The sequence below is a fragment of the Pelobates fuscus genome, chromosome 11 (genome assembly GCF_036172605.1).
Source record: "Pelobates fuscus isolate aPelFus1 chromosome 11, aPelFus1.pri, whole genome shotgun sequence".
NCBI classification, from domain to species: domain Eukaryota; kingdom Metazoa; phylum Chordata; class Amphibia; order Anura; family Pelobatidae; genus Pelobates; species Pelobates fuscus.
In genome coordinates, this window is record NC_086327.1 from 115,096,581 (window position 1) to 115,168,669 (window position 72,089).

At 40.7% G+C, this 72,089-nt stretch overlaps 1 protein-coding gene across 2 annotated transcripts; it reads right to left on the bottom strand.

The window, feature by feature from the left end:
• Positions 1 to 39,818: 39,818 nt before the first annotated feature.
• Positions 39,819 to 59,022, bottom strand: LOC134577134 (placenta-expressed transcript 1 protein-like). Of its 2 annotated transcripts, none has more exons than XM_063435795.1 (3): positions 58,805 to 59,022; positions 55,289 to 55,481; positions 39,819 to 39,962 (listed from the first exon to the last, which is right to left on the bottom strand). In XM_063435795.1, exons 1-3 carry the CDS (start codon positions 58,974 to 58,976, stop codon positions 39,857 to 39,859), a joined length of 471 nt encoding a protein of 156 aa, XP_063291865.1. In that variant the 5' UTR covers positions 58,977 to 59,022; the 3' UTR covers positions 39,819 to 39,856. The 2 variants fall into 2 exon arrangements, 1 of the variants encoding a protein (XP_063291865.1); XR_010085933.1 differs by lacking the exons at positions 55,289 to 55,481; positions 58,805 to 59,022 and adding exons at positions 48,209 to 48,401; positions 50,145 to 50,278 and having other exon boundaries at positions 39,882 to 39,962.
• Positions 59,023 to 72,089: the final 13,067 nt, after the last annotated feature.

Sequence of the window (72,089 nt, forward strand, 5' to 3'; positions counted from 1 at the left end):
TGCCCCCTCAGCAACCTACCAAGGCAGCCTACCCGTCCCCCACACAGCCGTGGTGAGGCACCTGAACCTGGACAAGATTCTCCCTCACCCAGGTGTAGTAACTGTTTATTGTGGGTGGGCTGCTCTGCTGTTTCTGTCTTGTGGGTGGGCTGCTGGACTAACAAGGGCACTGACCGGCAGGAGGTCAAGTACCCTGTTAGTCTGGGGGGTAAAGGGGAGAAGTGTGGCGAAACCGACCTCGCCACGTGTCCTTGGAGGGGGCTGATTGCCCGCCTCTTGCCTTTGGACTATGGACCAGACTTTATGGGAATGTGATACCCCAGATAGCCATACCATGGAGCCTATTCATATAATGAAAGACTATGGGAAAGACTTTAGCTCCATGGCAATTGTACTGTGTGAGTAGGATCTGCGCGCTATTCTGTAGTTTTGTGCGTGCAGATCCCAGCTATCTGGGGATAGGTGAAATGTCTGTGTGTTATGTGTAAATGTGACTTTATGTATTTTAAAGTGTTTTATGTTGTTTTGCAACCATGTGGTTAATGGAGTCTGCCTTTAGTCCTGGGTAATTGGATTACTTCTCCAATTAACTCCAGGGCAGAAGGGAGGAAACCAGGGTGCATTGTGGGGATGTTTTTCTGCCAGCCAGAAAGGAACAAAATATACTTTTAGTAACTTTTGAACCCCTGGTCGGATTCATGCCATTTTTTAATATGTTGTTCCCCTGAATGGATTGATTGTGGATATGTATTTTTATGTGAATGTGATGTATGGTTTTAAAGTTATGAAAGTTGTGTAAAAGTATATTTTACACTGTATGCATAATGGGATTATGTGTCACACTAAGGGGAGGGGATGTGTGGGAGGTAACATCTATGTCATTGGTTCTTTTATGCCTCCCCCTGGGTGTGGCCTGTATGTGTGAGTTGGAAATAAAAGCCAGGCTGGATGAGCCAGTCCAGAGTTCCTGTTTTACCCTCAAAGTGATGTGTCGTCTCATTATTGGGGGAAGGATTTATTGCATGCTGTTCCAGTTGACTGCTAGGAGTACAAGCCTATTCGTATGGTTCCTATTCAATGGTTTACAGCATTCATATGGTTGGGAGAATTTAAAGGTTTCTCGGATTCGGTGATTGTGGTGTCTGCCAGAGTGCTTGGAGTCCTCAGGAAGCACTAGGAGCATCCATTAACGGAGGTACCAAGTCGGGGTGCCAGGCGATCCGTTACATCCTCTGTCCTGCTTTGGCTAATAAGGAAGTATTAGCCTGAGCAGCAATGGGCAGCTATGATTGGCTGAGAGTGTCAGCTGACTGCTTTTAAGCCTGTCACAGCTCCAACTGACGGTATGAATGGGTATGACAACAAGAAAGTGTGTAATCTCTGCCTTAACTACGCATACAAAAGGGGCTGGACTGTGGGTTGGCAGGGACTCTAAATTTGTGGCATACTGCACAAATATGGTGCAACACTGAATAAAGGGACAGTGCCAGGGCACTCCAGGCACTATAACCAATTCAAAGACATGAAATTGTTATAGTGACTACAGTGTCCCTTTAATAGTTCCAACTGTCAAAGGAATGGTAATAATTCCAACTGCCCATTTCCCCTCAAGTTAGGCAAGCATTATGGTTGTAAGAGCATCATGGGAGATTTAGTGCACAACATCTGGAGTGCGAAAGGTTGCCTACCCCATGACTATTAAAATAAAGAACTATGGTAGAGTAAAGTAGAAAAGATAAATGTCACCAAGAACACTTGTAGGATTATGTGAATTGTGTATATGACACTGTTAGCATAAGAGAATGCATCTGGGATGACAGTGGGTCAACTTAAAGACAAGACTAACTACATACAATGCAGTACCAAAATACCTGTTGGATCTCAACAAAGGAATTCACTTGATGGTCTCTGAGGGGTAAGGTGCCAATTAAACATTAATTAAGTGTGTAATGTCACATAGGCTATATTTCTAGTATATAGTATAAACTATACATTTAACCCCTTAAGGACACATGACATGTGTGACATGTCATGATTCCCTTTTATCCCAGAAGTTTGGTCCTTAAGGGGTTAATGAGATTTGCGATCTGGCACCATTCCACCAGTCAAGATTTCTCAGCTTTTGATTTATCAGCGGATAATGATAATAATATCTAGACACCAGGATGTACATCTGAATGCTAAATGCACCTTTCCTAGTTAAATATGACAATGTTGTTGTTATTATTATCATAACCAAGGCACCGTAAATAGCTATCAAATGGTTTCTAAAACTTTTTTATGGACAATCAATGGATTGTGGTAGCACTTTCTTAGTTTTTTGTCAGTTCTCCAATCACATTGTTTTGTTTTTTGTTTCCATAGTTCACTGTAGCCTGTATCCTGCATTTTTACAGGACACAACATATTGAGTTCCTCGTCTTTCATGAGATCAGGTTATATTACTCCCAAATGTTTTCAGATTACACGCTTACTACCTTCCACAGTAACCATTATGTTCATGCACCTGTACATATATCGAGCTGTACAACAGATTTGCCCAATTCATTTGACACTCTTTAAAAAAAAAAAATCACCGTAGTTGTCATAACCCTGGATTCCCCACACATAAAGTAAATGAGCCACGATGAGGCCAAAATGTCAAATGCTCAAGTAATATGTCCAAGCATCTCCCCTGTGGAGAGTAAGAGTACCTAATACTAAAGCAAGCCCAAACCCAATCCTGCAGGGCTAGATTTTAACCCCTTAAGGACCAAACTCCTGGAATAAAAGGGAATCATGACATGTCACACATGTCATGTGTCCTTAAGGGATTAAAATGGGTGCCTTTCCTCCTGTCTCCTAACTCCCAATGTAAGAGTGTCTAATTGGTTCAGTGAAAGCAATGTTTATGTCTTTTTTTTATTGGCTGTGTTTATATAAAAGTTAGTTTTAACTTCCCTTTATTCCGTTAAACCTCTCTAACTACAATGTTTGCCATGGCAGATTGCTGAGTTATATTATGGGAGAACTCAGGAGAACTTATTGGCTCCTACATGAATGGTATTGCAGTTCCTGTTTGTCAGATTAACCTGTGTTCTTTTGTTTCTCCCAGACATGATTTACTAATCATATCCAGTATATCTGTCATCTCTATTTAGTTAGAATTCCTATTCCTTGTTTTACCCTTTCAGTTTTTTTTTTATTGAATATATGTCAATCTTAATTTGCTTTGAGTAGACAACATGTCATTTTCCAATCATAACTATACCCTAGAACTCTTTAATTTGACCCTTTCAGTGCTGAGGAACTGTATACCTCAGGATACTAGCTGCACATCAGCAATTAATTTATTACAACTCCTAATTATCTGACAAGCTAGAGTATGTGAGATGAAGGCAACAGATCTCAAAGAGTTTGCTTATTCATATGGAGACTAAAGTAATTTTTCACGACACTATTACTATTTGACAGCAAAGAGAATTTGCATTTTTTTTTTTTTACTGGCCAAACAAATAAAAAGGAAATGCACTCATTCAAAAGATCCCGAAGACTGGGTAACATTAACAACAAATGACATAAGATCATGAAGTATCAATTCAATATTAATAAATGTTTACTCACTGCAACTTTGCATTTAGATGTGCGCCATTCAGAAAAAAACAGTGCTTATTCATTAAACACAAAATACCTTAGATTCAAACACACGTGGCTGCAACAACCAAATGACTGCCAAAAAAAGGCGTCAACTGCGCGACAAAGGCACAATGACATCAGATGTACAAGACAGAAGCGTCAAGTGTAAAAATAGCACAATTGGTAAACATGGCAGCAAATACATTTCCAAAACACCAAAAAGGCACAATCTGCCAACCAGTCAAAAGGGGAAAAGCAGGGAGCCAACCAGGCACACACAAATTACATTCTAAAAAAAAGAATCATTATCATACAAAATAGTACTTGCACATATGAATGCAGTTGGTAGTGAGCATAATGCAAAAATCACACACTAATGGATATAATATAAGTGCAATTAATATATATAACATAACATACAGAACATCATTAAAAACATTCAACGGTGGCGTGGTCTGAGACAGATGTGTGAAGCTGCAGCTCCCCAACACCGCAGCAAGTTGCAACTCTGCTGAATGGAAAGATCTCGTAAAAAGGTCCCGGACAGATGACATGGCAAGTAGATCAATTAACAAAAAACTAAAACCAAACTAAATTAAAGCTGGCAAACATACAAATAGGGTCCCTGTCATCCCAGCAGTTACAGGTCCAAGATGGCACCCTCCCTTCCAACAACCAGATCAGGCTGTAGTGATATTATGATTTCTAATCTATCAGCTGACCCTGACACTTACAGTTCCATACATTACCTGCTAGTTGCCCTTCAATCAACGTTGGTGGCAGATTTCCAACTAATAGAAACTGACACGAAGAGGGATATCCAGGCTATTAGGGACTGAATGGCCCATCGTGAGGAAAAGGATGAACAAATTATTAAGGCACATTACTCTCTGGCTGAGGTCTTTGTTGCATTAGAATCCAAAGTATCTCAGCTTGAAACAAATCTCACAGATCAGGATGATAGGAGTCAATTAATTAATATCATACTCAGATGAGTACCTGAACATATTAAAACATCAGACCTGCTGCAATTTGTATTAGAATTCTTCTCTATCTTGCTGCCCACAGCAGACCCTAAAGATCTCACATTAGATAGGACCCATAATTTGTCTGAAACAGATAGCTGCTGACATGCCCAGGGACACTGTCACACGAATATACTTCTATGCTACGAAAGAACAACTGACGAGAGCCACCCGAGCAGCTCAAAAATGACTTAAGACTTGTCATGGAATACAACTATTCATGGATCTCTCCTCTGACACCATACCCAAACGGAATGATTACACACTATTGCCCTAGCCCTGTGCAATATGCAGATAACATACAGATGGTGGTTTCTCACTTAGATGCTGGCCCAAAACAAGGACTAATCAAAGCTATCATGACTCTAGTTGAAGGCTACTCGACTCTCTAAAAATAGGAGATAGCATTCTCAGAACCCATCCTCACATCACTTCAATAATAACCAAACTGAGTAGAGAAATCCTGGCATAAGGTGTCTACCGGCAGATGGACATCTAGACATCCAGGCACTCTCTAGTTCTCAACATCAAGCTCATTTAGCTCTTGCAAGTATATGTTGATGGGACTTTGTTATCTTGTTTATCTAATTCTGTTAATCTTCTGTTACTCTTCTAATCTATTCTGATATAAAGTTATATCCTGTCAGGAGGATATCCACCAGGGGTAAGAATTAACAACTCGCTGGCAATTGCAAATTCTAGAAGGTTGTCTTAGAGACTGCTAAACACCTCACACTCCATTTTGTAGACCCTTCACAGATATACTTACTTGTACCCCTACACTGAGGACTATTTGTCGTATGGATCCTTACAGTTCCTGACTTTTGTGAATAAGTTTAGACGTTTCATTTTTCTTTTATGCTATGTTGCTTTACCATGACAACACTTCATAACAAGCAGAATGTTAAACTGTCTTTTTCATATGTGTACACACCTATGCCTATGTATTTAGCTCTTGCCTTTTCCTATGGATCAGTTTTAGATCCTTGGGGAGCCTCTCCTACCATAATCTGCACAACCAAAATTAGCTTTAGTATACTTTTTATAGTCAATAAGAAATGCAATGACATTAATGTTGTTTTCATTAACCCCTTAAGGACCAAACTTCTGAAATAAAAGGGAATCATGACATGTCAGACATGTCATGTGTCCTTAAGGGGTTAAATGCAAAAGGCCTTAACTCACCACATAAAAGGTGGATGGCCCTAAAAGAAGCCCAACAAGCAAAAGCCTAAGTGGCATATTATCAAGAAACTCACTTCAAATCACACAACATTTTACTCACACTACTTCCCCATAGACTTTTTGCTTGCAGTGCTGGAAAAAGGAAAGGCATCTCAATATTAATAAGCCAAGATGTGGAGTTTTCATTGGTGTCAAAGCAGGAAGACAAGGTCAGGAGACACCTTCTGGTGCAATGCCACTTGAATAATCTACCATACACAATTCTACATATATATGGTCCCCACAAAAATCATGAACATTTCTTAGAGGAGATTTTTCTTTTGTTAGATACCCATAATTTTGGCAAAGGGGACTATACATTACTGCTAGACCCCAACTTAGATTCCACACCCTCTCATACATTAACAATGGACATGCTAAAACAGTGGAAAATCATGACTAAAGAGCTATTAGATGTATTACAGATTAATAGTATACATTTTATGCTGCAGTGCATAATATATATTCAAGACCTAAACGATTTCCATGTTACCACACATTATCCACATAAAAATAGGTCAAATCACATGGTCTGGTCATGCCCTGATTACAGTTATGGCAGAGAAATCTTTTCCAAATAAATGCTCGGGAACATGGTGGCTAAATGAAAGCCTACTCTCTTAGAACCTTAAATTGTTCAGAATTTAAAAGAAGAATTATACCTCTTTTTTCATAAAATGCCACACAATATATATTGATTATTTACATTTGGTTGGTCCACAAGGCATATGCAAGAGGGGTCTTTATAAAAACATGCTAGTTTTCAAACAATAAATGCTTTAGTGTCATCTCACTCTAACAGTCCAGCTAAATGACCTCAATGCATGCAACCAGCAAGCACCTTCTCAAGCCAAATATGAAAAAATCCACTAGATCCAAAGTGAATCGAATTCAATGGAAGTCCAGAAAATAAAGTATATATTACAGAAACTAAAACATCAAGGCAATAAAACATGAGCGATGCTAGCTGCAAAACTGAAAAGAACAAAACACATCACTCCAAAATTACACATATCTACTCTACACAGAAAGCAAAAAGTTTAAACTGCAAATGATAGCTCATGGATTCACAAACTACTATGCTTAATTATATAACCTAAAAGATGAAGAGAACTCCACCTCCCCCCAACAGACTGAGAGTTTCTTAAACTCTCTTCAACTACCAACACTCTCCCCAGGCATATCACCTCAAACCCTTCTCTACTCAGTAAATATTGGATACCACCACTTATCTTTCACGACATAAAGTTCCCAGCACTGGTTGCCTCTCCCTAATAAAGTAAACATTTCAAGGCACACTTACTTCATACATAAGTCCCATTTTTAATACATATTCTACTGATGGGGAATTACCAGAGAAAATGTTGCCTACATAACTACCCTTCCCAAACCAAGTATAGTAGACAACACTGCCGAAATTTATAAACCTATCTCATTTCTCAATAAGGACACAAAATTATACTCCAAACTAATAGCCAACAGGCTAGCATCAATCTTACCTAAATTGGGCCATTATGATCAATCAGGCTTCATGCAAGCATTCCAAGGAATAGACAATACCTGAAAACTTTTGAATTTAATAGATTATGTGGCCTCCTGCAAATCTGAAGGTCTTCTCTTAGCATGAGATACAGAGAAGGCTGTCTTTGATAGGCTGAACTGAGCAAATATGATGTGTGCTTTATGACCAAACCCATCTCTATGTCTGTTGGTGTCTTGCATAGGGAACTCATCGTTTTCCAAGTTTTGTCCTCTCTGTCTTGTCCTGTTGTATTAGGTTTCCTTTTGTTGTTAAAACACAATCCAGTGATTGATTGGGAAACAGGGGAAATAATCAAATGACGGACTAAATGCCATCAAGAGTGTGTTTCTTTGGTTAAACCCATACACACTATTAAAATACATACTGCTACTCCTCTATCCGCTGCTGTTCTTTTACAATACTCTGATCTCACTGAGTTATTTGAAAAAATGAAGCAGACAAACTTCCGCCTCATCATCTTATGATTGTGCGGTTGATCTACTTTCTGGGACTATGCAACCTAAAGGATTGGTTTAACCACTCACTGTTAAGGAGACAATGGTCATGGAGGAGTATATTAAAGAACCAATAGCTAAAGGGTTTATCAGAAGGTCCTCTTGACATTGGCAATAGGGAATTATGGGCCACAGTTTTTGCATTTAAAGAATGGAGACATTTATTAGAGGTCACTAAATATTCTGTTTTGGTATTAACTGATCATAAGTACCTTTCCTACATCGCCAAAGCTAAAAGACTATTCTCGTGTCAACTACTCTGGTCTCTTTTTTTCACATTTTATCTATATTATCACTTATCGATCAGGTTACCATAACAAAAGGGCAGATGTAATGTCCAGACCATATAAAACCAAAGAGGCCAAATCAGAATGTGACATTACCATTGTGCGTTCTGAATGTATCATAGCTGCTATGCGTATGGCTATCTCTTCTCCATTATTAGAAAATATACACTCTCATCAAGATCAAGAATTTACTGAGTTGTCCCTTAAAAAGTTGTATGTAGCTACCAGCACACACACACCCACACACACACCTACACAACGTGTTTACCTTCACACCACACAGAACATCCTTCAACCCACATAGGGGCTGCACTAAGCTCCGGGTGGCCCACGGACTGAGATCCCACTCCTCACGCCCGAACCCCCAAAACCCACACCCTGCCCCACACACCCACAGGGCTGACCACAAAGCAGGATACAGACCAGGACCCATACAGACATAGGAAGCATAACAACAATACAGAAGCAAACCATAAGGTTACAGCACCCAAAAAGTGCAAAAGCAAATACGACACTATGAATGAAAACACACCTTGCAACGCTACCAACCTCAAAAACGGTAGTTACATCCACCTATAAAAAACATGAAACAATGCTCAACAATGCTTCCCATAACGTCACCAACCACACCAAGGTAGAACACATCCGCCTATTTAAAAACAAATATAGTGGTTGACACAGTACCTTACGAAGGCATGTACCCCATTAATGCATACTACATCCAACTCTGAAAAAATGGCAATGTATGCAAAATCGTACCTAGCAAAGGTATCAACCTCACCTATGCTTACGGCATTCTCCTATGTAAATGTATTACAATGTTTGAAACCGTACCCTGCGATGGTACCAACACTACTATTGTATATTGAATTTACCTACCCTCTCCCAACTCCCTTTTCTCTTCTGTACACCTTCCCCCCCTCCTACCCGAACCTATGCAAAACTATACAAATAAAGAATAAAAAAATAAATAAAGTTGTATGTAGCTGAAGGAGAAAGAAAATAAATACTCAATTTATATTAGTATGCCATCAAAGTCAAAATTGACATAAAGTATAAAAAGTATAAAAAAGACAAAGCAAAATATGTTGGTGGCCTTCATGAAAGTAGATGACTTCATTAAAGCATGCTCTATTTGTGTTCAAAGCAAATCTTCTATGCAAAAATCAGCTGGTCTCTTGTTACCTTTACCTTTCAAAACAGACACATTTGTCCGTGGATTTCATTGTTGATTTACCACTCTCTGAAGGCAATACTGTTACACTGATGGTGGTTGACAGGTACTCAAACATGGCTCATTTTATATCTCTGAAGAAATTACTCACTACAGAACAATTGGCTAAAATCTTCTCTCAAGAGATATTCCGGCTTTGTGGAATACTTGAGGAAATAGTGTCTGACAGAGGTTCCCCATGCATCTCTCAGTTTTGGACAGGTTTCTGTTCTGAACAGGGTATTCATCTTTCCTTTTGGTCTACCTGACCTTGGCTTGGTATCAAGAGATCCCTGAATTAATCATTGCACAGTACTGACTGGCAGTTTCAAGGCTTTGGATATCTTTGTATATCCTTTTCCATCTTTATAAAGTTCCATTACCTTGTTACGCAGGTCTTTTGACAGTTATTTTCTGTTCCCCATGGCTCAGTATCTAGCCTGCTCAGTGCATCCACAGGAGAGCTAACAAACTCACTGACTAATTATACACAGACACTAAATGCAATTTAAAAATCCACAGGTGTGGCAAATTAACTGTGAATTGCCATTTTAACCTGTGTGTGTCACCTTGTGTGTCTGTAATAAGGCCAAACATTCAAGGGTATGTAAACATTTGATCAGGGAAATTTGGGGGATTTCTGTTATCATTATGATTTAAAAAGGAGCCAAACAACTATGTAATAATAAATGGCTTCATATGATCACTATCCTTCAATAAAATATTTTTTTTGCATGATCAGATATATTTTCAAAATCAATCCCAAAATGTCTGCCAGGGTATGCAGACTTTTGAGCATAACTGTATATACATGTATGCATCAGTGGCGGATCCAGGGGGGGGCAACGGGGCATTTCCCCCCTCCTCCCCCGAGAATCTCCCCTGCCGTCTAGTGCAGGGCTGGCATTGTCCAAGTGCCAGCCCTGCGATGTGCCTGCGAACCAGGGAGGGAGATCAGTGATCAGTGATCTCCCTCCCCGGTTCGCAGGCACTATCCTGGCAGCCGGCCCGGGGAGGGAGGGAGAGAGGACCCGTGAGCTCAGCCTGCAGCTCCTCTGGGTCCTACTCTCGCGAGCATGGAGTGTTGCCGTGGTTACCACAGCAACGCTCCAAATCTCGCGAGAATAAACTCTAGCCCTGTAGCTATGGGCTAGAGTTCACTCTAATCACTGGAACCACCAGGGAATCCCCAACGGACCACCAGGGATCCAGGACATAATGTATATTTATATTATTAAATAAAAATTAAAAAAAAACATTATTTAAAAGCCTCCCTCCCCCCATGCACACACTGCCACACATACACACATTGCCCCATACACACGTACACTGCCCCCATACACACATTGCCCCTCATACACACACTGCCCCACACATACATACAGTGCCCCACACACACATACAGTGCTCCCCATATACACATACAGTGCTCCCCATACACACACTGCCACACATACACACATTGCCCCCTATACACATGTACACTGCCCCCATACACACATTTCCCCCCATACACACACTGCCCCACACACGTAGCCACGTAGTCACAAACACTGGACAAATTTAGCATTCAATTTAGTTTTTTACTTTTTTCACACATAAACAAATATGAACGCTAACTTTGGCTAGTGTTTGTGACTACGTAGCTACTAAAAAAGACTGGACATGCCTCATATTGAATACCCTGGGTTGTCTACTTAAAAAAAAATATGTACATGTTGGGTGTTATTCAGAGATTTATGACAGATGAAAGTGTTACAATGTCAGTACTGAGAAATTTTTTAAAAATTATGTTTTGAAACCGCAATATCCTACTTATACCTATAGCCCTATAACTTGCAAAAAAAAAAAAGGAAAAAAGCAGGTAAACACTGGGTATTTTTAAACTCAGGACCCAATTTTGAATCTATTTAGCAGTTTTTTCATTCGCTTTTGTAGATGAGTAAAAGATTTTTCAAGTAAAAGTAAAAAAACGTACTTTTTTCCATTTTTCATTATATTTTTTATTTTATTTTAAATTCAATTCCATGAGATCATATAAATAATGGTATGTAAAGTAAGCCCTTTTTGTCCTGAAAAAAAACAATATATAATTTGTATAGGAACAGTAAATGAGAGAGCGGAAAATTACAGCTAAACACAGCAATACCACAAAAGTGTAAAAAGAGGCCTGGTCGCAAATGTACAACATCGCAAAAACAGTCCAGTCCTTAAGAGGTTAACATCCATTTTGGCTTTTTTGAATGTTTACATGAATAGTTTTCATGAACGATGCTAACCCGAGCCAAATTGTCACATGAACAAGTATCAGATGTCCCAAACAAAATGTTAATTGTTAATACAATTATTTGGCTAACGTATGAGATGTTCTGGAAGTTTTGTTTAGTTTTTGATAAAAGTATTCAGCCAAACCAAACAATCATGCCATGCATAAGTTCAGTAGTTGCCCAAACAATACCAGGAGCTGTAACTGTACTTGCAACTTTTTTTTTAAATTAAACATTTAACTTTTGGGAATTTTAAAGTAATTCTCCCATTTCTGTTGACACCAAAAGCATTTCATTTATACTGTACTCATATACAGGAACACTTTGCTTTCTAAGTTGTTTGCCAGCAACAAATGCTTGTATTGGGTCACTTCCATGTCTCTTTTTAACTAACTTGGGTCTTCATACCTTCAGTATTTGAAGGTATGTATACGTTGTTTACAAAAATGCCTACCAGTGTATTTAAGCAATAAAAGGTATACATGCACATCAAATAAAATGAATCCTCTAATAACCAGACATAATACAAAAAACATGTAGAATAACCTCCATTCCAGTTAAGGACCTCACATGATTATGAAATTAATTGCTCAGCAGGAACATTTGTCAGTCTCTTTGTCTGATTTGGGAGTGCTGTAATTACATAACTCCATTCCTTTCTGTACTGTACAGGAGTTTGCACAGACTAACACACAATGACCTTGGAAACATGCCCATTATCATATTTAGAATTACAAATAACTAATTAACCAAGACCCCAAAAGAGAATTAGAACAGATTGAATAAACCACAAATATGGAAACATAATAACAATAATAATAATAATAATAATGGTACAATATCATAATACTGTATTAGTCTTCAGCTGTTTAAAAATATCTGCCCTACCAATATATTTTATTCTCTGTAGTTATTTTCCTGTCCCTATCATCATATGCTTGAACCTGTCCACGTCTGAACATTACATTTTTGACTAATAAAACACAACTGCTGTAATAACAGAATCATTGCTTAAGTAATTGCTTTGCAGTCACTAAATGAATTAAAAAAAAACATTCCTGTTAACATGATCTGTAGAAAATAAATAAAAAAAAATAAAAGAAGGAAGGAAGAAAAATAGATAAATTTGTAAATGTGGATGCAGTCAATTGTTTTTGGTTTTTTTTTTTTTGTTCCGTATTTTATATCACTGTGTATTACATGTTTTTCTGTAATAGCAACTTCTATTTACGGTATTTGATGCCACTGTATTTTGCATGTCTTGATTGTAATTGTATCTCTAGATAACATATTGCACAAAAAAATTAGACATTACTAAATAAATCTAGCATTGCTGTAGTATTATGAAAAGATTATCATAAACTTGAAAATTCATTCTGGTTTGATCTACAATTTAGTTGACAAAATGTAGAACAAAAGGAGGGAAGCGCACTCACAAGTGTGTACAACAAGTGCTACAGCTTTAATTGAAGAACAAACATCTATACAAACGTTTCTGACTTTGCTTGAAATGTTTGTATAGACTAGAGGCTTGTTCTTCAATTAAAGCTGTAACACTTGTTGCACACATTTGTGGATGCGCTTCACTTCTAAAAATGATTTTCAAATATCACTGTAGGAGCCACAGTGACGTGGGATAGCAGTTATTTTACTGTCTGTTTGGAGTACTGTTGTAACTCCAGCCTCTATCTTTTTTCATGTGATTACAATTTAGTTGAATTTGAACCGATCAGGTGATTGGACGAAATTTTGATTCCTGAGCCAGCAAGTACCAATATCTCGGAGGAATCGGCTTGTTCAGTTCTTGAAAACAGATGATTGATGGGGGAAAAAAGTTGATTGATGGTTAGGGGACAGACACAAAATTTTGACACTTGAAGTGGCAAATGACCAATACAGAGAAAAAAGGAGGAGCGGTAAAATAATGTTCACTTCAAGGCAAGAGTTTTTTAAACACTTTAATTGCAGCAACTGAGTCAGAGAGATCAGAAGTGATCTTGTGTGTGTAAACTTGATGTGCCTGTGTGTGGGTAGGAGAGAGCTTAGGTCATGTATTCTAGTATGAGACTAGGCTCAACTTGCTGCTGTATCTAGCTAGATAGGTGCTTGGGGCACTTGAAACTACTTTGAGTGGGATATAGAAGACTGTAATTTTTTCATTGATCCTTGTATGAGACTACCAATATGCATTCGTTAAACTTTTTTGCTTTTTTTTGTGTTGTTAACTGTTTAAAAAAAAAAGAAAATTATTTTTAGGGGAGTGTGAAGCTCAGTAAAAAAGAAACCAAAAAGTTCCACTTGCCTAGCCTAAGTTAGTGATTTTAGTGTGAGACTAGGTTTAGCTTGGTGCTCCATCTAGCTAGATAACTAGATAACCAGGGGCACTTGAAACCAGTGTTAATTTTGACAGCAATGTTAGTGTTGGTCATATACTTTTGACTAAAATGCCATTTAGCTTTAGTCATATTTTAATATTTTTTTAAAAAAAAACTTCACATTTAGCAACAAACCTTTTGATTGCAGAATGACAGTCAGATTTATTTTTGAATCTAGAAGCTATTACCCCACAAATTAAAACTGATATCCCTGAATATTATGGTTTTGCTAGGATTCATTTAGTTGCTATTTAAATATCTGCACAGACTTTGATACAAGCACATTTCCTTTCTTACAGTCTACCTTGTGCCCTATGCATAGTCCTGTTTATGAATAGATTTCCAGAAACTGGTTTGTATTGGCCCCGAATAAATTTATATAATGCTATCATATCTTCTCTGAGATACAGTTTTTCTAAACTAAAGAGGTTTAAATTTGCTAACCTTTCTTCATAACTAAAATGTTCCAATGATTTTATTTATTCTGTAGCTCGTCTCTGTACTTTTTCTAGATCCATAATATCCCTCTTTAGAAAAGGTGCCCAAAATTTCACAGCATTTAAGGTGTGGTCTTACCAGTGACCTATAGAGGGGCAAAATTATACTTTCATCCCGAGAATGAATGCCCCTTTCTATACATGCCAATACCTCACTGACCTTAGCCACTGCTGATTGACATTGCACATTGCTGCCTATTTTGTTGTCTATAATGATCTCCAAAACCTTCTCATGTATTGTTATCCTTAATTCACTACCATTTAGGTTTAAGTTGCTTGTGCATTATTTTACCCCAAAGTCCAGTCCCCCAGTCTATTCAAATCCCTCTGCAGCAAAGAAATATCTTGCTCACATTGGATTATAGAGTTTTGTCTCATCTGCAAACACTGAAACATGACTTTCAATGTTTATTTCAAGATCATTTATAAATATGTTAAATAGAAGCGGTCCCAGAAAAGAACCCTGAGGGACACCACTTACCACTTTTGCCATTTACCATTTACAACTACTCTCTGTACTCTATTTTTAAGCAAATTTGTTATACCCTTTCTAGTGTTAATATGGATCCAAGGGCACTATTAATGTGGTAAAGTTATGGTGCAGACATATCTGTGTCTGTTTGAAGTTATGATGTATCCATGACTGTTTATCATACTAGAATACTATGACCACATTTTGAAACATGTTACCATGTGTCTCTTTTTAGACACTCTTTTGTTAACTGTTTACTCAATGTGAAAATCAGTATGGTTTATCGATTTTATTACTTTTTCTATGTGTAGCTACTATCTTAGGGACCCTATTCTCCTCATATTGCTATTTCTTTACTTAGCTATATTTATGCTCTTTAAAAACCTGTTTGTTTTTTTGCATATACTTGGAGAATAATCCTGAAAACTTTTGAACAGGATCTCCTCTTTACAAACTTTATCATTCTAAGACCACGAATCACTTAGAGGATTTAGTTTTCCCCCTTTTGAATTACTGACCAATTCAATTCTAATACTATATCCTAGGTCCATTTATTTGATTTTCTGGCTACACATAGCTCACTACGCCTCTATCATGTTTTAAAATTACTATTAAAAGTTATATTTTAACCTAAGGGCACTCACTTTCTTTTTATTTATATATAGGTATATATATATAGTGATATATACATATACATTTATGTATGTAGATATATATATTATTTCGTTCTATGTGTATTTTGATATAAATATATATATATATTAATATCACAATACAGTTAGAACGAAATAAAACACATCTATATATTTTTTTAAAATTTATTTTTAATGATTTTTTTATTTTATTGTTTACGTATTTACATATTTATTTTTTATATTATATATAAATATATATATATATAACAATAATTATATATATATTTAATCAGTATCAGTCAACGTGTAATTTTAGATTAATATATATATATATATATATATATATATATATAATTATATATATATATTAATATTAAAATACACCTAGTGTATGTGTGTGTATGTATATGTGTATATATATACTTAGATCATATATATATATATTTTATTCCCCTCTTTTAACATTTTATTATTTGATTTCAGCCAGCAGGGGGACTACCACAGGGGGACTACCTGTCATTACAGGCAGTCCCCCTGCTGGCAATGCAGCAGGCAGCTATCCCGGCCATGTGATTGTGAGGTCCTCGCAAGGACCTCACTCTCACATGGCCAGGGGGGGTTGCTGGAGGGCAGACGTGCGATCGCCGGCGTGGGATCGCCGGCGACCGGGTAAGTAAAAAAAAAACGGAGGGCGTACAATTACGCCCGGCGGTGTTTAGAGACGCTTTAAAAAGGACACCACTGACAACTTTTGCCATTTCCCATTTACAACAACTCTCTGTACTCTATTTTTAAGCAAATTTTCTACCCAAGAACAAGAATTTTCATCTAGACCAATTCTTTTAGTTTGAACACTTACCTATAGTGTTGAACCGTATCAAATGCCTTGGCAAAATCCAAGTAGATCACATCCACTGCAACACTTTGATTTATACTTTGTAATGGTATAATAATGGAAGATACCTTGACCCCAGGCTCAAGCTACTAAGATGACCGGTTGTCCAGTCTGTTTTTACTTTCATGTTATGCTTTTAACTTTTAGTCTAGTTTCGACTGTTTGAAAAATAAGCACCAGAAAGCATAAAATCATGACTTTTGACATTCTGTGGTTTCTGAGGAGACTACTGCAGCTTTACCCTCAACTCCCCCCTCCACCCTTGATGTTCTAATGTTTATATATATATATAACCATTGAAATATGCTTAGTACTGTAAATTCCTTTTATGGAAGTGTAACTTTATCCATCCGGTTTTTGTCACTCAAGTAACATTGCTGTTTTTTACATAGTACTATATAATGTGTAAGCTTACAAAATAAAACAGGAAGTAATCTTTGAATCAAAACTGTCTGGTCTGATCTGATTACTTTGCTCCGAGCGGCTCATAATAAAAACTACAATTTGGTTTCCAACTGAACATATCTGCGGGTATCTTCTTATCCGTGACAACTTCTACTTATTTCTTCGAAGAATACAATTAAGTTAGTTTGTCATGACCTATGATTCATAAAACCATGCTGATTTTTTTTACTAAAAATCAATGTTCTTCTCAATGAATTCCTGACTAGTATCCCTTAATACCCTTTCAAATACTTTCCCAGTTACAGAAGTTAAGCTCACATGTCTATAATTTTCAGCCAAGGACTTTTCAACCCTTTTTGAATATAGGAACCACATCTGCCTTCCTCGAAGCCTCGGGTACAATACCTGAAAGAAAAGAATATTAAAAGCTTAAAAACAGAGGTTCAATTATTTCCACACTTAGATTCTTAACCCCTTAAGGACTGAGCCAAATGTACAAGTTGTGAACAGAACAAAACGTAAACAAAACCTGTCATTTGCGCTATATGTCTGTCCAACCGTAATTCACCTCTTTCATATTAAATGCACCCCGCCCCCTTATTATATATCATTTTATTCAGGAGAAATAGGGCATTCATTTAATATCAAATATTTAGCTATGAAACATAATTTAATATGAAAAAAATGGGAGAAAATAACAATTTTTTTATTTTTTTAGTTGTACGTGACATTTTAACTGTCAATGTCATAATACTGTTTGCTTTTACTGCAATAAAATACACATATTTGTATTTAGCAAAGTCTCACGTGTAAAACAGTACCCCCTATGTACAGGTTTTTTGGTGTTTTGGGAAGTTACAGGGCCAAATATAGCACGTTACATTTGAAATTGAAATTCGCCAGATTGGTTACGTTGCCTTTGAGACTGTATAGTAGCCCAGGAATTACATTTACACCCATAATGGCATACCAGTTGCAATAGTAGACAACCCAAGGTATTGCAAATGGGGTATGTCCAGTCTTTTTTAGTAGCCATTTGGTCACAAACACGTGCCAAAGTTAGCATTAGTATTTGTTTGAGTGTGAAAAATGCAAAAAAGGCCAATTTTGGCCAGTGCTTGTGACTAAGTGGCTACTAAAAAAGACTGGACATACCCCATTTGCAATACCTTAGGTTGTCTACTATTGCAAATGGTATGCTATCATAGGGGTAATTTTCATTCTTGAGCTACCATAGGGTCACAAAGGCAACGTAAGCAATCTGGCGAATTTTAAGGTGAAAAAAATGAAACACAAGCTTTATATTTGACGCTGTAACTTTTGAAAACACCATAAAACCTGTACATGAGGGGTACTGTTGTACTCGGGAGACTTCGTTGAACACAAATATTTGTGTTTCAAAACAGTAAAAAGTATTGCAGCAATAATATTGTCCGTGTAAGTGCTGTTTGTGCATGAAAAATGCAAAAAACGTCACTTTTACTGGCGATATCATCATTGTAATACATTTTACTGTTTTGAAACACTAATATTTGTGTTCAGCGAAGTCTCCCGAGTAAAACAGTACCCCCCATGTACAGGTTTTATAGTGTCTTGGAAAGTTATAGGGTTAAATATAGTGCTAGCAAATAAAATTCCCTGTACTTTTGGCATGGGTTTTCAGGCAGGTCCCGCTAATTGTAATTAATTAGGATACCTAATTATGTAAAAATATTACATAAATATATGTGTAGAATTAATATATGTATATATATATATACATATGTGTATATATACATATATATATATATATAATTTTTTTATATATTTTTTATTTATATATAGTAAGAAAAATAAGAAAATAGGAAGCAAAAACTCATATAGGGGTTATAGGGTCTAGATTTGGCACATTGCCAACTGCAAGACTACAGTAGATAGAACTAAACAGTTCTTACTATCTTCAAAAGGGTCACCATAACTATATATTTACAAGCTTCGCCCTCTTTCACTAATACCATTAGCTGTTATCGGAGCTCTGTTACTGTGACGAACATAGAATCACTGCTTAACAATATGCTGATAATTTTCTAAACAAGATTCCTCTCTGAGCATTTCTTTAAACAGTAGAAATTTCACTTTTTATATCTTAATATTTTTTTGTGATTGAATATTCTTCGTTCTACAGAATCCTTAGAAATTTTATTCTCACAGTAGTACATCAAACCTCCATTTATGCACCAGTCCTGAAAGGGTCAAAATGCAAAGACCATATGCTATCACGACGCACCTGATACCTTCAGTGATGTCACATTCTGCTTCCCTTTTCATTGGTTAATAATTGTATTCCATTTCGAATTAGACCAATCATTACGTGACACTTACCTTTTTTTATATCGGTTTCTTCCCGCACATCGGTTCCCTTCTGATGAGCTGTGGGAGCGAAACGCGCGCGTCAAGGGGTAAAGGGCTCTCTTCGATATCCTTACTGACCATTGTTCCGGTGTATTACTATATTGAGCACTTTGTTTTTCATACACCTAAGGATACCGAGCCCAACTCCGATCAGATTGCGCGTGGGAGTCTTCTGAGCATATATTTCTCACGTTTAGGTAGCTCAGTTCAGGCAGCTAGTCCTGAGCCCCACCGTTGGAGTTATATTTATATTTTATGCACTATACCCTTTCTAGTGTTAATTTGGATCCAAGGGCACTATTAATGTGGTAAAGTTATGGTGCAGACATATCTGTGTCTGTTTGAAGTTATGATGTATCCATGACTGTTTATCATACTAGAATACTATGACCACATTTTGAAACATGTTACCATGTGTCTCTTTTTAGACACTCTTTTGTTAACTGTTTACTCAATGTGAAAATCAGTATGGTTTATCGATTTTATTACTTTTTCTATGTGTAGCTACTATCTTAGGGACCCTATTCTCCTCATATTGCTATTTCTTTACTTAGCTATATTTATGCTCTTTAAAAACCTGTTTGTTTTTATGCATATACTTGGAGAATAATCCTGAAAACTTTTGAACAGGATCTCCTCTTTACAAACTTTATCATTCTAAGACCACGAATCACTTAGAGGATTTAGTTTTCCCCCTTTTGAATTACTGACCAATTCAATTCTAATACTATATCCTAGGTCCATTTATTTGATTTTCTGGCTACACATAGCTCACTACGCCTCTATCATGTTTTAAAATTACTATTAAAAGTTATATTTTAACCTAAGGGCACTCACTTTCTTTTTATTTATATATAGGTATATATATATATATAGTGATATATACGTATACATTTATGTATGTAGATATATATATTATTTCGTTCTATGTGTATTTTGATATAAATATATATATATTAATATCACAATACAGTTAGAACGAAATAAAACACATCTATATATTTTTTAATAATTTATTTTTAATGATTTTTTTATTTTATTTTTTACGTATTTACATATTTATTTTTTTATATTATATATAAACATATATATAACAATAATTATATATATATTTAATCAGTATCAGTCAACGTGTAATTTTAGATTAATATATATATATATATATATATATATAATTATATATATATATTAATATTAAAATACACCTAGTGTATGTGTGTGTATGTATATGTGTATATATATATATATACTTAGATCATATATATATATATATATATATATATATATATATTTTATTCCCCTCTTTTAACATTTTATTATTTGATTTCAGCCAGCAGGGGGACTACCGCAGGGGGACTACCTGTCATTACAGGCAGTCCCCCTGCTGGCAATGCAGCAGGCAGCTATCCCGGCCATGTGATTGTGAGGTCCTCGCAAGGACCTCACTCTCACATGGCCAGGGGGGGCTGCTGGAGGGCAGACGTGCGATCGCTGGCGTGGGATCGCCAGCGACCGGGTAAGTAAAAAAAAAACGGAGGGCGTACAATTACGCCCGGCGGTGTTTAGAGCCGCTTTAAAAAGGACGTAATTGTACACCCTCTGATCTTAAGGGGTTAAGTACTTGTGGGATAATACCATCAGGCCCTGGAGCTTTGTTTATATAAATTTTCTTTATGAAAAAGAAAAAACCCAAAAGGATATCTTACAAAAAGACAGCCAAAAGGTGAGAACCCAGTCCAATCCAAAATGCCTCTTTTTGTCTTAATCTTAGGTCCCAATTTCCTTTCCTAGGGGGTTGTGGTATATATATAAGATTGGATATAAATTTAACCGCCGGGACAGCCTCCCTCTTTGTTGATACCCCTGAGGACGGCGTGCGGTCACGCCGAAACGTGCGTTGGGTTTAGCTTAGTTTTAAGCACTTTCTTTGAGCACTTTGCACTTATGTTCTCTTAGTATTTTTGTATCTGGGGCTTCAGATGTTTAGACAGACTCTAGATTAGAACACCCATGAAGGTGTTATATAGGAGATAGAGGGCTAGCACAGCGAGTTAGGTATTTGTTGGGAGTATGTTTCTCTCCTTTTCCTTTATCTCTCCTACTGCTTTTGTACCCTGAGTTATGTATTGTGGAGCACACTGCCTCCCCCCTCTCTTTTTCTTGTGAGGGCTTCTTGCTATTGGGCTTACTATGAGCCGTTTCTCTACGATACATTTCCCTCTTTATGTGACTCTGTCTATCACTGTTTTGTCCCAGTTTTTTAATAGATTTCAATACAGTTTTGTTATTTTGGCTACTATATTACTACTGAGATTGGACTAGGTTCTCACCTTTTGGCTGTCTTTTTGTAAGATATCCTTTTGGGTTTTTTTCTTTTTCATATATAAATTCTAGGGTTACCCCCTATTACCCAGTCTAGGTGACCTCTGTTCTCTTGAGGCACGGGAGCTGGGTACGTTTTTTCCCTCCCCACCTTCTGGCCCCTTGAGTTCTCTATTCTTATTATAAATTTTCTTTAGTTGCTGCAGCACCTTGTCTTGATTCATCCAGTCACAATTTTTCTACAAGTTTTTGCAGCAATCATTTGCATATCTCTAGTCATAAGTTCTTTCTTAATATATACTGAAGAGAAATAGTTATTTAAAATGTCTGCCTTTTCCTGGTCTTCATTAACTAACACCCCCATCCCAGTTATCAATGTACCTACACTTTCATTTTTTTTTTTAGAATTAATGTATTTAATATTTTGTAGTTTATCCCCTCTAATAACCTTTTTTTTATAGGCATTATTGACTTCCTTATATCTTATATAGGATGTCCATGATTTGTGTGATTTAAATGCTTTAAATGTCATTTCTTATTTTTATTCTCTTAATTTACTATTTGAATGTCGGGCAACAGATTAACATTGTTTGTTATAACCAGATACAGACAAGCATCCTTTCTAGTTGGTGCGTGCACCAGTTGTGACATTAAGGTGTCATTTAACAATTTGAAAAATCTGATTCCACTTGCTGAATTATCTAAATTTATGTCAGGGTAATTAAAATATCCACTAATTAATGTTAACCAGATGTGCAGCTTTCCCAATTTGTTCAAACAGCTTTTCTTCCTCATCAATATTAACATTAGGTGGTTTATAACATATCCCAACCAATAACTGTTTTCCCTTCTTTGCCCCAAGTAAATATCTGCCCATAAAGTTTCTACATTTTCCTCATCACATTCCACTGTTTAGGATTTGGCTTAAAGTCATGGTTGACATACAAACATACTCCACCACATTTCCTGTTTTTTCTATCCTTCCTAAATAAGATGTAACTATTTAAGTCAGCAGTCCAGTCATGTGTCTTATCCTACCATGTTTCTGTTATGCCCATTTTGACATATTGCTTAGTGCACTCTATTGCCTATAGTTCCCTCATTTTGTTATTTAGGCTCCTTGCGTTAGTAATCATGCATTTAATATTATCCTATGTCACTTGTACTTTATGTGAATTTTTATTACTATTACATACCTCCTCTGTTCCAAAACTCCTTTTCTTAGCGTTCTTTAATTTCTTCTTGGCATTAGGATGCAACATTGTTGATGGTGGGTGTATGTTCATTTTTTTTTATTATTATTATTCTAATGAGTTTTGGGTATGTGTAGTATAGTAGAGTACGGCACGAACGGTAACCACCAGTCTCGCACTATGATAAATGAAGCAGGCTATCTACCTCTCAAAATTATGGGGAGTGCCGTTGTGGCAGTAGCTAAACAAGAGAAATTTTGTTTTTCATTTTTACTTAACAAGACTAGACAAAAAAGATTTTCATTCCATAAACACTTAAAAAACAGTCAAACTGTACACTCCAGGTTGTTTTTTAGTAGCAGTGGCTAGTAGTAGGGCACTGCATGAACCCTATTCACCAGTGTAACACTAGGATGAATAAGCAGGCTATGAACAAGTCAAAGTTTGTGTGAGTGCCACTGTGCTATCACCTAGGTAAATTTAACTTTTTTTCTCTTTTAACTGAACACCCCCTCCCCCCCAATAATTTTCTTTCTACAAACAGTTATCAAAAAAAAAAACAAGAACATTTGAAAACTGTAAAATGGTAACCTAGCCTCACACTAGGATCAATGACACAATGGCAATCTTTCTATCTCCCACTCAAAGTTATTTCAGGTGCCCCTGACAGTAGCTAGATAGCTAGAAACCACAGTGAGCTAAACCTAAAGGCTTATTTACTAAAGTAAAAATTCAAAGTTAATTTCAAACTTAAGATCAGAGTAGCTGAACTGAAAATCTCTGCTGGTCTGTATCCCTCATTAGTTACAATTTTAAATGGATTGAATAAAGATTTAATTTTTTTACTTCTATTTCTGGGTTCTGTTATATTCCCTACATAGTATCCAGTAACCTCTCATCTACTCATTGGGCAGGTATACAAGGCAAGGGTACCAAAGGTCAATGTGTTTATCACTTCTATTATAAATTCTATCAGGACTTTAAACGTTTTGATTTTGCATGGGCAGGAACCTTTGTAGCATTCAGTTAATGATGTAAAATCAATTATATTTAAATATAAGAAATTGATTGGGGTTGAAACTCAAATATTTTATTTTTCATTTAGGGTGCATTTGACCAACTACCAGAACAGTTTTAAGTTTGAGCAGTCCCACCTGAAGGAACCTTCTACATCACCAGCAATTGGGAGAGACAAATGGAAATATCCTATGAATTGGTTCAGTAGTGTGATATTGAGAGTAATTTATAATTAGTATTTTGGAATTTTGATGTTATAGAACTTTTGTAATGAAGGATAAGAATCCTCCTCCACTGGTCTTGTTACAAGTTCTATAAAAATGATCTGCCTATTTCATTTAAACAATGAAAAGTCTCCCCACCCATCTCCCAATATAAGCTGATATAATACAGGTAGGGCTTAGTCTACTAATTCATTTTTTAATGTAGGTGATGACAAGAATTTCAGGTACTTTCATTTAATTCATATTATTATTTATTTAAAACAGTAAAAACACCTCTGTAAACCTCTCAGGAAAAAAACAATCATATCCCCCCTCCAAGCAATTATTTGCTTAATTCACTTTCTAAATATACATAATTTCTTTCTATTACTTTGATAATTAATCATTATCACATCAAATAATAAACAGGAAACGATTTATGTAATCATGTCCTAATAAAATTGAGAATTTTAAAGTGAATATCAAATTATTAGGGCAAAATGGCCAAATTGAACACATAGGTAATGTGGGCAAATTTTGTTTTCAAATTGGTAATTAAGGTTAAAATGTTGAATTCAGTTTGACATCTCCACAAAATCACAGTTTAGTAAATTATCCTATTAGTGTATAATACAGGTTCTGCTTCAATACCACAATGATAAAGTAACCCTTTAATAAAAACCCTTTATTAAATTATGGTTAATTAAAAAGTCAAACGTAATTTTTTGTATTGTACAGTTACAAAAATAGTCAATTATTTGCTGGTTAGGAAGAGGGATATCTCTATGTGCAGCCGCTTCTCTAGATGAGCGTATATTTTTTAAATAAGTAGATTTGCTTAGAATTTTACTAAAACAATCTATAATTTACATACCTACATGAAAGAACACCTGACATTCACACTTTTGTAAAACGTTATATAATGATTAAAATTTTCTATTTTACTTTTTGGTAAAATTCATAAAATTTTAATATTTTATATATTGCTTAAATATCTTTTAACATGTGCATAACAATCTATCTAACTGGGTCCGCACAATCAAGCTTCAACAATTCATGTTTATGTTGTTAGACGTTTTGTGATCACAAGCAGGGTGAATGTTTGCATTAAAGCAATGAACACGGAGAATGGTGGAGTTGATAAACCGCTGGAGTTCTTGGTGGTAGCTGCAAGAGAAAAGACACAGTATGCATGAGTTTGACTTAAATATAAAATAATAAGCATATTTTCAACATTTAGGAACCTCTCTGTTTAACATGGAATTATTGAAGTTAGGTTTAATTTCCTAGTCATATTCTGATCATGATATTTAAAAGCCATAAATGACACTGGTCCCTCCTATCTCCTGATATATCCCACTTGTTCTTGTTACCACATAGTTTTCAACTTCCTTCTATAATCTGACAAAAACAAACAAATAAAGCTTTATTTACTGACTTGTTTGGTCAAGTTTAAAGGGGACACTATAGTACCAAAATAACTTTAGCTTAATGAAGTAGTTTTGGTGTACAAATCATGTCCCTGCAGTCTCACTGCTCAATCCTCTGCCATTTAGGAGTTAAATCACTTTGTTTATTATTCTTAGTCACACCTCCCTGCATGTAACTTGCACATCCTTCCTAAACACTTCCTGTAAAGAGTAATCTAAAATGTATCCTTCCTTTATTGCAAGTTTTGTTTAATTTAGGTTTTCTTATCCCCTGCTATGCTAATCACTTGCTAGACCCCACAAGAGCCTCTTGTATGTGATTAAAGTTCAATTTACAGAGAAAGAGATACAATTGTTTAAGGTAAATTACATCTTATTAAAAGTGAAACAAGTTTTTTTTCATGCAGGCTGTGTCAATCAGAGCCAGGGGAAGTGTAACAAGGGCTGCATAAACACAAACAAAGTGATTTTAACCCCTTAAGGACACATCTTCTGGAATAATAGGGAATCATGACGGAATATTTCCTTCATGTGTCCTTAAGGGGCTAATCCTAAATGGCAGTGAATTGAGCAGTAAAACCTGAGAAGCATGATCTATACACTAAAACTGCTTCATTACTGCTTCACTAAAACTGCTTCATTGAAGTTGTTTAGGTTGCTATAGTGTTTCTTTAAACTTTACCAATTATGTGATTTTGTGATAGACAACAGAGTAGTTTGGACTTGGTAGAATATTGTAAAGAACACAATAACAGCAATCACTTATTTACCTGCAGGAGCTGCTGTAGGTGCAACTGAAAGACAAAATTACATGTTTTTATTATTCAATTATTATTTGATTCAGTATAAACAAAAGTATGAAGTATTAAGAGATTTATCTAGTAGTTAAGACAAATTCTCAAACCAAGCAAGTCAATGCCGTAGTCCAATAAATGCCATAGCAATGCTCTGACCGGAGCTTGCGAGACACTTAACACGTGGTCTCCAGCTCTGCACCCGGCATCACCCCCAAAAAGGTCACCCCATCGACACCATAGTCAACCCCCCTATAGTCACCCCCCCTCCAAACCATAGTCACCACCTCATCCACACTACTATCACCCCCTTGAGTGACTAGTAGAGTAGTGAGCTGCTAAAAATAGATATAAAAAATAATGAAAATAAAAATACAAATACAGTATAACAATAAATAAAATATACAATTAGAGACAAATCTGCACAGATTTTATTTTTCAAAATTTTTTTTGTGTTCATTAATATATACTGTATATATGGATAGGCAGCTTAGTATGAAAGAAATATCTGAATCCTGGGAAAATTACAAAAGTAAAAATGGTGAATTTGTGGAGACAAGAAAAGGTATAGATAAGAGAACAGGGTTGTGGTATGGCTTTAAATGCCACAATCAGAATGTGGTTAGAAAATTAAGCATATCTATGCAATATTTGTAATATTTAAAATGAATGATAATTGTGTGTTACAATGCACTGATTGATATTTTCCAGGAAATTTCACTACTCAGTGTCTGCAAAATCCAATAAATGCCAACATGGGGGAGGATAAAGGGTGACTGTGGTGGAGGAGGAGGATGAATTGGAATGGAGGGATAGTGACAGTGGTGTGGAGGGGGGGTGACTGTGGTGTGGAGGGGGGGTGACTGTGGTGTGGGGGGGTGACTGTGGTGTGGAGGGAGGTGATTGTGGTGCGGAGGGGGTGATTGTGGTGCGGAGGGGGTGATTGTGGTGTGGAGGGAGGTGATTGTGGTGTGGAGGGGGGTGATTGTGGTGTGGAGTGGGTAAGTGGTGTGGAGGAGGGGTGTCAGTGGTGTGGAGGGGTAACTGGGGTGGAGGAGGGGGATGACAGTTGTGTTGAAGGGGTGACTGGTATAGAGGGGGGTGACTGGTGTAGAGTAGGAGGGTGAATATGGTATGGAGGGGGAGTGACTATGGTGTGGAGTGGGGTGACTATGGTGTAGAGAGGGGCCAGTGGTGTGGAGAAGGGTTGACTGGTGTAGAGGAGGGGGGTGACAGTGGTGTTGAGGGGGGTGGCTGGTGTGGAGGAGTGGGTTGACAGTGGTGTAAAGGGGGGTGACTGGTGTGGAGGAGGGTGACTGCTGTGGAGAAGGAGGCTCTTGTAGGGTCTAGCAAGCTATTAGAAAACCTAAATTAACCTAACCTAAATTAAACAAAACTTGCAATAAAGGAAGGATAAACTTTATGGTGTGGAGGGGGGTGACTGTGGTGTGGAGGGGGGTTGAATGGTGTGCAGGAGGGGGGTGAGTAGTGTGGAAGGGGGTGACAATGGTGTGGAGGGTGGTGACAGTGCTGTGGAGGGGAGTGACTGGTGTGGAGGATTAGAGAGCTGCCTTGGTAACCACAAGATACAATTTGAGTGTTTACAATTCACGGAGGTAAGTGCGATATTATAACAAAAACAAACATTTAAAACAATCATTTTTTTTTACATTAATAAGGATTTTCTCTGCAATCTCTTTTGCCAGCCTGGTCCTTGTGGTCCTATTTACATTTTACCATTTTTATTGAATTGATCTTGTGATGACAATTGTGTTATGTACTGCAATGTATCATACAATCTAGTTATATATACATAATTTTTAAGTAAGCATTGTAAACAGGAACAGATTTGCCCTCCTTGCTGCCCAAGTGTCAGGATCGGGACAGGGATCCAACACGCAGAGTACAAACAGTAGCCAGATACGTATACCGGAGCTTAGAATGGCCGGACTAACGTAAGTAGTACCGTATAGAATGGTCAAAGACAAGCCGAGGTCAAGGGTAACAGAAGACAGGTAAGCGAGAGACAAGCCGAATCAAGGGTAACAGAGATAAGCAGAGTAAGGTAAACAAGCCAGGTCAAAACCAAAAGGGAAAATAGAATACACAAGCACTGAGTGACTAGAACAAGCTAGAACCACGACAGGGCAATGAGCTAATGAAGCTCTGTTAAATACCCTGTTCAGAGCAGTAACCACACCTCCGAGACGTCCTGATTGGTCCTGCAGCAATTGACTGAAAGGTCGATCCGGGGGAGTGTCCTGATGATGACTTCCTGCCTAGATGGTGTAAAAGGCAGTCACTCCCTCGCGGCCGGCCTTGCATGACCGGATAGACCGCGGGGAAGGGAGTCATCAGACCGTCTGGATGGTGGAACAGCTAAGTCTCTACCTCTTTTGGAGGTAGAGACCACAGGTACCCTGACAGTACCCCCCCTCTCAGATACGCCCACCGGGCGGAATGAACCGGGACGAGATGGGAAGCGAGAGTGATACGCCCTGCGGAGACGGGGAGCATGAACATCCTCCTGAGGTACCCAACTCCTCTCCTCAGGACCATATCCCTTCCAATCAACCAGATATTGACCTCATACTCCTCCTGACCCTCCACCTGAACGGAGCGAGGAGGGGCTATTGTGGAGGAAAATCTGTTACATATGAGTGGTTTCAGCAATGAAACGTGAAACGAGTTCGGAATGCGTAAGGTATTAGGAAGAGCTAAACGATACGCAACCGGATTGATACGGGTCAGCACCCTGTAGGGTCCAATATACCGAGGAGCGAACTTCATGGAGGGCACTTTTAAACGGATGTTCCTCGTGCTCAGCCATACCCTATCACTTGGAACAAAGACCGGAGCCGCCCTTCTACGTTTATCAGCGTGTTTCTTGACCAACATAGAGTTGTGCACAAGGATTTGTCGAGTTTGATCCCACAACTTCCTCAAATTGGCAACATGAACATCAACCGACGGCACCCCCTGGGAAGGAGAATCCGAAGGAAGAATAGACGGATGAAAACCATAATTCATGAAGAAGGGGCTTGAATGAGTAGAATCGCAAACGAGATTGTTGTGTGCAAACTCCGCCCGAGGAATCAAACCGACCCAATCATCCTGGTGTTCAGAAACAAAGCATCGTAAATATTGTTCAATTTTCTGGTTGGTACGTTCAGCAGCTCCGTTAGACTGAGGATGATAGGCAGAGGAAAAGTTTAATTTAATACCAAGTTGAGAGCAGAAGGACCTCCAAAAACGGGAAACAAATTGGGAGCCTCTGTCCGATACAATTTGAGAGGGTATCCCATGTAGGCGAAAAATCTCCTTGGCGAATATCTCTGCCAATTCGGGAGAAGACGGAAGTTTAGGCAGGGGAATGAAGTGTGCCATTCTAGTAAACCTGTCAACCACGGTGAGGATAACAGTCTGTCTTTTAGAGATAGGTAGATCGACAATAAAGTCCATGGCCAAACAGGACCATGGTTTCTCTGGAACCTCCAAGGGTTGCAGGAGTCCACATGGAAGCGTATGGGGTTGTTTGGTTTTAGTACAAACTTCACATGCAGCGATGAACTCCTCAACATCCCTCCGTAAAGTAGACCACCAGAAGTCCTTAGAGATCAAGGCGTAAGTTTTGCGAATACCAGGATGTCCCGCCATCTTGCTATTATGTAAACACTGTAAAAGTTCCAGTTGAAAAGCAGGAGGAACGAAATGACGACCCGCAGGGGTCTGTTTAGGTGCGAGATGTTGCAACTTAATGATCTCGGCCAGTAATGGAGAATGAATCCTGAGATTCGTATTAGCAATGATATTGCACTTCGGAACTATAGAAGAAAGAACTGGTTCAGGTACAGTAGAAGGTTCATATTGGCGAGATAATGCATCGGCTTTAGAGTTTTTAGAACCAGGTCTGTAAGTCAGTACATAATTGAAGTGAGTCAGGAATAAGGACCAACGAGCTTGTCTAGAGGATAAGCGCTTAGCCTCCCCAATATATGACAAGTTTTTGTGGTCTGTCAAAATCGTAATAGGGTGTAGGGTCCCCTCCAACAAATGTCTCCACTCCTTTAATGCTTTAATGACTGCTAACAGTTCCCTGTCTCCGATGTCATATCTGCTCTCAGCCCCAGAAAGTTTCCTGGAAAAAAAACCACACGGGTGTAATGGTTTATCTACCGCTAATCTTTGTGACAGAACCGCACCTACTCCTGTCTCAGAGGCATCGACCTCGAGTAGAAACGGCAAAGTCGTATCAGGATGGACTAATATTGGAGCAGAAGCAAAAAGTTCTTTGAGCCTCTTGAAAGCAGCGAGAGCTTCAGGAGACCACGTCTTAGTTTCTGCCCCCTGTTTGGTCATATTGGTAATGGGCGCAATAATAGACGAGTAACCCTTAATGAAGCGCCTATAATAATTGGAGAAACCAATAAACCTCTGAATAGCCTTGAGTCCCTTAGGTAATGGCCAATCTAAAATAGACTGGAGTTTGTCAGGGTCCATCTTAAAACCTTCCCCAGAAATCACGTAACCAAGAAAATCTATCTGAGACTGATCAAAGCTGCATTTTTCCAATTTACAGTATAGACCATGTTGCAGAAGTTTCTGTAATACCGCTCTGACCTGTCTATGGTGAGTTTCAATCTCCCTAGAGTGTATCAGTATGTCGTCTAGGTAGACAATGACACAATCATGTTGAAACTCCCTAAGTACCTCATTAATCAGATCCTGAAATACTGCAGGAGCATTGCAAAGTCCAAATGGCATAACTGTGTATTCATAGTGACCGTACCGAGTATTGAACGCCGTCATCCACTCGTGTCCCTGCTGGACTCTCACCAAATTATATGCCCCTCTGAGATCTAACTTGGTGAAGATTTTGGAGCCCTTAAGACGATCAAATAACTCGGTAATAAGTGGAATAGGATAGGCATTTCTGACAGTTATTTTATTCAAGCCTCGGTAATCGATACAAGGTCTCAGCGTGCCATCCTTTTTCTTAACGAAAAAGAACCCAGCCCCGGCCGGGGAAGAAGACCTCCTAATGAATCCCTTTTCTAAGTTCTCCCGAATATACTCCTCTAGAACCAAGTTTTCCTGAACAGACAAAGGATATACATGGCCCCTCGGAGGCATAGTCCCAGGTAGGAGCTTAATTTTACAATCAAATGGCCTGTGTGGCGGCAAAGAATCGGCATTCTTCTTGTCAAATACTGCCTTTAAGTCTAGGTAAAGGTCTGGTATCTGTCTTTCTGTGGACTGAATAGGAGTCTCAGGTATGTTAACATTAGCTAATGGAGAAACCTTGCATAAACACCTATCCTGGCAACCCTGGCCCCACGAGAGTATCTCCCCTAACTCCCAATCGATAATAGGGTTATGTTTCTTCAACCATGGGTACCCCAGAACTATGGGAACGGAAGGGGATGAAATGAGCAAAAGAGATAAATTCTCCACGTGTAGGATACCAACATTTAAACTAATGGGTATGGTTTCACGAAAGATAACAGGGTCTAGTAGTGGTCTACCATCTATGGCCTCAACGGCCAAGGGTGTCTCCCTTAGCTGGGATGGGAAATTGTTCTTAATAGCAAAGGCTTGGTCGATAAAATTCTCAGCAGCACCGGAATCTATCAATGCCATAGCCCTTACTACTTCCTTCTCCCAAGTTAAGGAAACTGGTAGCAGAAGCCTGTGATCTTTATAATTAGGAGTAGAGGACAAAATAGAAACACCCAAGGCTTGTCCTCTAGAGAGACTTAGGTGCGAGCGTTTCCCGGATGATTAGGACAGTTCGAGAGTAAATGACCCTTGGCTCCACAATACATACACAAACCCTCTCTTCTCCTGTACTGTCTTTCCTCCTCAGAGAGGCGGGTATAACCTATCTGCATAGGTTCAGGAAGCAAAGATACCGTGGAGTCAGGACTTGGAAAAGCGGGGGCTAACCTAAAAGAAGGTCTCCGGTTCCTCTCTCGAGTGTTCTGTCTCTCTCTTAAACGTTCATCTATACGAGAGATGAACGAAATTAAATCTTCTAAATTCTCAGGGAGTTCTCTGGTAGCAACCTCATCAAGGATTACTTCAGATAGGCCATTCAAAAATACATCCATATACGCCTGCTCATTCCACTTGACTTCTGACGCCAGAGACCTGAACTCTAGTGCATAATCCACCAGTGTTCGGTTCTCCTGTCTCAGGCGCAACAGTAATCTGGCTGCATTAACCTTTCTACCTGGAGGATCAAATGTTCTTCTAAAAGCAGCTACAAATGCGTTATAGTTATACACTAATGGGTTATCGTTCTCCCATAGTGGGTTGGCCCATCTCAGAGCTTTCTCAATAAGTAGGGTGATAATAAATCCTATCTTTGCCCTATCTGTAGGATAAGAGCGGGGTTGCAATTCAAAGTGGATACTAATTTGGTTTAAAAAACCACGACACTTCTCAGGAGTCCCACCATAGCGTACTGGGGGGGTAATGCGAGAAGAAGCACCCACTGTGGCTACCTCTAGACCTAAACTGACAGGAGAAACAGGGGTATTACGTATCTCCTCTGGTGGGTTATTGGCACGAGATAATAGAGCCTGTAGCGCAAGCGCCATCTGATCCATTCTGTGATCCATGGCTTCAAACCTAGGATCAGGAGAAGCCAGCTGACTGTTTGTACTTGCAGGATCCATTGGCCCCTGTCGTAATGTCAGGATCGGGACAGGGATCCAACACGCAGAGTACAAACAGTAGCCAGATACGTATACCGGACCTTAGAATGGCCGGACTAACGTAAGTAGTACCGTATAGAATGGTCAAAGACAAGCCGAGGTCGAGGGTAACAGAAGACAGGTAAGCGAGAGACAAGCCGAATCAAGGGTAACAGAGATAAGCAGAGTAAGGTAAACAAGCCAGGTCAAAACCAAAAGGGAAAATAGAATACACAAGCACTGAGTGACTAGAACAAGCTAGAACCACGACAGGGCAATGAGCTAATGAAGGAAGCTCTGTTAAATACCCTGTTCAGAGCAATAACCACACCTCCGAGACGTCCTGATTGGTCCTGCAGCAATTGACTGACAGGTCGATCCGGGGGAGTGTCCTGATGATGACTTCCTGCCTAGAGGGTGTAAAAGGCAGTCACTCCCTCGCGGCCGGCCTTGCATGACCGGATAGACCGCGGGGAAGGGAGTCATCAGACCGTCTGGATGGTGGAACAGCTAAGTCTCTACCTCTTTTGGAGGTAGAGACCACAGGTACCCTGACACCAAGGCCAGTACCCGCCATTCCACATTTATATAACTGGTTTGGAGTATTATTGAATGGTGAATGTGACTAGATGGATGGTGGATGATAAGGGAGACAGGGCTGTGAGAGGATGTGTGTATGTAGGAGCTGCTTGTGGTTTTGCATGTTTGTGGGAACGCTTGGGGGTCCGCTGCTTGCTGCTTGTGAGGTTGCATTATGGGTTGTAGTGGGGAAATTGGGGCGTAATGTCTATTGTGGGGATTTGGGAGCTTTAGTGGTGGTATAGTGGGAGATAGGGGCTTTAATGGGGATAGCAGCTGTAATGGGGATAAGGGCTGTAGTGTAGGTATGGGGCTATTGTAGGGCAGTTGGGGCTGTAGTGGGAAGTTTGGGAGTGGATATTGTGTGCAGTGGGGCAACAGTGGCTAAACTAGAGGTATGGGGAGTATAGTGGGGGAGACAAATCACCTAAACAGTGATTTTACCACTATAGTGTTAGGGATGGCACTAGTGTTAATTTAAGAAAAGAGGGATTTTCTATGCAATATGTTTTGCCAACTTAGTCTTTGTAGCCATCGTTGAACTTTCTATTTTTTAATCAAATGGTCATGTACAGTGGGTAATTTACTGTAGTTTATCATTAGTTTTAATCTAGTTACAGATCTCTTTGAGAACTTAGGTCATTACTGTCAGGGAGACTGGTTTCCAGAATACCTAAATGTGGACATCTCATCCCCTAGAGGCATAGGTGACAAAGACAATTTTATTTCCCAAATACATCTCTTAATATGGACATATTTTTTATGAATTATAATAGGGACCATCTTTACAAGAATTTCTAGCAAAAATGGAAGACAACTGTGGCGAAACCAACCTCGCCACTGGGCCCTGGAGAAGCCTGTTTGCTAGCCTCCTACCTACTGACTATGGCCCCTGGGTTATTTGGGGCATATTGTACTGTATATTGCTACTACTGGCCCTTTTAACAGCATCTATGGACATATTGGGACTTTTGGGACTACTGTCCCTTTAAGACTGTGCTACATATTCTAGTGTACTGCCTGTAATATTATATGTGTATTTGTGTGTTAAGTTTAACCTGGGATATGTATGCAGCATTCATCTGATTGTTCGGTAGAATCACTCCATTCATTATATTGAGTGAAACTACCGAACAACCAGACCACCCAGGAATAAGTGTGCCTCCAATTACAGTTTGCAACAATGTTGCAAACGGGTAATTGGCAATCAGTGTAATGTATTCTTTGTCCTCTGGGTGGCCGCCATTCGGGAAACAAACACGTGGCGGCGGCCATCTTAAACTACCGAACAGCGGTGTTTTGCCGTCGAGTGTCTGGAACTAAAATCGGACACTTGACTAGGCAAACACCGCTGAGACCTCCATACTTCCAGAAATTCGTATAGAAACTACCGAATGACCCGCCATTCGGTAGAAAGAACCCCACAAACAAGGGAATTCATTCAAACCCTCTCCAGGCTCTATAACACAGGAAATTCGCCTGTTTTCATTCCCTTGTTTGTGACCGACCGCAGGGCCAAAATGCATGGAACTGTTTTCGGATACTTTACCCATGCGGTCGGTCAAATCTTTGGAACCCCATATCTCCCGAACCGTTCATCCGAATTACTTGAATTTTGAATATGTTGTCCCCCTGAATAAGGGCTATCCAGCGATGCTGGATTTAAAGGTGTACCCCCGGGTTTTGGGGTACATCCAGAACTTGGCTGAAAAAATGTACCGGATAATTGAGTTTAATGTTATCTGAGGGGAGGGGATGTGTGGGCTGAACCATGTATGTGATTGGTTATTTTATGCCTCCCCCTGGGTGTGGCCTGTATGTGGATTAGTGTAATAAAAGCCAGGCTGGATGAGCCAGTCCAGAGTTCCTGTTTTACCCTCAAAGTGATGTGTCGTCTCATTATTGGGGGAAGGATTTAATGTATGCTGTTCCAGTTGACTGCTAGGAGTACAAGCCTATTCGTATGGTTCCTATTCAATGGTCTACAGCATTCATATGCTTGGGAGAATTTAAAGGTTTCTCGGATTCGGTGATTGTGGTGTCTGCCAGAGTGCTTGGAGTCCTCAGGAAGCGCTAGGAGCATCCATTAACGGAGGTACCCGGTCGGGGTGCCAGGTGATCCGTTACATTGGTGGCAGTGGTGGGATGGCGTCCTAGTGTGAGGTAAAGCAGCTCGGAGACACAGTTCGTTTGGATTTACAAATTGAGGGCAACGCTAGCAGTCGTGCAGCGCCCCTGGGAGCAGACAAGTATGGAAGGTTCTGGCTCTGGAGATGATTGGCTGGCCGAGGTGAGGCAGCGAGTGGCTGAGTATGGGGATGATATACCCATGGAGACACGCCGGGTGATCTGGAACCAGGTCATGGCCGAGCGAAACACAAGGCTGGACCGAGAATTCCGGTTTGCAAAAGAGAGGAAGTATGCTCAGCAGCAGGAGCGTTACAGCAGCCGGGTAGAGGCTGCATCCGAGGAGGTTAGCCGTCTTTCCCTGAGGCGGCGGGAGGAACCCGAAGTGGGGGTCCTCATAGACTGGTCCTGTGAGGAACCACAACAGGCAGGTAGAGATGGGACCAAGGTCACTCCACCGGGATGCTGGGCAGCCGGCCCAGATCCCCAGCAGCAGCCAGAGTTGCCAGGTGGGGAAGCAGGTGGCCCTTACTCACAAATGTTGAGGGGCCTCACGGATTGGTCCTGGGAAGACCCACCGATGGCAGGTGGAGATGGGACTGCGGTCTCTCTACCGGCCCTACAGGGATGCTGGGCAGTCGGCCCAGATCCCCAGCGGCAGTGTGCGTTACAGGGAGCTGAAGGTGCAGTTCTTGCTCCCCAGCGGCAGTCTACAGTGCAGGGAGAGGAGCCTGTTATCCCCTCTCCCCAGCGGTTGAAGGTGTGTAAGGGAGAGGAGTTTGTTATTCCCTCTCCCCAGCGGCAGCACAGCTCACCAAGGGGAGACAGTAAGCCCCTCACCAGCGCAGATGGGACCGTGGTCTCTGCGCCCAAGCTACAGGGAGCTGAAGGGGCCGTCCTCCCTCCCCAGCGGCAGTGTGATTTGTTGGGAATTGGGAGCCCAGTCTCCATTCCCCAGCGGCAGGCTGAGTTACAGGGGGCAGAGGTAGTTGGTCCTACCCCCCAGCAGCAGAGTGATATGCCGGGAAGGCAGTGTGAAGTGCAGGGAGAGGAGAGCAGCGTCCTCCCTCCCCAGCGGAAGGCTGAGTTACAGGGGGCAGAGGTAGTTGGTCCTACCCCCCAGCAGCAGCGTGATTTTTTGGGAATAGAGAGCCCAGTCTCTATTCCCCAGCAGCAGGACACTGAATTGGGAGGAGAGACAGTCGGTCTCCCTCCACAAAGACTGAAAGTAGGCATGGGAGAGGAGATTGTTACCTCCTCTCCCCAGCGGCAGATCATCAATGGGCAGAGTGTTCTAATGGGAGAGGAGATTGTTACCACTTCTCCCCAGCGGCAGATCATCAATGGGCAGAGTGTTCTAATGGGAGAAGAGCTGGTTACCACCTCTCCCCAGCGGCAGCTTAATGTACCAGGGGGAGACTGTAAGCCCCACACCTGTGCAGATGGGACCGTGGTCTCTGCACTTCCAGCACAGGGGGTAGGGACGGTCGGTCCTGCCCCCCCACAACAGGGCTGTTTCGCCAAAGGGGAGACAGTCTGTCTCCAGCAGCAGAGCTGTGTAACTAAAGGGGAGACAGTCGGTCTCCAGCAGCAGAGCTGTGTAACTCAAGGGGAGACAGTCGGTCTCCAGCAGCAGAGCTGCGCAGCTAAAGGGGAGACAGTCGGTCTCCAGCAACCAGGCTCCAACCAGACTACTCCTGTAGTAGTGCTGGCACCAGGGCAGAGTACCGCTGGTCTCTGCCCACTCAGCAACCCACCAAAACAGCCTACCAGTCCCCCACACAGCCGGGGTGAGGCACCTGGACCTGGACAAGTTTTTCCATTACTCAGGTGTAGTAACCATTCATTGTGGGTGGACTGTACTGCTGTTTCTGTTTTGTGGGTGGGCTGCTGGACTAACAAGGGCACTGACCGGCAAGAGGTCAGGTACCCTGTTAGTATGTTTGGAAAAGGGGAGAAATGTGGCGAAACCAACCTCGCCACTGGGCCCTGGAGAAGCCTGTTTGCTAGCCTCCTACCTACTGACTATGGCCCCTGGGTTATTTGGGGCATATTGTACTGTATATTGCTACTACTGGCCCTTTTAACAGCATCTATGGACATATTGGGACTTTTGGGACTACTGTCCCTTTAAGACTGTGCTACATATTCTAGTGTACTGCCTGTAATATTATATGTGTATTTGTGTGTTAAGTTTAACCTGGGATATGTATGCAGCATTCATCTGATTGTTCGGTAGAATCACTCCATTCATTATATTGAGTGAAACTACCGAACAACCAGACCACCCAGGAATAAGTGTGCCTCCAATTACAGTTTGCAACAATGTTGCAAACGGGTAATTGGCAATCAGTGTAATGTATTCTTTGTCCTCTGGGTGGCCGCCATTCGGGAAACAAACACGTGGCGGCGGCCATCTTAAACTACCGAACAGCGGTGTTTTGCCGTCGAGTGTCTGGAACTAAAATCGGACACTTGACTAGGCAAACACCGCTGAGACCTCCATACTTCCAGAAATTCGTATAGAAACTACCGAATGACCCGCCATTCGGTAGAAAGAACCCCACAAACAAGGGAATTCATTCAAACCCTCTCCAGGCTCTATAACACAGGAAATTCGCCTGTTTTCATTCCCTTGTTTGTGACCGACCGCAGGGCCAAAATGCATGGAACTGTTTTCGGATACTTTACCCATGCGGTCGGTCAAATCTTTGGAACCCCATATCTCCCGAACCGTTCATCCGAATTACTTGAATTTTGAATATGTTGTCCCCCTGAATAAGGGCTATCCAGCGATGCTGGATTTAAAGGTGTACCCCCGGGTTTTGGGGTACATCCAGAACTTGGCTGAAAAAGTGTACCGGATAATTGAGTTTAATGTTATCTGAGGGGAGGGGATGTGTGGGCTGAACCATGTATGTGATTGGTTATTTTATGCCTCCCCCTGGGTGTGGCCTGTATGTGGATTAGTGTAATAAAAGCCAGGCTGGATGAGCCAGTCCAGAGTTCCTGTTTTACCCTCAAAGTGATGTGTCGTCTCATTATTGGGGGAAGGATTTAATGTATGCTGTTCCAGTTGACTGCTAGGAGTACAAGCCTATTCGTATGGTTCCTATTCAATGGTCTACAGCATTCATATGCTTGGGAGAATTTAAAGGTTTCTCGGATTCGGTGATTGTGGTGTCTGCCAGAGTGCTTGGAGTCCTCAGGAAGCGCTAGGAGCATCCATTAACGGAGGTACCCGGTCGGGGTGCCAGGTGATCCGTTACAACAACTATATCATGGATGAGCTCACAGCCAATGAAAGACACTAAGTCCTACCTTTTTCAAAGTTTGGAAACCATGGAATGAATCTATCTCTAATCGATCCTGTGTGGATCTATGAGATCTGCGAGGCAGAAACGTGTGGTAACACAGAATTGGTTTTATTTTTTTACCTCCTTTCTCTTTTTTCTTTATTTTATTGTTTCTTGTTTAAATTTTAATTACAAATTTAGAGACCAAGTTCATTGATAAAGGCTTTGACATGAGAACTTTTATAGATACTACCTGAAATTAGCTTATGATGTTTATGTTGTTTAAAATATACATTGTATATATAAAAACATGTGTTTTGAAGGTTTGAACAAATGTATTATAAGTCCTGCGACATTCTTACTTATCTTCTTGCCACCTTTCATCTAAAGTCCTCTTTATGTGTAATACAAATAAAGAATTTAAAAAAATAATAATAATAATAGGTGACTCCTTCCCATGACAAGTAAATCAGCCAATTAATGGAGTAAGCATTGATTGCTGCTCCGGCTAATGATTCTTCATTAGCCCTAACGGCCCAGAGGGGATGGGCTGCTGGGAACACTTGATTGACATCAAAACATTAAAAAATGTTTAATGCTGAGTGAAAGGATGGTGGCACGGAACTTCAGACACTATTATCACTTCAATGAGATAAAGTAGTTACAGTGCCTACAATGCTCCTTTGTAAAGATATGATGGAGGCGAGTAATGCTCACACATGTTTAGCACTTTTACGCTGTGAAATGCTTCTACTAAAATGTACCAAATCATTACATTTTCCTGCAACAATTTGCTCTTAGTTATGATGTTGCTCAGCTTTGTTTCTATACCTCCTTTATAAATCAATGTCTTTGTATTTCAAGAACATATTATGCAACACACAGTATTTTTAATTAACTTACCATAGTTTATTGTCACATTAGCTACATTGTTATTAGTCCCAGTTCCATTTATGATATAAACGCTAAAAGAAAAAATAAATTTACAGATGTTAAAACACAGGCAAAAATGTGCTGTTTTACAGTGATGCAAAATGTTTAACTTTAGCTTTAATTATATAAATTGTATCTTATTAAAATGCAAGTAGGAAAGGAAAAACTAAACACAAACATTTAACAGCAATATTCTCTAAACTGAATCAATGTGAATTCCATTCCGCTATTTTAATATGAAATTGTGCTTTAGTGAATAACTATGTCAAGCTCTGTGCATAGAGTATCTTTAAGTAGATAATTGTTCTTTGGAATGTAGTACATATTATTTGTAGTATTGGTGGATGGAGTATTTTGATTGCAGTAACCCTTTAGGGGTACAGGAGAGTGGGCATCTCAGAAGTCTATGTGTAATACATTAAGGGCTCAGTCCCTAGTACATCTCCTGGGTTATTAATAACAAGCACAGCAATAATATTACTAAGCCTCTCTACACTGCTGCCCATGCGGCAGAGAGAATGCATTTTTTTTCTTTATTTTTTTCTTAATTACTAGAGAGAGCAGATCAGATCCTTCAGTTAATATTATTATTATTATTATTATTATTATTGCAATTTATATAGCGCCAACAGATTCCGTAGCGCTTTACAATATTATGAGAAGGGATTTAACTATAAATAGGACAATTACAAATAAACTTACAGGAACAATAGGTTGAAGAGGACCCTGCTCGATCGAGCTTACATTCTATAGGAGGTGGGTGTAAAACACATTAGGACAGGAATTTGCAATCAAATAAGGTGGACTGCCCTTTAGGAGAGGGCAAGAGACAGGTATGTGAGGTAAGGGTTAGTCTTGGAGGCCATATGCTTTCCTAAAGAGATGGGTTTTAAGGCACTTCTTAAAAGATGCAAGACTAGGGGAGAGTCTGATGGCGGTAGGCAGGCTATTCCATAGGAAGGGAGCCGCCCGCGAGAAGTCCTGCAAGCGCGAGTTGGCCGTACGAGTGCGGACAACGGACAGGAGGTGGTCACGGGCAGAGCGGAGAGACCAAGAAGGGACATACCTTTGGATCTGTGAGGAGATATAAGAGGGGCTAGAGTTGTTCAGTGCTTTATAGGTGTGAGTTAGTACCTTGAATTGACTCCTATAGCATACAGGAAGCCAATGTAAGGACTGGCAGAGGGGTGAGGTGTGAGAGAAACGACTAGAGAGGAAAATCAGTCTAGCAGCAGCGTTCATTACGGACTGTAGGGGTGCAGTACGGCTTTTGGGAAGACCAATCAGGAGAGGGTTACAGTAATCCATGCGGGAAATTACCAGAGCATGGACAAGCTCCTTGGTAGTATCTGGTGCAAGAAAGGGGCGGATGCGGGCTATGTTTTTAAGATGGAATCTACAGGATTTGGCAACATGCTGGATGTGAGGCTCAAAGGTGAGACCAGAGTCAAGTATGACGCCAAGACAGCGTGCTTGCAAAGATGGACTGATGTTGGTACCACAAACTTGAAGGGAGAGTGAAAGAGGAGGATCAGTATTAGGAGGAGGAAAGACAAGGAGCTCAGTTTTTGAGAGATTGAGTTTCAGAAAGTGGGAGGACATCCAGTCAGAGATGGAAGAAAGGCAAGCAGTGACACGTTGCAGGATGGCAGGGGAGAGGTCCGGGGAGGAGAGATATAGCTGGGTGTCATCAGCGTACAGGTGGTAGTGGAATCCAAAAGAGGTAATAAGTTTGCCAAGAGAGGCAGTATAAAGAGAAAATAGAAGGGGACCAAGGACGGAGCCTTGGGGGACTCCAACCGAGACAGGGCGAGGGGAGGAGGTATCATTAGAAAAGGAGACACTGAATGAGCGTTGGGAGAGATAAGAGGAAAACCACGAGAGGACAGCGTCACAGAGACCAAGCGATTGAAGAGTTTGAAGAAGGAGAGCATGATCAACGGTGTCAAAGGCCGCTGAGAGGTCAAGAAGAATTAGTATGGAGTAGTGGCCTTTGGATTTAGCTGCGATTAGGTCGTTAGTGACTTTGATAAGGGCAGTCTCTGTAGAGTGGAGAGGGCGGAAGCCAGATTGAAGGGGGTCAAGGAGAGAGTTGGAATTGAGGAAATGAGACACACTGTCACGTTCTGTTCCTGGTTGCGGATCATTCTGGTAATGGCTTCTGGTATCCAGTACTACTCTTGCTATTCTTGTTTAATATTTCTTGGTTTTTGGTTTTCTATTCTGTGTCTGGTTTTCTTTATGCTGGGATTTCTGGGTTCATTCCTATAGTTCGTCCCTGGATTTCCCAGTCTCCAGGTTTCCTTTAAATGTTTGTTTTATGTGCCACACCCTTATGTTTCCAGCTTTCATTATGTGTTGGAGTTCCTGCAGGCAGCGGCTCAAAGCTTCTGTCTTTTCTTGCAGGTAAGTGCTATATATGTGTTCTTAATCTGTGGTTGTTTTAGCATACATTAGGCAGTGTAGGACCTGCCAGATATGGGGTACATTGGCGTTGTTGGCAGGCTTATGCAATGTATGATCATATAGTGTGACTAAACCCCCATGATTTCCATATGTAGTACTTAGTTATTTCTCCTCTTGTTTTGCCTATGTTTTCTTGTCGTGTCTTAGTTTGTATATACCTGTCCATGTTTAGTCATGTCCAGTCATGCCCATGTTTAGTTAATGTTCCCTTATGTATTGTGTCATGTTCTGGGTTTAGCTTCCTATCCTTCTCTGGTTCTGGGTTCTACTAGCTATGTCTTGTTTTCATGTTTGGTGCCTGTTCTAGCTTTGTCTTGTTTCTAGTACTGGATACACCCTTGCTGCAGAGCCTCCCTATACAGCTCCTGGGAGGTCTGCTTATTTCCTAGCTCCTAGTTCCTTGGATCCGCAAAAGCTGAATCAGGGTTCTGGTTGTGGCTGCACAAACGCTGGTGCTCAACACCAGGGGGCGTGCGGTTACCCTGCACCAGACCCTGCTAATCCACCTCCACGCTGAAGACTCCCACTTCATCAGGCATTATGGGTCCCGGTCCATGCCCCGCCACCTGGACATTGTGTCTGGGTTCCGGGCACCGGACTACCACCCTGACACACACGGGTAAACACAAGCCTTTCCAGAAGCTTTGAGGAAAAAGGGAGCAGGGATATGGGACGGTAGTTAGAGAGGGTGGATGAGTCGAGGGATGGTTTTTTTAGTATAGGTACTACAGTGGCATGTTTAAGGTCAGCAGGGACGATGCCAGAAGAGAGCGAGCAGTTGAAGATGTGTGTTAGAGAAGGCACGAGACAAGTGGAGAGAGATCTGATAAGGTGAGATGGGACAGGATCGAGCGGGCAAGTGGTGGGGCGAGAGGAGCAAAGAAGAGCAGCCACCTCTTGGTCAGTAGCTGGGGAGAATGTCTGAAGGGTAGGAAAGGCATGATCTATGTGTGATTGAGAAACAGAAAGGCAAGGAGGGGAGAATTCTTTCCTTAGCTGTTCAATCTTGTCAGTGAAGTAACATGCAAAGTTATCAGAAGTAAGGTTAGTTTTGGGGGTGGCCACAGCAGGGTGAAGAAGAGAATTAAAGGTGTCAAAGAGACGCCTGGGGTTGCGGGAACATGAACTAATGAGAGAGGAAAAATAGGACTGTTTGGCAAGGGCAAGGGCTGCACTGTATGAACACAATATGAATCTATAATGGAGAAAGTCTGATTGGGTACGAGACTTCCTCCAGGAGCGTTCAGCACAACGGGAGCATCTTTGCAGGTAGTGCGTTGATTTAGTATGCCATGGTTGGGGGCGGGTCCTCCTTGAGGTGCTTGTTTGGAGTGGCGCTGCAGTGTTCAAGGCAGATGTAAGAGTAGAGTTATATATGGAGATGGCCAGTGAAGGACAGGAGAGGGAAGGGATGGACAGCAGTTGTGAATCAATGTCAGCTGACAACTGTTGGAGATCCAGAGAATTAAGGTCCCTCCTGAGTTGAGGGGGGTTAGGCTGAGGTTGTTGGATGAGGGGGTATGCAAGAGCAAATGATAAGAGGTGGTGATCAGAGAGTGGATATGGAGTGTTGCAGATATTAGTTACTGTACATGCATAAGTGAAGATTAGGTCAAGGGTATTGCCAGCTACATGGGTGGGAGAATTTGCCCACTGTGATAGCCCGAGGGAGGAAGTCATTGAAAGTAGTTTAGTGGCTGCAGAGGTCAAAGGTGGGTTTATAGGAATATTGAAGTCCCCGAGAATTAGGGATGGAATGTTAGAAGAGAGGAAATAGGGTAGCCAGGCAGTAAAGTGGTCAAGGAAGAGAAGAGGGGAACCAGGGGGACGGTAAATAACAGCAATGTTAGCGGAGAAGGGTTTGAAAAGGCGAATTGAGTGTATTTCAAATGACGGGAAAGAGAGGGAAGGGGGGGTGGGAAGAGGTTTAAAAGAGCAGTGAGGGGAGAGGAGAAACCCAACACCACCACCTTTACATTCAGAGTTTCTTGGGTTGTGGGTAAGTTGGAGACCACCGAATGACAAAGATGCAGGGGTGGCAGTGTCAGAGGGGGAGAGCCAGGTTTCTGTTAAGGCTAGTAAATCTATTGAACGAGAGATAAAGAAGTCATGGACAGCAGTGGATTTAGTTATATTGCAAACAGAGCGTGCGTTCCAGAGGGCAGTATTGAAGGAGGATCTAGAGTAACATGAGATGGGTATGAGATTAGTGTGGGTCCTTGGGTTAGTATGTGCTGTGTTTGTTGAGAGGGGACCGGGGTTTGGAGATACATCACCAGCTGCTAGGAGCAGAAGGATAGAAAGGAAGTGAAGGTGGGAGTAGGATTTGAACGTTTTGTAGGAGGGTATGTATGTAGAGGATTTGGGAGGAGTTGGTGGAGATAGGCTGGAAAGGTATGTGTACTTTTATTAGTGATATTGCAGAAGGTCTTGATGGTAAGGTGTGTCTTTTTGCTGATGATACTAAGATATGTAACAGGGTTGATGTTCCAGGAGGGATAAGCCAAATGGAAAAGGATTTAGGTAAACTAGAAAAATGGTCAGAGTTGTGGCAACTGACATTTAATGTGGATAAGTGCAAGATAATGCATCTTGGACGTAAAAACCCAAGGGTAGAGTACAAAATATTTGATAGAGTCCTAACCTCAACATCTGAGGAAAGGGATTTAGGGGTGATTATTTCTGATGACTTAAAGGTAGGCAGACAATGTAATAGAGCAGCAGGAAATGCTAGCAGAATGCTTGGTTGTATAGGGAGAGGTATTAGCAGTAGAAAGAGGGAAGTGCTCATGCCATTGTACAGAACACTGGTGAGACCCCACTTGGAGTACTGTACACAGTACTGGAGACCCTATCTTCAGAAGGATATTGATACCTTAGAGAGAGTTCAAAGAAGGGCTACTAAACTGGTTCATGGATTGCAGGATAAAACTTACCAGGAAAGGTTAAAGGATCTTAACATGTATAGCTTGGAGGAAAGACGAGACAGGGGGGATATGATAGAAACATTTAAATACATAAAGGGAATCAACACAGTAAAGGAGGAGACCATATTTAAAAGAAGAAAAACTACCACAACAAGAGGACATAGTCTTAAATTAGAGGGACAAAGGTTTAAAAATAATATCAGGAAGTATTACTTTACTGAGAGGGTAGTGGATGCATGGAATAGCCTTCCAGCTGAAGTGGTAGAGGTTAACACAGTAAAGGAGTTTAAGCATGCGTGGGATAGGCATAAGGCTATCCTAACTATAAGATAAGGCCAGGGACTAATGAAAGTATTTAGAAAACTGGGCAGACTAGATGGGCCGAATGGTTCTTATCTGCCGTCACATTCTATGTTTCTATGTTTCTATGTGTAGAGTGCATGGGATGAATAGAGAGGGGAGGGGAGTAAGGTGGAAGTAATGAGGATTGTGTTGCCAGGGACAGGTGAGTGAAAGGATAGGGATATTTTAGTGATCAGAGACGTTAGTGTTAAAGTGAAAAATAGAAGGGAGAACATTAGAGAAAATGTGTATTATATAGATATGTAGATCATATATACAAACACACACAAATATCAATGAGTGTTTAAACCAGTGTAAGTATGCAGTGTGTTAAATGAATTAAGGTGAGGAGAGGTTTGGTAACTTGATTGGTGTGTTAAGGAAACCAGCTGATGTGCACTATCTATAAGTAAGTTGTTGACCATGGGGTGGGATGGTGTGGGGAGGGGAGGGTGGGCAATCTTCCAGAGATGATACCTCTGCTCAGAAGATTTTGCAGGACTTGGTTGCTTGGGAGTGCTGGGTGTTAATGCTGTTTTAAGGGGCCCAGTTTAAGGGGCCCAATTTAAGGGGATATTGTTGATCCACTCTCCCTATTTACAAGCCAGGGTCTGACAGACCTTTATCTTTGTCACCATTTTTAGCTTTAAAGTGTTAAAAAACATGTCACTGTCTGCAGTTAGAATTGACGGGTTTACGACTGTTATTTCCATAGCATAGTGCTTTCTCAGAACTTACACCAGAGAAATAGATCTTCTGGCTCAGCTCAGTTACAAACAGAAGCCATGCTGTCACATGTAATCGTGAATATCATGGATCTTTAACCTGACTTCAGTCAGTAGTGGTGTGTCAATTTACATTGTTTAGTGAAAAAATGTGAACAGAAGTCTGGGTCCCCAGTTATACAGAATAAATAGGAAAATGCATACTATAACACATCACATGGATTGAAAAGACAATGTACAGACACAGCATACATATACAACAATGTAAAGAAAAAGGAAATAATAAAATGATTTGGAGAAACTTTATGTTAACTCTTTCTTTATATAAGAACATTCTTCTTTTTATTACAGTGCTCACTGTTCTTATTTAAAGGAATACTATAATATTAGAAATATATTACACTTATCTGGAAGAGCTGGTCGGTCTCCTCCTCCAACGGCAGCCGATGTGGGGAAACGAATGCGAATGGGCGGCATGAGCCGCAAGCACATTAGGTCTTCCCCTTAGAAAAGCATTGACTCAATGCTTACCGATAATGAATTAGAAGATGTTGGACATCCTCACGTTAAGTCTGAGGATGTCCAGAGTAATTCTGTTGAGTTTAGCTCTGTGAAACTGCAGGGAGCACCCTAGTAGACAGCCACAAGAGGAAGCCTTTCTCTGAAGCTGCAATGTTTTAGATTGTAGGGACAGGGACAGTGCACGCAGACCACTGCAATGGGATGAAATGGTCTGGATGCCTAAAGTGTCCCCTTAAATTCTCTTTTTTTCACCCATTTGAGTTTTTGCTCTTTAATTTCCTGAATTTTAGACTGTAAGGAAGGAAAGGATAGAGGAGAATGGATGTCAGGAAAGGGGGACCTGTAAAAACAGAGTGTGGAGAGATAGAAAATGATAAATGGTAAAAGTAACTATAATAAGGAAATTGTATTAAAAGAGATGACACCCATTAACGCTTCTTATGTTAATTAAAATAATGCTCTACTGCTGTCCCCCTGTATCAGCTCCTCATAATTCATATAAATGTCCTGCTCTCTGTACCAGCTCATCCTGTGTATTTGCGCTTCTTCACAATTCTTCTTTTCACACTGCCATTCCAGCTCACTTTTTAACTTTCTCACTTACAATCTTTTCAGAAGTTATCTGTTATATCTACATATTTATTCTCTCCCTCCTCTATATCAAACCATTTATCTTACCATTGATATCGACATCAATGCTCAACATTTGTTTTTTTCAATAGCTACCCAGTTGAAATCAAAGGGCTAATTGTGACATGTGTGTTGGTGGTTCACAATCACTGGGCTAGATCATCAAGGATGTGTCTCCTTACCACAAAAAAATCATGTTGGCAGCAAATCCGTATTGTTATTTCCTTATTATTTATATCTATTTTTAGCAGCTCACTACTCTACTAGTCACTCAAATGACTCGGTTTTGCTCCTAAAATTCTTTCAAAATTTTAATCCTGCTATTTAAAGCCATGTTGTATCATAATTTTATTTGTGCATTATACTGCATATAGTTTTCTTATTTATTTATGTATTTATTTATTTATTTATTTATTTATTGCACTTGCTGTTGCTCTGTGAGAACTGTTTTTGTATAAATATAATTGTATGCATACATTTTAATTGCAATTGCCAAGCCAGCATGGTGGATCACATTTCATACAATGTATCATCAAGGATGGATTTATTTACCAGCTTGCACATTTGTCCATTTTCTATATATTGGACATATACATTAATGCACCATAACACCTTAATATGTTCTGTATGAAAACCAAGGCTGATGTATTGAGAATATGATTTTACCTCAGTATAATTGAAGAATTCACAGAGTTCGGAGATGTCCAGTTTGTAGTGTTTGTTGTGCTGTTTGCACTGAAAGCAGTTCCAAGATCACAGGTAGTAACACCGTTTGCATTTTGCCAAGTACCCACTGATGAATTATTTAACTGTGCCCTTAGGATCACTGTTTTTGTATCAGTGAGTCCATTCACTGTCACTGTATGTAGAGGCAAATCAACAAATAAATTAAAGCAAGAAAAAAAAACAACAACATAATTTCATGTTAGACTTTAAAAGGCCATAAAGAGCCTGAATTTACAGACACTGGAGATGTTCAGTTTGCAAAAGTTGAGTTGGTTACATTAAAATCAATTTCAAGAGAACATGTAGTAGAATTTGTATATTGGAAAGTCCACCGTTTTTGGATTGTGCCCTTAGGATAATCGTATGTGTGTTCTAGAGTCCTTTTACATTCACTGAAAAAACTGGGCAAAAACTAATTATTAACAAATAAAAAAAAGTTAAAGCATTTAAAGGTAAAAAAGAGTAAATGTGTTACTATGGTTACAGTGAACCATATGTTATGGATAAAAAGCAAACAGAAGGATCAACGTTATACAACCAAATAGAAAAGAAAAAATGTCAGCAAACATAAAATATAGGGCTCCCTCAAAGACCCAACAGTATGATATTATAGTATTTCCTGCATGTTTTGAAAATAAATGTGTATTGGAATAATTAGAACAAAAATGACATCACACTAGTGCACATTGACTTATACGCATCATTTAAGAAACAACTATAATTTCAAAGAAACTCAAATATCACATTTTAAGTCCAGGAAATATGCTTATAAGGGCTGCTAGTTAATAAGATAAACCGGAACATATTTAAGTAGTAAAGTGATATAATTACATATATATGATCCAAATTACCCTTTTCCAATCATTTCTATCCTCTTAGAGTCTTAGCTTGGATTAACAACATTCAAGCAAAGTTGGAGTTTCAACTAACCTCCAGTTTTGAAATGTATGGTAAGGACAGGGCATGGACAAGTCACGATTGACGCTAGATAGATGGCACATTCTGCTGATTTGCAAACTTGTTTTTAGTCCCAGTTTTTTTGGTTTGGATTTTAATATTTTTGGATACGCTTTTCAAATAATTTAACATTTTTGGATAAACGTTTTACATGATTTAATATTATGAAAAATATTTTTAACATATTAGAAACATAGAAACATAGAATGTGACGGCAGATGAGAACCATTCAGCTCATCTAGTCTGCCCAATTTTCTAAATACTTTCATTAGTACCTGGCCTCATCTTAGATTTAGGATAGCCGTATGCCTATCTCATGCATGCTTAAACTCCTTTACTGTGTTAACCTCTACCACTTCAGCTGGAAGGCTATTCCATGCTTCCACTACCCTCTCAATAGAAACAAACTAATGAGGTGAGAAGCAATATTGTAATATTTATCTTTTTGATCGATTGGCTTTTTAATTAACATTTGCGATTTTTTGGTTTTTTTAAAATTTGAAAAAATATTTTGAACGTTTATCCAAAAAGTTTTAAATCATCTGAGACATATCAGCTACAATCCTAAAAAGTTGAGGCAAGCTTTACCGAATCTTTGAGGCTTTACTTGTAAGGCTAGAATAATAGGATACTAATAGCTTTGTGTTTTTTTGTTTTTTTTTTAAATGGAAATTGTAAGAGTAAAATGCATATTTACATCAATTTAAAAAAAAGATAGAAAATAAAAATTTTAGTATGCATGTTATTTTTCTAAAAATATGGGTTGGGGGTAAAACCCAAAGATAACTCTACAGTTTTGGGGGAAGGTTTATCAAAATAAATTTCTGTTTTGTGTGATATTTAACCTACGCAAATGCCTCTGCAGTGTGTCACTAGTACTTACAGTTATCATCATCATTTTATATTATCATTATCTCACCTTTGTAGCTAGTGTTAGCAACGAGGTTTTGAGGTGAAACAGTCACATTGAAATTCCCGGCAGTGGTGGCATTTATTGGATTTTGATTACACAGAGCAGTGACATTTCCTGGAAAATATCAACAAGTGTATTATAACACACACTTATCATCCATTTGAAATATTAAACATATTGCTTAGATATGCTTCATTTTCTAACCACATTCTGGTCATGGTATTTAAAGCCAGACCACAACCCTGTTCTGTTATGAGTATCAGTGATTACTAGGCTAAATGTAATTGGGAAGATTTGTTAAAGCTAAAATATGATAATTTTGTAAACAAAGATATATCTTTTCTTGTCTCAGCAAGTTCCCATTTTTACTTTTGTAATTTTCCCAGGAATCAGATCTTTCTTTCATACAAAGCTGATAATTCATATATACAGTATATGTTAATGTACACACAAACAAATCATGTTGAAAGCAAATCTGTGCAGATTTGTCTCTAATTGTATATTTTATTTATTGTTATACGTGGATATACTTGTATTTTTTATTATTATTTATATAATAACTCTAGTAGTCCCTCAAGTGACTCAGTTTTGCCCCTAAAATGCTTTCAAAATTCTAATCCTACTATTTAAAGCCATGAACAATACTGCTCCTAAATATCTATCAATTCCTCCTTCAAATATCAATGTGCTCCAAAGACATTCTATTAATCATTATCACATCTATAGAGAATGGGAAGAGCCTTTCTTACCTGTGGGGTCAGGAGATGGTGCGGGTGCAACTGAAATACAGAAAGTCATGGTTTGATCATTCAATTATCATAATACAGCCATATTGTAAAACTGAGTAATTACGTCCCTTGGCCCAATGAGTTAGTAGCCTTTCACTAAATGGTTCAGTGAGTTGTAGTTTTACACATTTTAGGCATGTTGGGGGGAATTCCACTCATAGAAACATAGAATGTGACGGAAGTTAAGAACCATTCGGCCCATCTAGTCTGCCCAATTTTCTAAATACTTTCATTAGTCCCTGACCTTATCTCCAGGGAAAATTATGCCCCAAACTTATTAGCAGAGTTTAACTCCAATCTAACACTGCACACATGAATCATAACACCTGGTGAAAAATAATTGTTAAAAAAAAGTCACACTCTAATAGGAAAATAACCACAAGATTCAATCTTATAATTTTGAGGAGGGAGTGGGGGGGAATTCCAGGAAGTAATTGTAGTATTATAACAAAAAAGACATGTTAAACTTTCAGTTTTTTTACATTAATAAGGATTTTTTCTGCAAAATCTTTTGTGAGTCTGGTCCTTGTGGTTATATTTATATTTGACCATTTTTATTGAAGTGATCTTGTGATGACGATTGTGTAATGTACTGCAATCAATTTCCTGCAACAATTTGCTCTTAGTTATAAATGATGTTGCTCAGCCTTGTTTCAATACCTCCTTTATAAATCAATGTCTTTGTATTTCAAGAACATATTATACAACACACAGTATTTTTAATTAACTTACCATAGTTAATTGTCACATTAGCGACATTGGTATCAGTGCCAGTTCCATTTATGATATAAACGCTAAAAGAAAAAAATACATTTACAGATATTAAAACACAGGCAAAAATGTGCTGTTTTACAGTGATGCAAAATGTCTAACTTTAGCTTTAATTATATAAATTGTATCTTATTAAAATGCAACTAGGAAAGGAAAAACTAAACACAAACATTTAACAGCAATATTCTCTAAACTGAATCAATGTGAATTCCAAAGACCAGTTTAGGATACTGGCTGCTGTACTCTAACTAGGAGGGGGTTTTCTCTCCTCCACATACTCAGATTTTCAGCTCACTCTTACTGACCGTCTAGCTAACCTAGCAATCAGACTCCTGATTAGAATAGTAATCACTGGGACCACTTGGTCTAAAGACTAGGTCAAGTAACTGTTTGCTGTACTCTAACCAGGAGAGAGGGGGGGGGGGGGTTTCTCCTCCACATAGTAAGATTATCAGTTTTATTGTACTGGCCATCTCGCTGACTTAACAATCAGACCTCAGATTCAGCACTTAGGTTTAGATTTTCTACAGATTATGTTGGGAATCTGTATCCTCACCAGGAGAGGTTTTTCCTCTAGTGACTAGGACTCTCAGATTGCTCTACCAGGCTGTTTTCGCTGTTTCATTATTTAGACTTCTGATTGATATTTAGGAGGATTGTGGTATTCAAGCAGCATTTTATTATCTGCAATACCCTCTATTACGATATCTTAGGAGCTAGTCCAGCCTATCTGTACGTTTCTAACAGGGGTGGGTTTCATGCTGAGGGGTTCGCTTTTGCTACTTAAACACCACTCTACACTACATAGTCTTAGTGTGGTGTTTTTTCTAGCATCTATCCCATTTTTATCCCCTCCTGTACAACATTTGTTATCCTCACGATACACACCAATAGCTACTTAGCTGCAGAAACATTGTTGCAACTATACTTATAACAAGGTGTGACTCGTAGCCAGTACATCCCAGACGATTTCTATCTTTTATATTCACCCACTGTATATACACTTGTATCACTTATGTTGTTGTTTTTTCTCCCTGGAAGGGACCAATAAAAATGTATTATTTTACAAATATTTCATTTATGTTCTATACTGGCAATTTAGCCATGATTATGAACAATTTTTCCTTTGGGGTATAGAGACTGATGACGGGGAGGACCTCTCTGTAATCCCTTTTTCAGTCTTTTCTTTTTTCATATTCATACTCGTTGGGTTATGCCCACATACCCTGCAACCTCACCAACTCCAGTGTAGGATTTTATTTTCTTCCACTGGATGTTGTGTCTTTTCCAATGTGAATTCCATTCCGCTATTTTAATATGAAATTATGCTTTAGTGAATAACTATGTCAAGCTCTGTGCATAGAGTAGCTGTGAGTAGATAAGTGTTCTTTGGAATGTAGTACATATTATTTGTAGTGTTGGTGGATGGAGTATTTTGGTTGCAGTAACCCTCTAAGGGTACAGGAGAGTGGGCATCTCAGAAGTCTATGTGTAATACATTAAGGGCTCAGTCCCTAGGACATCTCCTGGGTTATTAATAACAAGCACAGCAATAATATTACTAAGCCTCTCTACACTGCTGCCCATGCGGCAGAGAGAATGTATTTTTTCTTAATTACTAGAGAGAGCAGATCAGTTCTTTCAGTTAATATTGTTGACCCACTCTCCCTATTTACAAGCCAGGGTCTGACAGACCTTTATCTTTGTCACCATTTTTAGCTTTAAAGTGTTAAAAAACATGTCACTGTCTGCAGTTAGAATTCACCGGTTTACGACTGTTATTTCCATAGTATAGTGCTTTCTCAGAACTTACACCAGAGAAATAGATCTTCTGGCTCAGCTCAGTTACAAACAGAAGCCATGCTGTCACATGTAATCGTGAATATCATGGATCTTTAACCTGACTTCAGTCTGTAGTGGTGTGTCAATTTACATTGTTTAGTGAAAAAATGTGAACAGAAGTCTTGGTCCCCAGTTATACAGAATAAATAGGAAAATGCATACTATAACACATCACATGGATTGAAAAGACAATGTACAGACACAGCATACATATACAACAATGTAAAGAAAAAGGAACTAATAAAATGATTTGGAGAAACTTTATGTTAACTCTTTCTTTATATAAGAACATTCTTCTTTTTATTACAGTGCTCACTGTTCTTATTTAAAGGGACACTATAATATTAGAAATATATTACACTTATCTGGAAGAGCTGGTCGGTCTACTCCTCCAACGGCAGCCGATGGGGGGAAACTAATGCGAATGGGCAGCTTGAGCCGCATGCACATTAGGTCTTCCCCTTAGAAAAGCATTGACTCAATGCTTACCGATAATGAATTAGAAGATGTTGGACATCCTCATGTAAAGTCTGAGGATGTCCAGAGTAATTCTGTTGAGTTTAGCTCTGTGAAACTGCAGGAAGCACCCTAGTAGACAGCCACAAGAGGAAGCCTTTCTCTCAAGCTGCAATGTTTTAGATTGTAGGGACAGGGACAGTGCACGCAGACCACTGCAATGGGATGAAATGGTCTGGATGCCTAAAGTGTCCGCTTAAATTCTCATTTTTTCACCCATTTGAGTTTTCGCTCTTTCATTTCCTGAATTTTAGACTGTAAGGAAGGAAAGGATAGAGGAGAATGGATGTCAGGAAAGGGGGACCTGTAAAAACAGAGTGTGGAGAGATAGAAAATGGTAAAGGTAACTATAATAAGGAAATTGTATTAAAAGAGATGAAACCCTTTAACGCTTCTTATGTTAATTAAAATAATGATCTACTGCTGTCCCCCTGTACCAGCTCCTCATAATTCATATAAATATCCTGCTCTCTGTACCAGCTCATCCCTTGTATTTGCGCTTCTTCACAATTCTTCTTTTCACACTGCCATTCCAGCTCACTTTTTAACTTTCTCACTTACGATCTTTTCAGAAGTTATTTGTTATATCTACATTTTTATTCTCTCCCTCCTCTATATCAAACCATTTATCTTACCATTGATATCGACATCAATGCTCAACATTTGTTTTTTTCAATAGCTACCCAGTAGAAATCAAAGGGCTAATTGTGGCATGTGTGTTGGTAGTTCACAATCACTGGGCTAGATCATCAAGGATGTGTCTCCTTACCACAAAAAAATCATGTTGGCAGCAAATCCGTATTGTTATTTCCTTATTATTTATATCTATTTTTAGCAGCTCACTACTCTACTAGTCACTCAAATGACTCGGTTTTGCTCCTAAAATTCTTTCAAAATTTTAATCCTACTATTTAAAGCCATGTTGTATCATAATTTTATTTGTGCATTGTACTGCATATAGTTTTCTTATTCATTTATTTATTTATTGCACTTGCTGTTGCTCTGTGAGAACTGTTGTTGTATAAATATAATTGTATGCATACATTTTAATTGCAATTGCCAAGCCAGCATAGTGGATCACATTTCATACAATGTGTCATCAAGGATGGATCTCCTTGCCAGCTTGCACATTTGTCCATTTTCTATATATTTAACATATACATTAATGCACCATGACACCTTCATATGCTCTGTATGAAACCCAAGGCTGATGTATTGAGAATATGATTTTACCTTAGTATAACTGAAGAACTCACAGAGCTCGGAGCTGTCCAGTTTGCAGTGTTTGTTGTGTTGGTTGCATTGAAAGCAATTCCAAGATCACAGGTAGCAACATTGCCAGCATTTTGCCAGGTACCCACTCTAGAATTATTTGACTGTGCCCTTAGGATAACTGTTTTTGTTTCATTGAGTCCATTCACTGTCACTGTAAGTTGAGACAAATAAACAAATAAATTAAAACAAGCAAAAAAAAAACAAAAAAAAAAACATCATATCATGTTAGACTTTAAAAGGCTATAAAGAGCCTGAATTCACAGACACTGGATATGTCCAATTAGCAGGAGTTGAATTGGTTACATTAAACGCAATTTCAAGAGAGCATGTAGTAGAATTTGCATATTGGAAAGTCCCCAGTGGGATAGCCATGTGTGTGCATGTGTGTGTGTAACATTACTTGAAAAACAGGGCAAAAACTAATTGTTAATAAGTAAAAAAGTTAAAGCGTTTGATGGTAACAAAGAGTAAACATGTCATTATAGTTACAGTGAGTAATGTAATTGAGTACTTTATTATGGTAGTTTATGCAACATCTTTCAATAAATGTGTATTGGAATAAATAGGCAGAAATTGATATCACACTAGTGCACATTGACTAACAAATAATGTAGGAAACAACTATAATTTATTATTATTATTATTATTACTTTTAAGCTCCAACAAATTCCGCAGCAATGTACAATGGGTGGACTAACAGACATGTATTTGTAATCAGACGAGTTGGACACACAGGAACAGAGGGATTGAGGGCCCTGCTCAATGAGCTTACATGCTAGAGGGAGTGGGTAGGGTAGGGTAGAAAGGTTAGGTAAGGGTAGGGTAGAAAAATTGATTGCTGGGATAGTACTCACTGCGGGCTTAGTGTTTTGTTTTGATTAATTTTGCAGGAGAGGAATCAGAGTGCAGGAAGGGAAATCTGTTCACAGTTAAACGACCACTATAGGCACCCAGACCACTTCAGATCAATGAAGGGGTCTGGGTGTCAGGACCTCCTAGTCTTAACCCTGCAGTCTTTACCCTGAGGGTTAATCCAGCCTTTAGTGGCTGTCTCCATGACAGCTACTAGAGGCAGTTTCCACGATTATCAATAAGAAGTGAGTAAATCTTTCCTATGGGAGGTTTGAATGTGTGCACGGCTCTGGCCGCTCATGCACATTCGGCTCCACTCGGGAGCTGATGTCGGCAGGGGGAGGAGAGGTCACCAGCGATGAGGAAGCCCGGCGCTGGATTAGGGTTAGTGGCTGAAGGGGTTTAAGGGGCCGGAGGGGGACTCTGAGGGAGGGGGAGAACTAATAACCCTATAGTGCTACTTTAATTGATATGCTTTTCCCAAGAAGTTTGTTTTCAATGATTTTTTTGAAGGAGTTGAGAGTGGGTGAAAGACTAACTGTGAGAGGAAGGTAATAGTAAGGTAAATTTCAAAATAAGAGAAATAACAAATTTTAAGTTTAGGAGACATGCCTACAAAAGCTGCAAACTATTAAGATAATCCCATATTTAAGTAGGAAAGGGACAACATTACATATAAATTAAACAATTACCCATGTCCAATCATTCCCATCCTCTTAGTGTCCAAGCCTGGATTAACAGCATCCAAATAAATCTAGGACTTCAACTAGCCTCCAGTTCTAAAAGCTATGGTAGGGACAAGTACTTTAGCAAGTCATAGTTGGCTGGTACATGTATGGCACATTTTAGTATTCTAATAATTTGCAACCTTGTTTTTAGTCTGAAATTATTTGGTTTGGAACTTAATTATTTGGATAAGATTTTCAAATTATGAAAAAAAATGTTAAACTTTTTAAATGATGTCATATTCTGAAAACTATACTAATATTGTAATATTTTTGTTTGTCTTTTATATATGTGATTTTAAAGTGATAATATTCAAAAGGTTTATGCAAAAAAAAAAAAAAAATCATCTGAAACATATCATCTACAAGCCCAAAAAGTTGAAGCAAGATTTACAGAATTGTCTAAGGCTAGAAGACTAGGCTATTAATGATTTTTCCTAATTGAAATTGTAAGAGAAAAATTCATTTTTAGTAACATCCGTTTTATGATTTCTATTCATGAGTTCTGGAGACAAGGAGCAAGGCATTTTGCACAATTAAGTGGACAGGAAAGTATAGATTCAAGGCTGCATGGGGACTGCCTAAAGATTAAGCAATCAAGATCAAGGCATTAAGGTATTAAGGCTTTTCTTTTCGCTTGTGAAAGGTGGGTGCATTATGTGGGACTGGGGAGAATCTTTTAGCCATAGAATTTAAAGTGAACTGAACTGACTAAAATCATGGAAAATTGAGCAGATTAACCACTAAAATGTAATATTTGAGAAATTATATTATTAATATGAAAAAATATTATGAATTAATCTTCCATTGAATAGAGAAGGGAATGAGCACATGTCCCATATTTTACCCATATATTTTTTAATGAAAAAATTAAAACCATCTGCTAGACCTAGTGTGTTTAGTAGAAGGTCCAGCGAATTTGTGCACAATACTTTGAATAAAGGCTGTTGCATTATAGAATACAAGTGGGTTCCATTGAGCAATGTAATTTTTTCCTTTAAGTAGGATGGAAGGCAGTGTATGTCTGTGGATAAGTTTATCTCCAGTACCTACACAATCATAATGCAATATGGTTAACATGTTTTTACCACCATTATTTTCGATGATTCCATTTTACATTTCTTCATCACATACTTTTTTTATACCACACACTCATTTATTTTCTTTTTAATACAATTTACCATTATTTCACAAAAGCCTAAAATTCTCAGTGATTTGGGGGTAGGGGTGGGAGAACTAGTGTAACAAATCGCTTTGTAGCAAGTTATTTTGCCCTGTTCTGTATTCCTATTGGTGAAACATTTTGGGCAATGTTTATTTACTGTACACAATGATCTATGTAAACTGGATCTTTATACAATAAACAGGGACTGCGTTCTTTTGAGTTGCTGTTGTTTGCAACAAGAGTAAGCTAAGGTTGTCTCCTTATTTACTGAAACTATCTAAAGACTGCTATAATGCAATCACTCATACGAGAATTGCTAGCAATTTTTAGTTAGATATTATATCTTGCAATACTGGGAGCAACTCCTAGTCCTACCGTTTAGATGAGAAATTTAGTGGTACAGGCTATGTGAAAAGAATTTGCCAGGGCCGTATCATCAATATATTTATATAAATAAATAAAACATAAAAATGCTCTGTTACTTATCACAAGTATGTATTACAAGTACTTAAAATGATTATCATCACCTTAGATGCAAATATAAGTGATCACATTTTACAACTTCTGGATTCAATTCTGGATTCATACATCTTAAAACACACAGCAAGTGACATCACTGAATTAAATGCACCTACTTAGTAATATTTATTTCATATTCTCATAATTCATCAATACAGATACAGTATATAGAAAACGTTTAAAGACTTGTAAAGGAGATTAACTGTTTCTCACCTGTGTAGTTAGAGTTAGCAGTAAGATTTTGAGATGAAACAGTCAAACTGAAATTGGTAGAAGAGATGGCACTTGAATAATTGTCCCCACACTGAGTAGTGAGATTCTGTGTGTAGACTGGACTAATCATCAAACCAAGAACAAGAAGTGCAGCAGTTCCAATCAGAGCCATTGTGAATGTAATGTCAGCACAAAATCAATAATGCATTCTGTATATACATGCTATGTTATATATAGTATCGATAATGCAAATATTTTTAAGGGCAGGACAAAATATTCAAAATCTATAGATTGTATTCGTCAATTTTCCTTCCTCCTTATATCTGACAATGACATCTCGTAGCCACTGATGACATTGCTTTACTTTTGCCTCGAGTGTATTGAGGAAATATGCTGCTGAATACATTGTTCCACCAGTAAAACCTGTAATTATTCTCAGTTATGTATTTTCTGTTCTCCCATTTATTTAACCCCTTCAGTACCGCTGATGGTTCAGGACCGTCAGCGGTAAAACGTGCGTTTGGACCGCTGACGGTCCTGAACCGTCATAGCAAAAAATGGGCTGCGGGAAGCGATCATAGATCGCTCCCGCCAGTATAACGCTGTAACTATCTGCCAGACATCCCAGGCAAATAGTAACAGCCAATTGCGGTGAGTGAGCGATCCGCGATCGCTCACAATTGGCTGCTGTCAAAGTGGGTGTTACAAACACTCACTTTGACAGTGATCTCTGCCCTTCTCTCCTCTGTTGCATTTTGTGAGGCGAGAGAGACAGAGATCGTGATATATTGTTGCAACAGGTGTTCCAGAAAGTTTTAAAAAGTATCAGACAGTGCATTTGTACTGTCTGTACTTTTTTTTTGCCCTTAAAGGGAATCTCCAGTGCCAGGAAAACTATTTGTTTTCCTGGCACTGCAGGATTCCTCTCCCTCCCACCCCCCAATCCCCAGTTGCTGAAGGGGTGAAAACCCCTTCAGTGACTTACCTGAGGCAGCGACATGTCCCACGTCGCTGCCTGCTCCTCCCCCGCCACTCCACCTTCTGCCTCCGTCGGCCGGTGGGCGAGACTGATCCCGCCCACCGGCCGAGGAGACCTAATGCGCATGCGCGGCAATGTCGCGCATGCGCATTAGCACACCCCATAGGAAAGCATTGAAAATTAATTTCAATGCTTCCCTATGGGGAATTGAGCGATGCTGGAGGTCCTCACACAGTGTGAGGACGTCCAGCGATGCTCTAGCACAGATAATCTGTGCTAGGGACCAGGAAGTTCCCTCTAGTGGCTGTCTGGTAGACAGCCACTAGGGGAGGACTTAACCCTGCAAGGTAATTATTGCAGTTTATAAGAAACTGCAATAATTACACTTGCAGGGTTAAGAGTAGTGGGAGTTGGCACCTAGACCACTCCAATGAGCAGAAGTGGTCTGGGTGCCTGGGGTGTCCCTTTAAGGGTTAAATTTGTTTTAAAAATCTGTGTCTTGGTCTGTCTTGGTCTGTCTTGGTCTGTCTTGGTCTGTCTTGGTCTGTCAGTTTCCTACCCCCAAATCTCTATTAGATTTTTGATACAGGAGTTAGTTTAGGGATTGCTGTTTAGTAAAAAAAATGTTTTGTGTGTTTGTAATTTGTTTTAGTCGTATGTAAAACATGCAGCATGTGTATAACTTGCAGGAGGCATATCCCTTCTTGGCGTCAGACTCTGACGCCACTGACACTGCGTCAGATTTTGACCCAGGTCAGTTTTCTGACACGTCTAATCAAGATGGCATGTCATCTGTGTGTGAGCCGGCTGAAGAAAGAAGCTGTGCTTCCTCTGCTACGCCAAATGTGGAGGAGGACTGGGAACCTCCACAGTTAGCCGAGCCCAACGTCCCCCCTTTTAGTGCCAACGCAGGCATTAATGTTAATGTGGATGGCTTCTCCCCAATGCAGTATGTAGAAGTATTTTTAGGGGATACCATCTGGGAGGAGATTGCTTCCCAGACTAACTTGTATGCTACCCAATTTAAAGATAACAATCCAGGTAGCTATACAGTCAGGGAGCATGACTGGCATCCCACAGATGTCCCAGAGCTTAAAAAATTCTGGGCTCTTACAATGCTCATGGGGATTATAAAGAAGCCATTGATTCGCTCATACTGGAGCACCAACCCAATAATGTCTAGTCCAGTATTCTCCCAAACCATATCTAGAGCCAGATACGAGTTACTGCTGAGAATTTTACATTTCAGTGACAATACCCTCTGTCACCCTAGAGATCACCCCCAATACGATAGGCTTCATAAAATACGCCCACTGCTAAACCATTTTCAGGACAAATTTTCGGATGTTTATACCCCCAAACAAATCGGGTCCAGGGTCCAAAAAACGTAATGTTCGGTACGAACCCGAAATTTACAGTCCGGGTTCGCTCACCTCTACTCACGAACACAGATTTAGACAGATTTGTGAAAAATATTTGAGAGAAATAGGCCTTTTGTGTACAAAAAGTCTTAGATCTGGGAGTTCAGCTCATGAAAAATGGGGGAAAAGTGCATTTATAATTTTGTAGGCATGTGCATGGGGAAAATTTTTGGTTCGGTTCGGCATTCCGAAATTCGTGATTTTCGCAATTCGGGACTTCGGCATTTCGGCACTTCGGAACTTCGGCAACTTCAGGAACTTCGGCACTTCAGCACTTCGGAACTTCGGCACTTCAGCACTTCGGAACTTCGGCAACTTCGGCACTTCAGCACTTCGGAACTTCGGCACTTCGACACTTCGACACTTCGGAAATTCTGCAACTTCGATACTTCAGCACCTGACACTTCGGAACTTCAGAATTTTGGAACTTCGGCATTTTGGAATTTCAGGACATTGGCACCTGGGGACTTCTATTGCAGCGGCTTAGTAGATAACTTCCTAATTCCAATGGTATTAGGGAGTTATCTACCAAAAGGCTGAAAGACCTAAATTGGTCGCTATACCGCAAGTAGGGGCATGTTTATTAAACAGTGAGCAGCCTGTGGCTGCTCACTGTTTAAAATATATAAATAAAAATAGGGACCTATTGCCCCCCCGTCCCCCACCCCTGAGCGGTGGGTGGAGGCCCTAAAGTAAAATGATGGGGGGGGACCTAATGTCTTCCCCTCTGGCCCCCACCCCTGAGCGGTGTAACGAAAATATACCCTAACTCGCAGGATTCAACTCAACAGAAGACAACACAGAGGAGAGATACGTCTACCAGACCTTAGAATGTCCGGACTCGATGTATATGAGAGGAGACAGAGTCAGGAACGATCCGAGGTCAAGGGCACAAATAGACAGCGTAAACTAGGACTAGCCGGGGTCTGGTACACAGAAAACAGTAAGCCAGCAAACAGAACAGATAAGGATAAAGAGATAACGTAGTCAGAAACAAAGCCAAGGTCAATACGAAGGAACACAACTGAACACAACAAGCGCTAAAGGGAACTGCAACAGAAACCACGATAGGGCAAGGTACTAAGGGAAAAAGGTGAGTATAAGTACCTTAGCAATTAATTTGATTGGCTCCTGTCATATCCACGCCCCCAAAAGGTGAGTGTACGGGGAGTGTGGCATGACAGGGGCCAATGGGAGACCTTTGCCAATTTAGGCTCCCACTGTTTCTTTAAGAGCGCGCCTGAGACCCGCGGCGCAGTCTTAGAGTCAGACGGGACACGGGACCGTTTCTCGCGGTTACTTCCCGCCTTCCTGTTACAGCCATCGAATGACCCGCGCGAGGCTCGTGCAGCAGCAGGACCGCGTGCGGCTTGAACAGAGGACCCCCGACGGCTCCTGGAAAGGGTAAGTAACGCTACAGTACCCCCCCCTGAGGAAACGCCCTCCGGGCGGGCAGAGCCAGGCCTGGCAGGAAAACGAGAATGTAAAGAACGCACAAGGCAGGTAGCGTGAACAGCTTCAGCGGAAATCCAACTGCGCTCCTCAGGCCCATAACCCTTCCAATGCACCAGGTACTGAAGTCGACCCCTAAGGAAACGAGAGTCAAGAACTGCAGAAACTTCAAATTCCTCATGACCCTCCACAGAGACAGGAGGGGGAGGAGGAGTATGCCGGGTATAGCGGTTGCGTACGTAAGGCTTCAACAATGAGGTGTTAAAGACATTAGGAATACGCAGATTCTTAGGAAGACCCAAGGCATATGAAACAGGATTAACCTTATGCAAAATACGATAAGGAACAATAAAGCGGGGAGCCAATTTCATAGAAGGCACCCGGAGGCGGATATTCCGCGTGGAAAGCAAAACCCTGTCCCCCACAACATAAGAAGGAGCCGCTCTGCGATGTTTGTCAGCCTGAGCCTTCTAGCAAGCAGCGGAATCCACCAAAGAACGCTGAACCTGCTCCCAAGTATTACGCAAACCAGCCAAATGCTCATCCAGAACTGGCATGCCCTGTGAGGAGAATGCAGCCGGAAGAACAACGGGATGCTGGCCATAGACAACGTAAAAAGTGCTTTTGCCTTAAGAATCATGAGTAGCGTTATTCCGAGCAAACTAAGCCCAAGGAAGAAGGTCGGACCAATTATTCTGATGGTGGGACACAAAACAACGAAGGTACTGCTCCAGAGACTGGTTGGCACATTCAGCAGCTCCATTAGACTGGGGGTGGTAAGCGGTAGAAAATGAGAGAGAAATACCCATTTCTGAACAAAAGTCTTTCCAGAACCTGGAAATAAATTGGCTACCCCTATCAGACACAATAGATACGGGAATGCCATGTAACCGAAATACCTCTCTAGCGAAGATAAGTGCTAGTTCCCTGGATGTGGGCAACTTGTGAAGAGACACAAAGTGAGCCATCTTGGAAAACCGATCTACTATCATCAGGATAACTGTGTTACCATTCAAAGGGGGTAATTCAACAATAAAAGGTCTCTCGGGAACGGGTAACGGATGCAACAGCCCACAAGGAACTCTACAGAAGATTTCATACAGGCACAAGTAATACAAGCACCTATATAGTCAGTGACATCCTTGCGTAAGGAATCCCACCAAAAATACAGAGAAACAGCTGACACCGTTTTGGAAATACCAGGATGTCCAGCAGTCTAAGTATCATGATATAATGACAGAATATCCCGTCTCTCGGGAATATCAACGAACAATTTATCAATAGGCCTCTCGCTAGGTGCCATGCTTTGTTTCGCCTGTATGGCCTGCAAGAGGGATGAAGAAATAGACAAAATAGTAGTCGCTATTATCCTGTCTGGGGGAATGACAGGAGGAACATCAATCTCCTGTCAGTAGTTTCGAACTGTCTGGACAGAGCGTCTGCTTTAATGTTGCGATCACCTGGCCTATAGGTGATAATATAATTGAAACGGGACAAAAACAGTGACCACCTAGCCTGCCTAGAAGATAATCTTTTAGCTTCACCAAGGTAGAATAGGTTCTTGTGATCTGTAAAAATGAGGATGGGATCCTTAGTTCCTTCTAACAGATGTCTCCATTCTTTAAGTGCTAAAATAATAGTAAGGAATTTGCATTACCCACATCATAATTCTTTTCAGCTTTGGACATTTGTCTAGAAAAGAAGCCACAAGGATGCAATGGCTTTTCAGGTGACTCTCTTTGGGAAAAGACAGCACCTACCCCGATATCACAAGCATCAACTTCAAGAATATAAGGCAGTGTGGGGACAGGATGCTGTAAAATAGGTGCAGAGGCGAATGTAGTTTTAAGAAATTCAAAAGCCTGAAGTGCCTCGGGAGACCAGACACGGATATTGCCACCCTTTTTTGTTATACGGATGATAGGCGCTACAATAGAAGAAAAACCCTTAATAAAGCGTCTATAATAGAGAAACTGTGGCAACAGCAGCCACTTCAAGACTGTATTTTTCATTAATAAAACTGTATTTTCATTAATAAAACTGTATTTTCTTTAATTTGTATGTACTCCTTTAAGAACCAAGGGTACACGTGTGTAAATGTATTGCAGGTCTATGGCGATTGCATGCGGGCGGCATAAAACCCGTCGGCATTCATGTAATCGTTCCACGAACAGTGATTTCCATCTCTGTTCGTGAAACGAACAAACTGCCGAATGGAGACCACCCTCAGGAGGTCGTGTGGCTCTCGTTAAGGATTGCAACATTGTTGCAATCGGTAAATTAAGAGTATTCAGGGTGGCCGTCGTTCGGCTACCGACCACGCGGCGGTCGGCCATCTTGGATCCTTTGTTAGCCCAGCGGTATTTGGTCGTCGAGCGCCTGGAACTAAAATCGGCTACTCGGCGGCACGAATACCGCTGGACTTTCAAGCCGTTCGGGAGCCCCGGTCCTTTGGTAATAGGTTTCTATGGAGTCATTCGGTAGTTTGAGGGGAACTTAGAAAATATGTGTATTTCATGCGGCGTTCGGTTATTTAAGCTGGGATCTGAGCGGCACTTTCACGAAATGTGCGCTCAGACCCCAGCTATCTACCGAACGTCCATTCATCTAAATCTGACGAATAATATCCAAATTATGTATTTTTATGTAAAATATTGTTTCTGATGCACGAGGGGATAATCCACTTAACTGTATATTCTTGTGGGAGTGTCCCTCTCGTGCAGCAGTGTATTATGGGAGAAATGTCCAGATTGTTCAGTTTCCCATGTAGTCCCCTATTGTCTAACCCCTGAATTGTCTGTAGGGAAACCCCTTGCATGGGAAATCCCATAAATACTGGAAGTGTGTGATTAAAACCTCAGTTGACCTCCAAGCTATGTGTCGTCTAGTTCTTGGAGGGAAGGGATTGTAATTACGCTAGCTGTCTTGTACCTGTCTTGGATTGCCTTTCCTGTCTACCAGCGGAGATACCTTGGATAATACCTCTACTCCGCTACAATTGGTGGCAAGCGACGGGATCTTAACCACACAGCAAGAGTGAATGGAAACGGATTACACCCTTTTGAAACGGAACACATTGAAAGAATTACTAGAAGCGAGAGGGAGAATAGCAAGCAACAAAGCAAAGGCTGTTCTAATCGCAGAGCTCATGGAAGGAGACAGAGCCGCAGCTGCTGCAGCACCTCCAAGGGAGGAGGAGCAAACCGAATTTGCTAAGGAATATAGGAGCAGGATGGCTCTATTCCCACCAGCCCTAGCCGACCAGATGGCTGACAGAGTTTACACAGATGTGCAGGAATACATCATGCTTCGAAGGTCGCAGATGAACCAGCAAGCAGGGGAAGGAGCCACAACGCCTGTTCACACCCTGCCAGGAAAAGCAAAGATTCCCTACCAAGCTTTTAAAGCCTTTACGGATACAGAGGGAAACATTGATGGCTATTTGCAGGACTTTGAAAGGTTATGCAAACTGCATGCGATCAGCCCTCACGATCAAGTACCCCTGCTAGTGGGTAACCTATCAGGCCGCGCAGCAGAAGCGTACAGAGCCGTATCTGAGGAGGACAGCAGGGACTACCAGAAAGTAAAACAAGCCCTCCTAGCACCATATGCCATTACACCTGAGGCATACCGAATTCAGTTCCGGGGACTGAGAAAGCAGGAGAAGGACTCCCACGCTGAGTTTGCACATCGCCTACAACGAGCAGCCACCGGGTGGGTTGAGGCAGCACAAGCCACCACCCAGCAGGACATCATGCAACTGTTACTATTGGAACAGTTCTACAAGGGATTATAACCAGAACTGCAGAACTGGGTAAGGGATCGTAAACCCTGTACCTTACAGGAAGCCGCTAAACTAGCTGACGAGCATCAGGACACCACGCTACAGAAACCAAGAAAACGCTGAATGGCTTTCAAACCCTGTGGTGGAGGCCACTCTATGACAGCAGAAAGCTTCTGGGGATCCATACGAAAACCTTTAGCGGAAATCTAATACCCCAAAAACTGGACTTCGGATTGGTCAAATAAACATTTTTCCAGTTTACAATAAAGACCATTAGCAAGAAGGGTCTTCAGAACTGTTGTAACATGTCTGTGATGAGTGTGTAAATCTGTAGAATATATTAATATGTCATCCAAGTACACAATTACAAATGTGTGAATAAAGTCTCTAAAGACGTCATTATAAATTCTTGAAATACTGCTGGGGCATTGCAGAGACCAAATGGCATAACAGTATACTCGTAATGACCAGATCTAGTGTTGAATGCCGTCTTCCATTCGTGGTCTTTCTTAATACGTATTAAATTGTATGCACCTCTAAGGTCCAATTTAGTGAATACAGTAGCATGTTTGAGCCTGTCAAATAATTCTGTGATTAAAGGTATAGGGTATGCATTTTTGATGGTGATTTTATTTAGACCTCTATAATCGATACACGGTCTTAAATCACCTTCTTTCTTAGATACAAAGAAGAACCCCGCTCCAGCCGGAGAGGAGGATCTCCTAATGAACCTCTTTTCTAGTGATTCCTTAACATTCTCCTCCATGATACGGTTTTCTTGAATCAATAAAGGGTACACCCTGCCCTTTGGAGGCATAGTGCCAGGCAATAAATCGATAGCACAATCGTAGGGTCTGTGAGGCGGTAATTTGTCAGCCTCCCTTTTATCGAAGACAGTCTTGAGAAACAAGTACTGAGGAGATATAACAGTAGACAAAGGAGGAGTAGTAGGAACATTAATAGAATTTAAAAGGGTGGCAGGCTTTGCTCCATGATTTTAATTGCCCTGACTCCCAGTCAAAAATGGGATTGTGAGAACGTAGCCATGGGTACCCGAACACGTTGTGAGAAGAGGGAAGGTGATGACCTGGAACTGAATGGTTTCAAAGTGTAAAACCCCTGTATACATGTATAACGGTACAGTTTCATGGGTAATAACTGGAGTACTTAATGGTCTACCATCTATGGCCTCAATGGCCAAGGGTATCTCCCTCTCTCTGATGGGAATGTTGTTTTTCGTAACAAAACCAGAGTCTATGAAATTCTCAGCAGCCCCAGAATCAACCAAGGCTAGTATGCTTTCAGCAATGCAACTCCCTCCCATATGAAGAGAAATAGGGAGAAGCAAACGGTTAGGAGGCAATTTAGGAGACTTAGATATTACACCCAAGGCCAGTCCCCTATAAGGTCTTAGGTGCAAGAGTTTTCCGGAAGCACGGGATATTCTTTTATCATATGGTCTCTCCTACCACAGTATAGGCAGAGTCTGTCCCTCCTTCTATGCAATTTTTCAGTATCAGAGAGTTTGGCAACCCCTAATTGCATGGGTTCCTCCTCAGATACTTTGAAACTCTCAGGTTTATCAACTTTGGGGTTAATATATGTAACTAATCGTCTATTCCTGTTCTTAGTATAGAGTCTGTCACGAATTCTATTATCTATATCAATGAGGTAGTCAATACGGTCCTCTAATGCAATAGGAAGCTCCCTAGCCGCTACCTCATCCAATATAGTGACAGATAAACCTTCCATAAATGCAGTAGTTAACCCATTGTTGGTCCAATCTACCTGTGAAGCAAGGGTACGAAACTGAATGGCATAATCAGCCACAGACCTAGAACCCTGTTTAATTTTAGTTGTGTCAAAAGTTCTACGGAAAGCCGTAAGGAAACTATTGAAATTGTGCATCATAGGTCCATTGGCCTCCCAAATAGGATTTGCCCACTCAAGTGCTTTATCAGTAAGTTGATGCATCAGACCCCACTTTAGACCTATCAGTGGGAAAGGAACGTGGATACATCTCAAAGTGGAATTCTATTTCATTAATGAAACCTCTGCATGTCTTAGAATCCCCTCCGTAGTTGGGAGGGGGTGTTAAATGGGGCGAAGTATTAGGCAAAGAAGATACTTCAGGAAGAAGAGGTGTAGGAAGGTTAGGTGTGGTTGCTGGAAGAGTTCTAGACAAGAGTGTCTGGAGAGCCTGGGCTATCTGATCCATACGGTGATCCTGCTATACAAACCTAGCCTCATGAGAAGCCATCTGCTGAGCTAAATCTGCGGGGTCCATGGCCCTATCGTAATGTAACGAAAATATACCCCAACTCGCAGGATTCAACTCAACAGAAGACAACACAGAGGAGAGATACGTCTACCGGACCTTAGAATGTCCGGACTCGACGTATATGAGAGGAGACAGAGTCAGGAACGATCCGAGGTCAAGGGCACAAAGAGACAGTGTAAACTAGGACTAGCCGGGGTCTGGTACACAGAAAACAGTAAGCCGGCAAACAGAACAGATAAGGATAAAGAGATAACGTAGTCAGAAACAAAGCCAAGGTCAATACGAAGGAACACAACTGAACACAACAAGCGCTAAAGGGAACTGCAACAGAAACCACGATAGGGCAAGGTACTAAGGGAAAAAGGTGAGTATAAGTACCTTAGCAATTAATTTGACTGGCTCCTGTCATATCCACGCCCCCAAAAGGTGAGTTTATGGGGAGTGTGGCATGACAGGGGCCAATGGGAGACCTTTGGCAATTTAGGCTCCCACTGTTCCTTTAAGAGCGCGCCCGAGACCCGCGGCGCGCTCTTAGAGTCAGGCGGGACACGTGACCGTTTCTCGCGGTCACTGCCCGCCTTCCTGTTACAGCCGTCGGATGAGCCGCGCGCGGCTCGTGCAGCAGCAGGACCGCGCGCGGCTTGAACAGAAGACCCCGGCCGGCTCCTGGAAAGGGTAAGTAACGCTACAAGCTGTGGGTGGGGGCCCAAAACAAGAATAAGGAGGGGGACCTTATGTCCTCCCCCCTGGCCCCCACCCCTGAGCGGTGGGTGGGGGCCCTAAACAAGAATAAGGAGGGTGACCTTATGTCTGCCCCCTGGCCCCCACCCCTGAGCGGTGGGTGGGGGCCCTAAACAAGAATAAGGGGGGGGCTGATGTCCTCCCCTCTGGCCCCCACCCCTGAGCGGTGGGTGGGGGCCCTAAATACTAATAAGGGGGGGACCTATTTTCCTCCCCCCAGGCCCCCACCCCTGAGCGGTGGGTGGGGGCCCTAAACAAGAATAGGGGGGGACCTTATTTCCTCCCTCCTGGTCCCCACACCTGAGCGGTGGATGGGGGCCCTAAATACTAATGGGGGGGGACCTATTTTCCTCCCCCCAGGCCCCCACCCCTGAGTGGCGGGGGGGGCCCTAAATTGGAATAAGGGGGGGACCTAATGTCCTCCCCCCTGGCCCCCACCCCTGAGCGGTGGGTGGGGGCCCTAAACAAGAATAAGGCGGGTGACCTCATGTCCTCCCCCCTGGCCCCCACCCCTGAGTGGTGGGTGGGGGCCCTAAACAAGAATAAGGGGGGGACCTGATGTCCTCTCCTCTGGCCCCCACCCCTGAGCGGTGGGTGGGGGCCCTAAATACTAATAAGGGGGGGACCTATTTTCCTCCCCCCAGGCCCCCACCCCTGAGTGGCGGGGGGGGCCCTAAATTGGAATAAGGGGGGGACCTAATGTCCTCCCCCCTGGCCCCCACCCCTGAGCGGTGGGTGGGGGCCCTAAACAAGAATAAGGCGGGTGACCTCATGTCCTCCCCCCTGGCCCCCACCCCTGAGTGGTGGGTGGGGGCCCTAAACAAGAATAAGGGGGGGACCTGATGTCCTCTCCCCTGGCCCCCACCCCTGAGCGGTGGGTGGGGGCCCTAAATACTAATAAGGGGGGGACCTAATGTCCTCCCCTCTTGCCCCCACCCCTGAGCGGTGGGTGGGGGCCCTAAACAAGAATAGGGGGGGACCTTATTTCCTCCCTCCTGGTCCCCACACCTGAGCGGTGGATGGGGGCCCTAAATACTAATGGGGGACCTAATGTCCTCCCCCCTGGCCCCCACCCCTGAGCGGCAGGTGGGGGCCCTAGTCACCCCCTCCCCCCCCCAAAAAATATCCCCCTACCTACCCCCCTCACCCTAAAAATAATGAGGGCGGGACCTTTAACTAAGTACCTGTAAAAAAAAAAAAAAAAACTTACCATTCGATGTTTTCTTTCTTTTAAAATATTATTTTTTCAGCCCCAAAAAAGGCCAAATAAAAAACCATAATAACCGACGCAATAAAAATAAAAAAAAGAGCGCAAATAAAATAATAATCCATCTTCACCCGGCGAGGGCTCCGCGCAGACTGAGCTCTGCAGGGCAGGGGAAGGCTTATAAAGCCTTGCCCTGCCCTGCAATTAGGCTCAGAGCACTCTGATTGGTGGGTTTAAGCCATCCAATCAGAGTGCTCTGACAGGTACGGACAAATAAACTCACAAAATAAGTTTATTGATATTTAAGGAAGGCATTTAAATAAAATACAAACACAGATAATTGAGTGTAGCAGAAGGTCGATACAGGACAGGCAGGGCAGGATTCTGGATACAGGACAGGCCTCTGGATACAGGACAGCAGGCCTCTGAATACAGAGCAGGCAGGGCAGGTCTCTGGATACATGGTACTCAGGACAAGAGGACCAGACCAACAACATAACATTAATGAACTGGCAAACAAGAAAGGGTGAGGCTCAACAAAATAGGGAGAAGTTATCACAAAGTAAGGCCAACTTGGAAGAGCGAGATCTCAGTCTAAGTGCAGCAGCCTGGAATAGCACCACAGACAGGTAGTGGCACTGTGAAGTACTGCACCAGACTAAGAATGAACCAGTTAGTGACACTTATACATTCACAAAGTTGTGTCTCAATATTTCTCACATATGCGAGTCCACATGGGCAAGTCGTTTTATAAATCACAAAATTTGTCTTGCATAGTATGCTGTAACGGATCATATTTTTTTACCTGAATGTGGTTGACTAAAAGACCACCCCAGAGTCATATGCCCACAAGTTACACACACCAGGCACCTAACACACCCTGTGTTTTGATGTATTTCATTACTAGGCATATATCTGTATACAGGATCAGTACAAACCTGGAGATCCATCAGGCTTTTCACCTTTATGTAGGTGATCTTCTAAATCCAGGTGACAATGTGTCATCATTTGTTAATACTCTCCAATTCTTTTTCACTGCAGTAGTCAATTTTCTAGATGCAGATTTATATGTGTCATGGAACACTAGATTATGTTCTTTCTCCTGCCTTGGTTAATGTTTTACTTGAAGAGCCACCTATATCGATTTATCTAGGTCCCCTTGTCTGTATCCCCTTTCCAGAAATCTCTTGGTCATCATTTGGAGTTGTTTTTCCATTTTTTCTTGATCATGATTAATTTGGATGACTCGTAGATACTGTGCCTTTGGTAGAGGCTTTAAGAGTGCCCCAGAGTGTGCACTTGTGGCATGCAGAGTTGTGTTACAGTCTGTTGGTTTGGTGTAGAGGCTGTATTGCACTTTTCCCTGTTGTACCAATATTTCCAAGTCTAAGTATTGTACTCTGTGAGTACTGATAGCAGT

Coding starts and splice junctions, on each gene's coding strand:
- LOC134577134 (XM_063435795.1), bottom strand. CDS start 58,976: ATGGCTCTGATTGGAACTGCTGCACTTCTTGTTCTTGGTTTGATGATT. Junction 55,482..58,804: donor TGCTAACTCTAACTACACAG/GTGAGAAACAGT, acceptor CTCAACTTACAG/TGACAGTGAATGGACTCAAT. Junction 39,963..55,288: donor AGTTCTTCAGTTATACTAAG/GTAAAATCATAT, acceptor TTTTTCTTTTAG/CGTTTATATCATAAATGGAA.